The sequence below is a fragment of the Salvia splendens genome, chromosome 3, assembly GCF_004379255.2.
Source record: "Salvia splendens isolate huo1 chromosome 3, SspV2, whole genome shotgun sequence".
In the NCBI taxonomy this organism is placed as follows: domain Eukaryota; kingdom Viridiplantae; phylum Streptophyta; class Magnoliopsida; order Lamiales; family Lamiaceae; genus Salvia; species Salvia splendens.
In genome coordinates, this window is record NC_056034.1 from 14,856,888 (window position 1) to 14,924,326 (window position 67,439).

At 39.6% G+C, this 67,439-nt stretch overlaps 4 protein-coding genes and 1 long non-coding RNA gene across 5 annotated transcripts; 4 read left to right on the forward strand and 1 right to left on the reverse strand.

Moving 5' to 3' along the window:
• Positions 1–6,027: 6,027 nt before the first annotated feature.
• LOC121794064 (zeatin O-xylosyltransferase-like) lies at positions 6,028–7,540 on the forward strand. The gene has a single exon (XM_042192064.1). It carries the CDS (start codon positions 6,143–6,145, stop codon positions 7,514–7,516), a length of 1,374 nt encoding a protein of 457 aa, XP_042047998.1. The 5' UTR covers positions 6,028–6,142; the 3' UTR covers positions 7,517–7,540.
• A 15,250-nt stretch (positions 7,541–22,790) lies between these two features.
• On the forward strand, positions 22,791–24,498 carry LOC121796637 (zeatin O-glucosyltransferase-like). The gene is made up of 3 exons (XM_042195445.1): positions 22,791–23,194; positions 23,678–23,822; positions 23,956–24,498. Exons 1-3 carry the CDS (start codon positions 22,791–22,793, stop codon positions 24,496–24,498), a joined length of 1,092 nt encoding a protein of 363 aa, XP_042051379.1.
• Positions 24,499–30,674: 6,176 nt separating this feature from the next.
• Positions 30,675–32,153, reverse strand: LOC121796638 (protein transport protein sec31-like). The gene has a single exon (XM_042195446.1). It carries the CDS (start codon positions 32,151–32,153, stop codon positions 30,675–30,677), a length of 1,479 nt encoding a protein of 492 aa, XP_042051380.1.
• Positions 32,154–51,566: 19,413 nt separating this feature from the next.
• Positions 51,567–53,214, forward strand: LOC121793724 (zeatin O-glucosyltransferase-like). Its single transcript, XM_042191765.1, has 2 exons — positions 51,567–52,467; positions 52,548–53,214. Exons 1-2 carry the CDS (start codon positions 51,634–51,636, stop codon positions 53,076–53,078), a joined length of 1,365 nt encoding a protein of 454 aa, XP_042047699.1. The 5' UTR covers positions 51,567–51,633; the 3' UTR covers positions 53,079–53,214.
• A 3,823-nt stretch (positions 53,215–57,037) lies between these two features.
• On the forward strand, positions 57,038–60,660 carry LOC121794693. Its single transcript, XR_006049341.1, has 4 exons — positions 57,038–57,292; positions 57,804–59,884; positions 59,967–60,043; positions 60,369–60,660. It is a non-coding gene; the product is annotated as an uncharacterized LOC121794693 (long non-coding RNA).
• Positions 60,661–67,439: the final 6,779 nt, after the last annotated feature.

Genomic DNA, 67,439 nt, shown 5'->3' on the forward strand with positions numbered 1-67,439 from the left:
ATCTGGCGACTTTGAAGAATCGAATTCCTGACCCTTGCCCGTTTCCTCATCCCATCCCCTTCCGTGCTCACCATCAACTTCGACCCGACCGGAGTCCAGGTCTCCCCTGGCCACCAGCACGGCATTGGCTGGCTGGTCAGAGTGCATCCGCCATGGGCACGCCGCTAGTGATGCTCTCCAAGCATGAATTCCAGCCGCAGTAGCTCATGAAACCCCCCGTCGACGGGTGCCCCAATATCTACAATCCCTCTCCTTCCAACCCTCTCCTCAAACCCCTCAGGCAGCTGCTGCTGATTCTGCTGCGAATTTCCGGTGAAGATGTCGCCCCTGTCTGCACCCCTCACCACCCAAATGAACCTCTGCTTGCTCCTCTCCAACCCGGCCGCGATCTCTCCCATTTGTTCCTCCGAAAACGTCGTCGTCGTCCCGAACGAAATGAAGATTACTGAATTCTTCGGCTGTTTGTTCAGCCATTTCAAGCACTCGTGATCAGATTTTCTTGAGATTTTCGCAGGATTGAATGGCCCCATCGCCCATATAGTTAAACCCCCCTTTTTGTAGATTCCCTGCGCCCACAAATCTAGGTATAAACCCTCGATTTCACTGCATGAATATGCATGAATAGGCCTAGACTACCTATCGTGAAAGGTTGCAATGTCAGTCCGATTATATCTAAGCCTTATTGAAATAAGATGACGTTGGTGTGGTATAGCACTGAATGAATCTAACAGCAAGACATGTCTTTATGCTATCTACTGAAAGACGAGGTCTTGATAATTAATTTCTTAATCAATGTACGTTAGCATTGAGCATACGATATTGAGTATCTACTACTTTGACTTACCAAAGGTGCGGGTTTTTCGTCACCCAACGATCCAGGTATATTGGGTAGTGGTGATCGTTATCTAGCGGTGCTAGGATTGCTATTACGTTGAATCGTGCGCGAGGATAGTCTCGTTTGACAACATCCACGAGAGGAGCTCGAAACAAGGTTTTATTATTCGGAACCTAGCTAGTTGGAGTTTAATTACTCTATGAATAATAAATAAGAGTTTCTTGTTGAGTCCACTCTTGGAGATTAAAATATGTTAATTAATTAAGTCCATAGCAGACATTAATTAATTAATAGATGTTTTCATCTTAAGCGCGGGAAATAAATTACTTACTTAAAAAGGAAACCCAGAATACTCGTAATTTCGGATTTGGAGAGGCAGTGCAATATTACTTCTGTAGTGACTGCTTGTAATATTCCAATATAAGCTTATATTAAATTGTGGGTTCAATTTAATTAGTAAAAAGCTAATTGGGTGAGGCCTGATCCAAATTCTTCCTTAGATCCCTGACTGGGCCTAATATGTGACTTAATATAAATAGGAGAATAAAGGAGACAGAAAGGCAAATGAATAATAATTATTACTCAGAATTTTCGTCCCTCAAAGAGAGAGAGAGAGTTCGAAAACTGTTTCCTCCGTGAGCAGAGTTCTGTCTTCGTTATTCAAGTCCTAGTACGCTGGTGAGATTTGCCCACACAAATATCAGTGTACAGTCCGGGACACCAGTCAGAAGATCCGAGGTCGAGTACTGAAGATCTTCATATGGAGACGGAGCAAGCCATCATCGATTCTTGATTGAATCAACGAGGTAAATTGGCTAATTCCGTAGTAAGCATGTTTTAGGGATTTAATATGCTAAAGCATATTTTAATTCAAGTTATGAGCATGATACATGTGATAATTACGCGAATAGAATTTGTCTAAATAATCTGCTAAATAGATCAAATTATGTGATTGGATTTTTTACGCACGCTTCTGCTGCCAACCCCTTCACCATTCTCCTCCAGTGATATCCGAGATAACCACTGAAACTTATGTCAATAGTGCAACTATTCCTAACAGTACTGATGTAGAACCACAGAGAATGCTGCGATTGATGGGGACACTGGACAGTACATACTCCCAGACAGGAGCACAAGGGGTGTTCAACCTAAAAGATACAGCCCCGAGCATATATCAAAGAAAAGCATATATTCAGTGACGAACTTGGCAACGAAAAATTTGACCGAAATGGCAAAGGCTTTTATGGCCGCATTATACGAGGAAGAAGAGCTTCCCCGGACAACAGATGAGGCAATAAAAATCCCACATTGGAGGGAAGCAATGCTTGTGGAAATGAAGGCACTAATGAAGAATAAAACGTGAGAAGTATGTATGAGGCCAGAGGGATCTAGACCCGTGGGATGCCGCTGGGTTTTTACCATCAAGAGGAAACCGGATGGATCGATAGACCGTTACAAAGCAAGACTGGTGGCGAAAGGTTATACTCAAACCTATGGAGTCGATTATGCAGAGACTTTCTCACCCGTAGCAAAGATGAACACTATCCGTGTACTGTTCTCTATTGCCGCGATGAGAAACTGGCCACTACATCAGTTTGATGTAACTAATGCGTTCTTGCATGGAGAGCTGACTCGGCCAATCTATATGGAAGCTCCACCAGGGTTCGAGGGAGAGTTCAAGGCAAGGGAGGTGTGTAGACTCAAAAAGATACTTTACGGTTTGAAGCAGTCCCCAAGGGCATAGTTTGGAAGATTTACTGAGGTAATGAAGAAATATGGATACAAACAGAGTAATTCCGATCATACTCTGTTCATAAAAGGAAAAAGGGAAGGATCACTTGTCTAATTATTTATGTGGATGATATGATCCTTACTGGGGATGATGAGGAAGAAATCAGACAGTTGAGGGAGAACCTGTTTACCCGAGTTCGAGATGAAGGACCTGGGCCTATTGAAATATTTTCTAGGTATTGAAGTAATGCGATCAAATAAGGGAATATTTATAAACCAACGGAAGTATGTTCTGGACCTCTTGGTTGAAACAGGAATGCTAGACTGCAAGCCTGAAGAGACCCCGATGAAGCAGAACCATGGTCTGCGACTGACTGAAGGAGCCGAACTCACTCATCAAACGAGATATCAACGACTGGTGGGTAAACTCATCTATCTCTCCCACACTAGACTTGATATTGCATACGCCGTGGGAGTAGTCAGTCAATTCATGCACAAACCCCAAGTTGATCACTGGGAAGCAGCCCTAAGAATTGTGCGCTATCTGAAGGGAACACCAGGGCACGAGATCCTATTCGAGAACCACGGGAACTTGGAAGTGCATGGGTTCACAGATGCAGACAGATCCTATTCGAGAACCACGGGAACTTTGTTGTCTAATAAAATAATCTAAAGATCTTCTGTTCGTTCTATTTTAAGATTTCTTGTCGTTTGAAAGTTTGAATATTTTATAATTACGGCAACAGATCTTCTGTTCAATCCATTCACGATTTCATGTCGTTTGAAACTTTGAATGTTTGATCATTACGCGAAAATATAATTTCGCATTAATTAAAATGAATACTGGGACTTTCTAGTTATTATATAGTACTCCATTTAAAATAACATAACGTATTAGTTACCATTCACAATAATTTAGAATAGATTATATTTGCAAATTATAATTCTTTGAGGTCATCTTGTACGCGCGCTTGCATATGAGACCAGCTTAAATAAAAAGTACAAAAATCAATAGTAGTATTAAGTTATATTTATGTTTTTTAAACTTGTTTTTTATACAAATATCTATATTATCAATTCAATGACTCTCATTTCAGTTTTAGCTAGAAGACAAATTTATAGTTTTTAAAAGAGTTATTTGAATGTAAATTTCTTTTAACTTTGGCAAATTCTAGTATTGCATATAAATTTTAAAATTTATATAATAAGTATTATAGTAATGAACTTTTGATTTGTTCTGTTTTTGCAACTGACTAAGAGCATCCGCAATGGGCGGACGATGGCACGCCCGATGGCGCGCATCGTCCGCGCTATCCATCGTCCGCACCCATTGCGGGTGCGCGCCATAGGGCGCGGACGATAGTCGCGCCCTATACTTCGGTCGCGGAGGAAAGCGCGGACGATGGCCATCGTCCGCGCCATCGTCCGCCCCATTGTGGAGGTCGCGGACGATGGCACGCAGTTTCGTTTTTTTATAAATACCGTTCATTTGTAACATTTCATTTCACGCGATTTCATTTTCGAAACTTACATTTACATAATTACTACGAAATGGATTCAAGCCCCAATAGTCCTACGTTTAGCGCAGGGGCGCATTGGCCGGGTACAGAACCCGGCGATTATCGTTCGTTCGACACCAACACCCATCATGATCCCAATTTCAGTACGGAATCGTATGGGTTGTCTGACATGGAGCCGTCTCCGCACCGCCCAACCGCAGCGGCCGATCCCGACCCCGCCGCGACCGCTTCCGCCCCAGCCAGAAAGAAGCGGAACCGGCAGCGGGCGTAGAAGTTGCCGCCTCCCGGTGATTGCGATGAGTACGCCCCCGGCCGTACAAACTACAACGACGACGAAACTCTCGCTTTGGTCCGGTGTTGGGTAGATATATCGGAAGATCCGATATTCGCGAACAACCAGCGACAGATCGCGTACTGGGAACGCATCGCCGACCTCTACAATTCGGTCAAGCCGCCGACCGCGTACAAGCGCAAGCGTGAACAACTCCGCAAGCACTGGGATCAAGTCAAGAAGCAAGTGAACTTGTACGCGGCGGAGTTCGAGAAGTTCACGCGGTCACAGGTGAGCGGCGAGAGCGCGAGCGACATGCGCACTAAAGCGATGTTGTCGTACCGGTCGATGTTCGGCGATTTTAAGCACGAGGCTATCTGGGCGCTCTTGAGGGAGAATCAGAAGTTTCAAGGTGGAATTCTGCACACTGGTGCGCCGAAGAGGACGAAGGTCACCGAAGTTGGTGACTACACGAGCAGCGGCAGCGGCAGTCACCCGGTTGACCTCAACCGGACGTACATGGATGAAGGGAGTTCCGGCACACCGGTGTCCTTCCGGCATCCTCCCAGCTTCAAGGCTGCGAAGGCCAAGGGGAAGGCGACCGCGACTTCATCGTCGACCGCTGCAACCCAAGCTCCGGTCCCGGTAGAGCTCCCGACCCAGACGGCCACCGCGTTTGAGTCGTTAGCAACAGCGTCGATGGCAAGGACGATGTTGCAGACGCACAGGGCCCTCAAGAAGTGTACCGACCCCGACGAAGCCGAATATCTCCGGGCGTTACTCGATGAGCTGCGTCGGAAGTTGGGAATTGGTCCGACTTAGTTTTTTTTTATTAGTTCAATGATGTAACTTTTTTAATTAAAACTTCGCCGTTTGTTATTTAGACCGTTTTTTATTTATTCGTTACTTGTTATTTGAAAACAGTTAAATTAATTAAACAAAACAATAAAATGTTGATGTGGCGCGCCATAGGGCGCACCTTAGGGCGCGCCTTAGGGCGCCCCACTGCAGGTGGGGAGGTAGGAGGATAAAACTGCTGACGTGGCGCGCCATAGGGCGCGCCTTAGGGCGCCCCATTGCTAATGCTCTAAGAATTGATATGGTCTACAAAACTACGAAAATTCAGGAATTCACATACAAATAACCTTTGAAAAATATCATTTACTTGTGAATAATCGTAATCTCCAACAATTCATCTTCATAACTATTCATAATATCTCTTATCAACGATTGAAGAATACCCATTTTGCATTTTATAGAAGTGGACAGTAATAGTTGATGCACTAAAAGATTTATTGGATTGAGCACATGGAGATAAATATTCGATTTGATTGCAGAATATTAGGCCCATAACTAAATCCACGCAACTCATGAAATGTCCTAAACAATAAGTCAATAATATAACCAACATCTTTTACATCCAATATCTTGTTTCAAATAAAAACAAAACAAAATCGGCTAATGTATACTTTTTTTATTCGTATGAATTCGAGGAAAATGTCACTATATCAGAACCAATTAATTGAGATCCACGTCACACATTCTAATATAGAACCACTGAATTTTGTTTTGTAACGCAAAATTTCTTCTGCTTGTGACGGCATATCCTAATAGAAATTATACATATCCCTTCAACCGACGGCAAGAACAAAGCATATGCGCCACGACAACAAAATTGTCTCAATCAATTGTTTTGTCAATAAAAATGATCATGTTGTAATTGCTACTACGATTTAAACCCATTTATTAACGGTCGCCTAATTTAGTACACAAATTTGCATAAAGATGGAAGAAGCCAAAACTCAAGCCGCCGTGCTCATGGTGCCTCTACCATGCCAAAGCCATCTCAATCAGCTCCTCCAACTCTCCGGCGTGATCTCCTCCCGCGGCATCCCCGTGCACTTCGTCGGCACCGCCACCCACAACCGCCAGGTGCGGCTGCGGTCCCACGGCCTAAAACTTAACGCAATCCATTTCCACGACCTTCCAACTCTCCCGATCGACGCCCCGGCCCCCGACCCGCACGCGGCGGACAAGGTGCCAATGCACCTCGCGCCAGCCACTCTAGCCTACGCGGGCCTGCGCGAGCAGATCGGCCTGCTAGCGCAGAAACTGTCGCACACGACGACCAGGCTGGTTGTCGTCTACGATAGGATGGGGGCAGAGGCTGTGCGGGACGCGGTGGCGGTCCCCAACGCCGAGTCCTACTCCTTCAATTGCCTCTCGGCGTTCAATCTGTTCCTCATCTTGTGGGAGGTGATGGGGAAGCCCTTCCAACTGTGCGACGCCATGCTCGAGAAGCTTCCTTCCGTGAGGGAGTTCATTCCGGAAGGGGCGCTGTACTTCTCTGCATCTGAGAACATTCTTGAAAGAGAAGGAGACATTCACAACACCGTCAGATTGATCGACGAGGCTTACATCGGATTGATGGGAAGACAAGAGATCAGCGGCGGGAAGAAGCAGTGGGCGATCAGATCGAGGGGTTTCTTATTGGAGAGAGAAAGCAGCGATGAGTACTGCTTAAATTGGCTCGATCGACAACCTCCGAAATCGGTGATCTACGTTTCGTTTGGGACGACGACGTCGTTCCGGGATGAAGAATATGCGGAGATAGCTATGGGGTTGGAGGAGAGCGGGCAGAAGTTTGTATGGGTTGTGAGAGAAGCGGATCGGGCCGACATTTTCGCCGGCGGTGCTGAGGGGCGGAGGATTAAGCTGCCGGAAGGGTTTGAGGAGAGGGTTAAAGAGAGGGGAATTGTAGTGAGGGGATGGGCGCCGCAGATGGGGATTTTGGGGCACCCCTCGACGGGGGGGTTTATGAGCCACTGCGGCTGGAATTCGTGCTTGGAGAGCTTGACGGAGGGCGTGCCGATGGCGGCGTGGCCGATGCATTCTGATCAGCCGATCAACGCGATATTTGTGACGGAGGTGCTTGGGGTTGGGGTGGAGGTGAGGGAGTGGGGGAGGAGCTTGGAGGTTGTGAAGGCCGAGGCGGTGAAGGACGCCGTCGTGAGGTTGATGGCGTCGGAGGAGGGGGAGGGGATTCGGAGGAGGGCGGCGGAGGTAGGCGCCGCCGTGAGGAAGTCGTTGGATGAAGGTGGTGAGAGTTGCATGGAGATAGAGAGATTTGTTGCCCATATTACTAGACTAGATCACTAGCTATTGGAGTACTTTTCATGTATTAGAAATTGGTTCCGGCTAATTCGCAGTTTGGATCTATACATTATTAATAGTGTTTTATTCTGAATTGGTGTTTTATTCAACTAAGAATCTTGAAATGCTTGGATTTTGATTTAATTAGTGTACTTTATTTGGACAGCGTATATCATTATAGCAATCTCAATTTAGCCCTTTTAAAAGGTCATTAAGACACATTAGAGGGGGGACTAGATCAAAATTTAATTGAATGCTAGCCCAACTTTAAGATTTCAAGTAAAATTTGTTCACAACAAAGTAGCAATTGGGAAATCCTAGGTACCTGTGGGCTGTGGTATTTGGAACTCTAATTTACACAATTCATGTGTGAGATTCATTTTGGCTCGACATGAATTTTAAGAAATTGCTTAATTTTGTGAATAAAAAAGGGAGAAAGTAAGTGAAATGTGAGATCTCACAAAAATATACGCATTTAAAATGACACAAGAATTAATGTATAATTAAAAAATTAAGAGAAAGGAGAAAGGTAATTAAAGTAGGGTTAGTGGAATAGTGAGACCCATATTATTATTAGTGATTAATGGGTGACCATAGTGGTATATGTTGTAAATAAATACATGTATATGAGTAATGAGATGAAAACAAAACTTTTCATAAATGGAAAGTGCATGTATAGTTAGGGCATCCACAATGGGAAGCCCGATTGCACGCCTGATGCGTGCCATCGTCCGCCCCATTGTGGGTGCCCATCATCGTCCGCGCCCTACGCCCACGCCCGATGCATCGTCCGCGCCATTGTGGGCTCGGCGGACGATGGGCTATCGTCCGCCCCATCGGGCACCCCATTGCGGGATCGGCGGACGATGCCACGCGTTTTTTATTTTTGTATAAATACTTCTACCCCACCTTCATTTGTAACGTTTCATTTTCACGATTTCACTCTTGAAACTCACATTTTTATTATTTCGACGAAATGGATGCAAGTCCCAACAGTCCGATGTTTGGGGAGGCGCGTTGGCCGGGTACAGAACCCGACGAATATCGGCCGTTCGACGCCAACGCACAGTACGATCCCGAATTAAGCACGGAATCGTACGGTTTGTCTGACATGGCGCCGTCACCAAACTAACCCGTCGCCCCCTCCCGACGCGCCGCTGCCGCCGCCGACACCCCATCCGCCGCCGCCGACGCCACCCCATCCGCTTCCGCCCCCGTGAAAAAGAAGCGGAACCGGCAGCGCGCAGAAGTTGCCACCTCCGGGAGTATGTGAAGAGTACGTCCCCGGCCGTACAAACTACCAGTCGGATGAAACCCTCGTATTGGCGAGGTGTTGGGTGGATATATCGGAGGACCCGATATTGGCGAACAACCAGAGGCAGCAGGCGTACTGGGAACGCATCGCCGAGCGTGTACAAGAGCCAACGGGAGCAGCTCCGCAAGCACTGGGACTAGGTGAAGAGACATATCAACGGCGAGAGCTTGAGCGACGTGCGCGCTAAAGCGCTGTTGTCGTACCAGTCCCTGTACGGCGACTTCAAGCACGAGGCCATCTGGGCGCTCTTGAGGGACAAACAGAAGTTCCAAGGCGGGATTCTGCACACCGGGGCAACAAAGAGGACAAAGACCACCAAAACTGGTGGTTACATGAGCAGCGAAAGCAGAACTCGTCCGGTGGACCTCAACCGGACGTACATGGAGGACGATAGTACCGGCACACCGATCTCCTCCCTGCGTCCCATAGGCGTCAAGGCTGCGAAGGCCAAGGGGAAGACTGCGGCGACATCATCCTCGACGGCCGCCGCGTATGAGTCGTTGGCAGCAGCCTCGATGGCGAAGACGTTGTTGCAGACGCACAAGGCCCTCAAGAAGTGTACGGACCTCGCCGAAATTCTCCGGGGGTTGATCGATGAGTGAAGCAGCATATTTAACCGAAGATTCGTGTATACTTTTATGCTAGGTCGAGCCCTCAGGTCCAGAGAATCCGCTAGATCACAAGGTCTAGGAACTCAGAGGCTCCTAGAAGTCTCGGTCGTCGGACACACAAACCCCCCGCGCTTTCAAAAACCCTCAACTATCTATACTATGGATTAGTATAGGGAAGCAGGGGTCGATCCCACGAAGATGGACGCGTAAGAAAACATTTAGAAGACTCTGGAAAAGTGAATGGTTGCTGCCACGCAAATTTGGGTTGAGGTGTAACTATTACTAGACTTAGGAACAAAATCTAACACTAGACCTAGGAGACTAAAAACATCATACAGACATCGAACATCATTGTAACTACGAGATATCAAACTCACTTCCTAGACCGAGCAAACTACCACCTAATATAGCTAGACAGAAAGCGAGTAAACAGTGGGGACCATTTTCCAGAAACAGAAAGTACGGAAGAAAGCTGCAACTAACAAACTCAGAATTTAACTAACAATGATGTTCATCTCATTACCTGAATCAAACGCGAACATGAAGAAAACAGAGCACATATCCAGATTCAAACAAAATGTAAAAGTTCGGACGTCGGAAACTTGCAATTAGCCGAAAATATAACAGATCTACATGTACTAGACGGAATGAAACGAAAACAAGAAAACTAGGCATCAAACTTTAACTACTCTGTTTCAGATCCACATGTCGGATGCTCAATCCACTCCGGATCCAAGCAATCCGAACCCAACTACAACCAAAATTAACCTCATAAACTCCAATTCAACAGATCTACCCCGATCTGCACAAGCTTCCAACACTTCTACTCAAACTCAATAAACCAACGCGAGAAACAAACATCCAGTTCCGTAACTACGGCAAACTCAAAACAATTTGCATCCATAATCAAAATCAACAGCAGTAAAGTAAATACAGAAACAGAAAATGCATAGATAACGAGAATTCAACAGAAAATAGGGTCGAGCTTCGAACAGCGAAGCTCGGTGAAATTCACGACGACAAATAAAACTAAAGCAAATAATTATATCTTCGCCCTACACAAGGACGGTGTTACCCAACATCAAACAGCAAATGAAATGACCCGAACCCCTACAAAAAGTCCTCCTCTGAATTGCATGCTCTCTCCCTTATATAGGTGCGGGTTTGATCTTCTAGAAGCCTTCGCAGAAATCTCCATTCTGCCCTTCAGCTTCGTGATCTCCTCCGTCTAGTCATTTTCTCCACAATGCTCACTTATTCGCCAAATTCATTGGGTCATGCAATTGTCCTCTCCTCTTCCTGGACCTGACGAACTTTCTACACACCTAGCTTAAAAAGATGTGTTAGACCCCGTAAATGCACGAATTCAATCCTTTAATCCATGCATGAAATTAGCCTTATCAAGCTGCTCACACTTAAACCATACTTGTCCTCAAGTATAAATACAAGAAAAGGAAATAAGGCGAATTTCAATGCATGATTATCCTATGACCAACTCTACAGACACAACAAAACCAAATAAAAAAAAAAAAAAACTCCTAGACCTAGACACACTAACAGATTAACAAAGAGAAAATAACACTTAAAGAAAACAACACACAAAGGCATGAACTAGTTTCCATTTTTAGGCAGCCGTCCCCACAAGCTTAAGGTCTATCCGATTCGTCTACAGTCTCCAAATCCTCATTTTTCCTTCTTCTACCTAATCGGTCTGTCAGTTCGTCTAGATAGCCTATTGAATTCCCACTTGTTGGATTCACTCGATCACTCATTCCTCATCAGGGATGTTAGGATCACTCTTAAGTCAATGTTATACCACTGATGCGTCGGGTTATGAGAGTTTCCCCTTCCTAGATTCCCATTTTTTTCTTTCTGGGTCAGGGTACTATTGTTTCCTGCCCTTATGATTTTTCTTCTATTCCCTCTCTTTGTTTTAATTTTTATATTTCCCCTGGACTTCGTCCAGCTTATACCTCCATTTTTTTTAATATTTTACTCCTCCCCTGGACTTCGTCCAGCTTATACCTCCAGAACCAGACTCTACTCCCTAAGCATCAAGTGGCGGCCCCTTTCTTACAAGTTCGCTCTAAGTGTATAGGCTTATAACTCACATTCATAATGGGGCTTCACAACTAGGTTATCTAAGGCATCTTCTATCGTCCTTACTTCATTCAAAATGATGTCATTTTATTAAGGAAACGGGCCTCAAAGTTGACATGCATCCTATCTTCAATAGCTCTAACTAAGAGAATCTTGCCTTATTATATTCACTAGCTCATGCGACACACATAAAGAAACTAAACCTAAAGACACCTAATCACATTAAAACACAACTGTACGACTCCCTCCTCCTCCCACTTCACTCAAACTTGTCCCCAAGCTAGAATGGAGAAGAATAGAAGAGGTTGGGGAAAAGATAGAATGGTGCGTATTGGATGATAGGAGAAGCCATACGGATGTTTTAACCTAAATAAATTCTAAACTATACCTAATAAATTGTTTATTAGTAATACACTTTCTAATTACTTGCCCTAATTATTTATGATAAGAGTTTACGTGATTATATTTTTTTAATGAGACGTATATGATATAACAAATTTTTGTGGATTTATGGGATGATTTTATTTGTTTAATTTAGTAGATTAGATTTTTGAAATTTGATAAAATATGAAGGTAGATTATATCAAATTTTTATTTATTGGGCAGCTTATTATTTATTTTTCTATGATCTTTGCTTCAATATTTTGAACAATATAAATTGTATATCAATTATTTCATATCGATGTTATGCAGGCATTAAATTCTACTTATGCATTGTTAAAATATGAATGTCCTTTTTATCCAAAATGTTTAATCATGTGTTTTTCCTTTTTTTTAATATAATTTTGAATACGGTACTAATCGTTTGAACTTGAATTGCTTAATTGGTTTTAACATTTTACTTACATTACTCTATATTGAGATTATGATATATGTGCATCGCCCGTGTGTTTTACATACATACATATATAAAAGAAGAGTTTTGGGGAAAATTAACAAAAATGTCATATAATTGCTATAAAATCTATCATAAGTGAAGGAATACAAAAATGATTTGTTTGATTGTTACTCTTTTGTTTTATTCGTTATTATGATAGATTTTTATCTATAGTGATTTAACATTAAAACATTATATTTTATGACTAATAGTTTCATGTTTATAATATTTCAATATTTATTTTTATTTATTATATATATTTTTTATTTATAATTTTCATAAAATAATATTATTTTTAATTTAATTTAATTTATTTATAATATTAAATCAATGTTTCAAAATATTTTAGTCCGTGCACAGCACGGGTGTGATACTAGTTGTAGATAAAGGCCAATACTCAACGAATACAATTTCAATTTAAATGCAATCTTCTTATGCCTAATATGAGAACGACATTTCTGTAAAAGGAATTATAAGAAAAAATCGTATCATGCATAAAATAATACAGTACCACTCAGATAGGGTTTAGCCTATGTGAGAAATTATTTGAGTGAATTTATAGAGAGAAAAAAAGAACAACCCTAGTCAAAGTGCTAGGGGCGTTAATAAAAGACTCCACACATATTTATAATATGTGTGCTACAAAAAGATCTCATATAAATTAAGAAAGCAAATCAAATCCTAACCATTAAGAAAAATAAATAAAATCATAACAACTAAATAATAAAACATAAAATAAGCCAAATAATTATACCGAGAGAATATCAGCTCCCTTCCGGAATAAAGTAAAATATCAAGTTCCTATCACTCTTTTTATTGTAAACATAATGTCTCAGCAGCAGGCGTACGAGATTGGAATGTAAAGATTCTAAGCGATTTATATGACCCGTTACAGCTGAATGATTGTTATAGAAACGTAGTTCTGACAATAAGAAGAGCTTCTTTCAGACAAAAAGATAATAAAAATATTTGTATTATTATAGTAATAAGATTCGAATCCATTATATTTTAATGGTGAACTCAATTGTTACTCAATTATATTGATCTTCAACATTATAATTTTTTGTTAAATTGATTTTTTATATTAAATATAAATTTTATTTATGTTTTTTTTTTATTTTCGCAAATATTTGATTAATTTAATAAAAAAATTTAATTACTCCCCCATCTCACTGAAGATGACTCACTTTTCTTTTCGGTCTGTCCCAACCAAAATGACTCATTATTAAAATTGGAAATACTCCCTCCGTCCCATGCTACTCGCACTTTTCATTTTAGGCCGTAAATTTGGGATTGATTTTTTTGTGTAATTAAAAAAGAATTTTAGGTGTAATGAGACATCACTTAATAAAAGAGCTCTTAACTTAAACTAACATATTAATTAAATGCATTAATTCTAACTTAAATTATAAATAGTGTAAGGACTTTGTGACGAGCCGAAAAGCAAACGTGCGAGTAGCACGGGACGGAGGGAGTACATTTGTCTCTACCCTATTCGCTCTCTTATTTCACTCTCTCCACTTAACACATAAAATAAAACGACATAAAATTCTCTGCAGCCCAAGCAATGGATCATCTTCTTTGGGACGGAGAGAGTATTTTTTTAAATAAATAAATTATATTACATATTTAATTATGACTATACAAAAATATCGAATGAATAAGGTCCTCCTTAAATATCATCCAAAATTGCGATAATTCATCGAATCTTACATCCACGGAATAAGAGCCTATGGTTCCGGTAGACTCGATCTCGGGTTCGACTAAATCCACAACATGTGACCAACCTCGCCCCCCTCTAGGAGAACTATCATACTACGAGTAAAAATTCCATGATCACTCCATACCATGATGGCATAATGACTTGGTGTGCCTCACCATTAATTTCTTGACAAATGGAACTAAAAGGGCCCACATGCCACATCAGTTGGATATAAATTTAGCAAATTGATGACACAAAATAGACACATCCATTTAATAATTTTATGGAACGTGGCATAATATTAAATTTGGAAATTACCACATAATTAATTGGATTGCCATATACTATTACAGTATATATACGTATATTAATATCATAATTAATACGATAAAATTGTACACATAAAAAAGTAATCATATTGCATTATTTTTCATTTTTCAAGTCAAGGATAAAAAGTATACTATAACAATTCTTGAATAGTGTATATTTTAGATTCTATGGATAAGACTTCTTTTTTCTTGTTTTATATTTATATATATACAAAAAATTTACCCATAAATTTATGACCTATAACTTATTTTGTTAGCATAATAAATTATAAATTTTATTATTTTTTACCGTGTATAATATTATTATACACAGAGTAATGGAACACCAATTACATAATAATATTATTATACTATAATTCCCATATTATTATAAATGCAATATGATTAATTTTTTATGTGTTTATTGGTATTATTATTCTCAAAATAATGGCACGCCAATACATAATAAATGCATTATGATTACTTTTTTATATGTACGTATAATATTATCATATAATGAGGTCAAATACATTTACTCCTTGTACTCCGTTGTCCATATATGGCAATCCAATTAATTTTATGGTAACTTCTAAATTTAATTATGCCACTTTATATAAAATGATTAAATGGATGTGTCTATTTTGTGCTATTAATTTGCTAAATTTATATCTATTTGATGTGGCATATGGGTCCATTTGTCAAGAAATTAATGGTGAGGTACACCAAGTCATTATGCCACTATAGTATGGAATGACCATGGAATTTTTACTCATCATACTACCATTAATCGTGAATCACTAGTCTTGATTATTTAATATATGATGTACAATAAAAATATATACAGATTAAATCATACATATAATTTATTAAATAAAAAATAATGGGAGTTGGTACTTTTATGGAGTATTTTTTATATATATACATGATTTTAAAAATATCGGGTCTATTGTATTAAATTTTATTTTATAACAGAGTTCACGATAAGTTGATGTAGCGCCTCTTAAAATCATTACATGAAGTTCTAGTTTGTGTAAATATATTTGAATTCATTCGATTCTTTTTTACATTCATAATTAAATATGTAGGGAGTAGTATAGAATTTATTTTCATAAAATATATATGTTGTAAAAATGAAAACTTGAAATAGAAACAAAATAATATTATAATGTTTACTAATTAAACCAAAACTTATAATATTACAAATTAATTTAAATGAATAATTTAATTAAAAATTGAGTTTATTTTTAAAATTTAGTGATTTCGTTAATTTTTGGCAAAATTAAATGGACCGATCTGTAACGTTGAAAGCCAAAATCTACTTAATACAACGGTTTGAAACAAAACTATAAAACAAACATTCCATAGGTTCCGCGGTTGTTGAGTTATTTCATTTTCTACACTTATTTTGAAAAAATGATGTTATACTTATGTGACGGCACATGATTTTAGAAGGATTTGTTTTGTGTGTTAAGTAGAAAGAAAAAAATATAATATTTATATTAATGTGAGAGAGAACTCTTTCCAAAAATGGAAATGTCTCATTTTTAATGGGACAAATAAAAAAGGAAAGTGAGACATCTTTTATAGGACGGATCGAGTATTAAATAGTTATAGTTGAGAGATAGCATTATTCTCTCACCTACTTTACTATCACTCCACTTTAACTATTTATCATCAATTTTTTTAAAACGAGTGCATAAAACGAAATGACTCGACTACCACGAAATATAACAGTATATATTTAGAAAAAATTAGAATCTAGTGAAGTTTCTAATTTTCTATGTCCCAGTCTAATTAATCAATCACCGAAAGAAGTAGTCGTATCAAACTCTTCTTTGAAACTATTGGTCCCCCAAAACTAGTGGCTAGCACAGTAGCATTAAACTATTAAAATTATTGAAGAACAAATAAATTTTTTAATCAGATTATTAATTATTGAGGAAGTAAAGATCATTTTGTTCTTTGGTGCACAATAAATCTACTATAAATAGTTAATTAATTCAGTAAAAAAACATAGATCTAATATAATTAGGAGTATAATTAGTTAATTGTAAACATATACTATTAAAATCTAATATATGGAGAAGTTTGTTTTTGAAAAAAATAGATGAAAATACCATTTGATGTATTTCTTATGTTTAACTCACTTAATCCATACAAACTTATCAAACCTTCAATTCATATTACGTTTATCATACTTGCACACCAAGTAGTATTTTGATAGAAACCTAGTTAATACATACAACGGTAAACCTGCGCATCAAGCAATTTTGGTATGAACTCAGTAAATTCATATCGACTTACCAGATATGTGCACTACAAGTTTGATCCACACATATTTTACTTTTTTAGGGGTTAAACTTGGTGTTATTTCAGTTAATAGTGCATAATTTTGGTATGTTTTGATCTATATTCCAATTAACTAGTTGTTTGATCACTCCATTGAGTTTTATAAAAAAAGAGTTTATTTCAAAGTACAAAAGTTGGAATTTGGACAACGAATTTAGTAAGTAGTCCCCCGAATTCAATACCGAGTTGTATTAGAACTGTTCCAACGCAAATACCAAATCACCCAATACCAATAAAACAATTCTAAATAAATCCCTCAGTTTAACCATGTCACAATATGGTGTAATGCCCACAATATAACATTACGCTTTGAATATAACAAGTTGGGTTCAAGTCAAACCTTGTTAGGTTAATTCGTTATCAAGTTGATTCGGTAACGTGTCGTTAACGTGTTGTAATTATGTCGTGTCAACCTATATTATATCTTGTCGTTGATGAGTCCATTACGTGTGCTGGTCGCATTAGTATTTGAAGGGATCAGGTCGGATTTGTGTTCGGAATCAGAGTTTTCTTAATAGATTAGGTTCAGATTAGATCTTATAGAGTCATTATCAAGTTAACCTGATAACAACCTAATCAAACATGATTTGTCAATTAAATTGGTGGTGTAATTATACTTGATAAATTATTTGCAATGTGAAATATGGTTGCGATTTACTTGATAAATTCTATTGAAATAAATTCAAATTATACATGAAGTATGATTGAGATATTTCGAGAATCTTGCCGGTTCCGAACCAATAATCTTGGGCCAAAAATTGTCAGTTCCAGTCTGCCAAACGACCTCACATTGCAATTTAAGCGAAACAAATTTATAGAATAATGTGCGAATTTTTTTGTACTTTTGTGAAGAAAATATAAAACAGAATCTCTCGAAAAAGATTTGTGGCCCGGCAAGAAAAATTTGTATGCTGTATTTCAATATATGTTATTCATCCTATTCAACATATTCAACTTTTATTTTTAATTTATTTCATTCAAGTCTCAAGATGTATATTTTTTATATTTAAAAATAAATTCTTCTTTCTCCTTTTTTCATTAAAATATTTAATTACATTTTCCTCTTTATTTACTCCATTTAACAACTCTTCCTAAAATCTCGTGCCATTAAAAAATATGGACATTTTGAATGGGACAAATGATAAATCATACTTTTGCATTACGTTTCCAAATGAAACAATGCTCATCTCTCTGCGTTCCCATGATATTAGAAAGCTGATATTTTGGTGAACGCATAAAGTTTGTAAAATTAATACTCCCTCCATCTTGTTACTAAGTGATGAAATTCTTTTCAGCATGAGATTTAAGAATATGATGTACGTATATTAAGTTAAAGTAGGGAGAATAAAGTAATAGGGGTTAAAGTTTTGTTTTAAAAAATGTAAATTGATCACTTATGGTGGGGACAACCCAAAATTAAAAGCTGATCACTTCTGGTGGGCCAGAGGGAGTATGAAATAATATGATAATGTGGAAATAAAATCATGTTAACAGTAGTAGTATACTAGCATGAAAATGGATGTGATCAATTGCTAACTCACCCTTAATTGCTAACTACAACTAATTTTAGATCATAAAATTTAGAAATCTAATGATGCATAAATTGTCACGGGTAATTTCATTTTATTATTATTTAAAATTTTAAAAATAAAAGAACTATTAAATTTAGGGTTTTGGATCAAAATATCAATATAATGTATTAAACATATCAATATGATGCTTGGAATATGTCAATATAATTTCGAATTGACATTTTATATGTATTATGTTGACATATTTTATTAGCTATGTATACATTAATCTGGCACTACAAAAATACGAAAACTCAATAATTTTTTTAAAATTTTGACATCGGAACATTTTCAAGTGAGATCTCGTTAAAATCCTTATAAAATTATCTTTAATTTAATATATGTTACGTGAAAAAAATAATTTAAATTGAGATAGTTATATGCATTTAAACTTTTGAGATATTTTTAAAAAGTTAGTTATAAGGGCATCAGCAGTGGGGCGCCCTAAGGCGCGCCCTAAAGTCTGCCCTATGCACCGCCACGTCAACATTTTATCATCCTACCCTTTCACCTACAGTGGGGCGCCCTATAAGCCGCCCCAAGGGGCGCCCTAAGCATTTTCTTTTATTTGAATATTTAAATAAATACAAAACTTGGGAAAAACCTTCATTTTTATAAAATTAATACATTACAATACGAATTAAAAAATATACGCAAACTCAACGATGACGGTTACGGGCCCACACTTCTTCAATCATGTCGTTCATGAGATAAGCATGGTCTTGTTGGTTGTGCATTGAAGCCTGTCTAGATAGAACCTCATTGAAGCCCGTCGGTAATCCTTGAGCGGGGGGCGCGGTCGCCGTGCTGGAGGAGCTAGATGCACCTTCATCATCGGTCCAATCGGTGATGCTCCCACCTTCATATTCGACTATCATGTTGTGCAAGATAATGCACGCACACATGACATCGGCGAGGACTTTCTTGAACCAGAGACGCGCTGGCCCTTTCACTATTGCCCATCGTGATCGGAGCACACCAAATGCCCGCTCCACATCCTTCCACGCTGCCTCCTGCTTTTGCGCAAATAAAACTCTCCTCTCACCGATTAGGCAGCTGATCGTCTTCAGGAAAATAGGCCACCTTGGGTATATGCCATCGACCAAGTAGTACCCCATGTGGTATTGGCGCCTTTTGGCAGTTAACTCGATGGGCGGGCCGTTGCCATTACATTGCTCGGTGAAGAGGGTGGATGAGTTGAGAATGTTGATGTCATTGTTCGACCCGGCTACACCGAAGTACGCATGCCAGATCCAGAGCCGATGGTCAGCGACGGCTTCGAGGATCATCGTCGGGTGGCTGCCCTTGTATCCACTAGTAAATTGGCCTCTCCATGCCGTCGGATAATTCTTCCACTCACAGTGCATACAGTCGATGCTCCCTAGCATCCCAGGAAAGCCGTACGCCGTCTTGTGTATCTTCATCAGGCCCTGGCAATCTACAGCAGTCGGCTTTCGAAAATATGTGTCGCTGTAAGCCTCCACAACTCCCCTACAAAATCTCTTCAGGCACTCGCGGCCTGTTGTCTATCCGACGTGGAGGTACTCGTCCAACATGTCCGCCGTGGTGCCGTAGGCCAACTGACGGAGTGCAACCGTGCACTTCTGCAACGGCGTAAGTTCGGGTCTGCCGATGCCATATTTCAGATACTAGAAGTATTCATCACGTGACTCCAACGTTTGGACAATGCTGAGAAAAAGGTAACGAGGCATTCTAAACCGGCGGCAGAAAATAGTCGGGCCCCACCGTGGTTGCTCGGCAAAATAGTCTACAACTAGACGTTCATGAGCTGCGGCGTGCTCGAGGAGGACAAACGTCCGACGTCGAATAGGCCTGGGGATCTGCTCTGCCGCCGCCTCCTCGCGCTGCATTTCGGCTAAGCATTTCGCCATTGCGTCTTGAACGGCTGCATTTAAGGCTTGAGTCAAGGTCGGACTACCCCCCTCCGAGGAACTCCGGTCGTCGTCGTGGTTCATTTTGGTTTGTGAGAGATGAGAGAAATGAGAGATGCGAGAAATGTTAGTTTGAAAAATAGAATGAGAAATGAGGTTTAATAAATAGACAAAATTAGAAAAAAAAAAAAAACGCGTTGCATCGTCCGCGCCATCGTCCGCGTCGCCCACAGTGGGCGGACGATGCCATATCGTCCGCGCTTCCTCCGCGGACTATCTATCGGGCGAGGACGACGCATCGTCCATCGTCCGCGCATCCACAGTGGCGGACGATGGCGTGCCCGAGGCATCGGTCGGCCAATCGTCCGCCCCACTGTGGGTGCCCTAACTACTTTATTGTTAATTGACATAAATACCCTAATTGATATTTTTTATTTGATACATTGATACTCGAAAATGATAGATATTGGCCCTTGATTTGAAGATCTAATGTCTATCATTTAGTTGTAGTTAGCAATTTAAATATGAGTTAGCAATATAACACACCCAAACATTACAATCATCTATATAAGAGCATCAGCAATGGGGCGCCCTAAGGCGCGCCCTAAAGCCCGCCCTATGCACCGCCACGTCAGCAATTTATCCTCTTGCCCTTCCACCTGCAGTGGGGCACCCTAAGCCGCGCCCTAAGGGGCGCCCTAAGTATTTTAACTGTTTTGTTAAGTAATTTAACTGTTTTCAAATATATAAATGCAAACTTATTAAAAAACACAATGATTAACTAAGAACGGAAAAAATTCATTGATTATAAAAACAAAGTTACACGAGTTAAAAATAAAAAAAAGAGGCTATCCTACAAAAGCCCCAACTTCCGGCTTAGCTCATCGCTCAACCTCTGGAGGCGCTCAGCTTGGGCAGGATCCGTACACCTCATAAGGGCGTTGTGCGTATCCAACAACGTCCTCACCATCGAGGTGGTTGCCAAATCCGCGTAGGCAACTATCGCCGAGGTCGGGGTAGGGGTCGGGATCGGCGATGGGGGGCGACGACCGAGGAGGGTGTCGCCTTCGCCTTCCCCTTGTTCTTCGCAGCCTTGACGCCTATGGGATGCCGCCGGGAGGACATCGGTGTGCCAGAACTCTCTTCCTCCGTGCACGTCTGGTTGAGGTCCACCGGACGAGTTCCGCTTTCGCTAGTCATCTAACCACCAGTGTCGGTGGTCTTCGTCCTCTTCGCCGCACCGGTGTGCAGAATCCCGCCTTGGAACTTCTGTCTGTCCCTCAAGAGAGCCCAGATGTTGAAATGCTTGAAGTCGCCGTACATGGACTGGTACGACAACAGCGCTCTATCGCGCACGTCGCTCAAGCTCTTGCCGCTTCCCTAATCCCTCGAGCACTTCTGGTACTCCGCCGCGGACAGGTTGACTTGCTTCTTCACCTGATCCTAGTGCTTGCGGAGTTACTCCCGTTGGAGCTTGTACGCGCTCGGCGGCTTCGCCTCATTGTAGCGCTCGGCGATGCGCTCCCAGTACGCGAGCTGCTTCTGGTTGTTGGTGAATATCGGGTCCTCCGATATATCCACCCAACACCTCGCCAAGACGAGGGTTTCATCCTGCTGGTAGTTCGTACGGCCGGGGGCGTACTCTTCGTTCATTGCCGGAGGTGGCAACTTCCTCGCGACGTGCTTGGTCCGCTTCTTTCTGGCGGCCGAGGGCTCGTCGGCGGAGGGGGCGGCAGCGGCGGTCGCTGAAGTCCGGATCGTACGTCTGGTTGGCGTCAAACGGTCGATATTTGCCAGGTTGTGTACTCGGCCACCGTGCGACATCTCCAAACGTCGGGCTATTAGGACTTGAGTATCCACCGGAATCCATTGTATAGCGTAATATGAGAGTTCGAAAAGTTACAAATGAAAAGTGAAGCCATGGTATATATATATATAATAAAAAAAAATTTCGAATTTTAAAATTTTAAAAAAAAAACTAAAACGCATTGCATCGTCCGCGTCGCCCACAGTGGGCGGACGATGGCGCGGATGATGCCATATCGTCCGCGCGGTATCTTCCGCGCTTCATCCGCGGACTAAGCGCCGGGCGAGGACGACGCATCGTCCGTCGTCCCCGGTGCCACAATGGCGGACGATAGCGCGGCCGACGCATCGGGCGCGCTATCGTTATCGTCCGCCCCATTGCTGATGCTATAAGACATCATTTTCTAAAGCATAATTAAAGTAAGAAAACACACCCCAAAAACCAAGAACAAAATTGTTGTACGAAACCAAAATGGGAAATGAAGAAATATCAGTGATGATGGTTCCTTTCCCAGCTCAGGGACATCTGAATCAAATGTTGCAGCTATCCTGCCACATCTCCTCCTACGGGATTCAAGTCCACTACGTTGGATCCTCCGTCTTCAACCTCCAGGCCAGACTCCGCGTCAAAGCCCTCAATCCCACCGACGTCGACAAGATCATATTCCAAAACCTCCCCGCCTCCGCTCCCTAACCTCACCAAGAAATTTCCCACGCACCTCCAGCCAACCTGGGACGTTGCCACGAGCATGGTGGGGCCCCTGGGGGACTTGATGCGAAGTTTGGCACTCAAGCATCGGAGGGTCAGTGTTATCCACGACCCCTTAATAGCCTATGTGGTCAAGGATGTTGCTAACATTCCCAATGCGGAATCCTACGCCTTCATCTGCATCTCCGCCTACTGTCAGGTGAAGTTCATTACGGAGATGATGGGGATAACTTGCCCCATCCCGCGGCTGAGGGAGCTGCCGCCGGTATCAGCCACCATCTCCGAAGAGTTGTATTCCTTCATCGGATTGCAGAATGAAGGGATGGCTTTGAGATCCGGAGATATTATAAACACATGCAGATCGGTTGAAGGCCTGTTTTTGGATATATTGGAAAGCAAGGAGATCGCCGAAGGCCTGAAGAGCTGGGTGTTGGTTATTTTAGTGTAATTGGATTAACTTTATTGATCAATGTTTGGAAAGTGCGGAGTGCACGCTTGTTTGAATTCATTATGATTAGATGGGGGTTCGGGGCCAGCGCCCCTGAGTAGCGGGGTCCAAGGGGCAGAGCCCCTGGCTAGGGTCGAGCTATATAGAAAATTGATGTATAGAAAATTCATCCGGAAATATAATTTCTGATAGTCGAAGGACTAATTTGTAATTTTCAAAATCCTTTGGAAAAACAGTTAAAATAGGTTAAGAAACGAAGAGACGCAACGTTTCATGAAAAGACGCGACGTTTCGTTTCAGGCCTCTTCTTATTGATCATTTTCGGTTCAAAGTGGGATGGCAGAATCAACATACGAAACTTCTAAACCTGAATTGTATCCGATCAAATATTGTAGAACCACCAAATTGATTTGATCTGAAAGTGTTTCACGCCTTTCAGGATATCTTATTGTTCACATTTGAGTAAATATCCCTAACAGGGCTATCGGGCCGCTGATTCCGGTAAAGCCTTCGAAATCAGAATCCCATAATGAAATCTTCAAGTGGCTGGAGAAACAGGCGCTGAGGTCGGTTATCTTCATCTCATTCGGCACCACCACAACCCTCACTGACCATGAAGTACAGGTACAGGCCTTTGACTAGTGTTTCAGGATGATGAGTTCTCTTGTTAGGCCTTCGACTAGTCTTTCAGGTTGATGAGTTCTCATGTTTGGTTTGTATCAAAGTATAAGCCTAAGTTTTGATGTTAATGATATAGGTGATAGCTGAGGGACTTGAGCAGAGCGGGCAGAAGTTCATATGGGTACTGAGAGAGGCCGACACGGCAAACGTGTTCAACGGGGAGGCGCGGAAGGTTGAGCTCCCAGAGGGGTTCAAGGGGAGAGTTGGAGAGAGAGGAGTTGTAGTGAGAGAGTGGGCGCCGCAGCCGGAGATCTTGGTGCATCCCTCAACGGGCGGCTTCATGAGCCACTACGGTTGGAATTCGTGCAACGAGAGCATCAACATGGGAGTTCCGATCGCCGCCTGGCCAATGCATTCGGATCAGCCCACCAACGCGGTTTTCGTCACGGAGGTGCTGAAGGTGGGGCTGCCGGTGAGGAGATGGGGTGAGGTTGTGACGGTGGAGTATGCTGTGAGGAGGCTGATTGCGTCGGAGGAAGGTGGCGAGGCCAGGAAGAGGGTGGAGGAGCTGGCTGCCGTCGTTCGAGGGGCCACGGAGGAAGGCGGCGCGTCACGGCTTGAGTTGGATGCGTTTATTGTGATATCCCTAACCCGAAACATGCATTATTTTGCATATTAGCATATTTTATTGTCATTACATATTATATTGTCATTAAATATTATAGAGAAATCAAGCATGCAGCAAAAAGAAAATAATTACCATTGTGAGTAACTCAATTAGTAGAATATATGTACAATTATGATTCATGGGAGTTCTCAAAATTTAATATGCGTAGATTATGTACAATACAAAATATTCTAAATATTAAAATTGTATATGTTGGTGAAACAAAAGAACGATAATATTGTGTAAAAGTGTGTGCATTAATATGTGTAAGTATAATATACAATTATATTCGTAGTGAAACAATAAAGAAACACGTATGGAAGCTATAGTTAGATTTGTGAGTCAACCTTTTAGATTAAATAATTTTGAATAGTAAAAATATGGGGGCTTTACAAAAAAAATAATACGAAAAAAAGAAGTTTCTATATAGAGAAACAACAAGAAGAAGATGAAACTTAGCTCGTAAGGATTAAGAGGTGTGGATCAAGAATGAAATTTGGGTGTTCAATTTGATTACATGTTATCATCAGACAGGTGTGTATAAATCACACTTTTAGTTTTACATGTGTTATGTGGTTGATTGTTATATGTTGAATTGGAGTGAATTATTTGATTATATAGTGTGAAATTGATATGATTATGAATTGTTTGATATAGATGGTGGAATATGATATGGATATGTGATCGGTGCAATGGATATGATGTTGTAAATGAATTATATGATAAAAATATGTAATTGATGTTTTACATATGATATTGAAAGTACATGAATCATGTGATTAAAGAGGATCTGTGACAGCCTTGTACTGGATCTGAAATTACAGAGGGACCTATGAGTCCAAATACAGAGGGACCTATGTGTCCAAATATAGAGGGACCTATGAGTCCAAATACAGAGGGACCTATGAGTCCAAATCATAATGGGACCTACGGGTCAATCATAGAGGAATCCCGGGCAGATACCAGGCTTGACTGTTACAGAGTAATAAATTGAATGGAGTGGCATATGCATATGAATATGAACTGGTTTGTTTTTAAATTATGTTATATATTGTTTCTGATTATATGTATTGATAAAAGAATATGCTTGATGTTTGTATCATGTGAGATTAAATGTGGAAATTTATATATACTGAGTTGTGGCTCATATAAACCACTAAATTTTTCAGGAATAAGATAGCAGTAAAGTTTTGACTGACATGGGTCATAGGAACTCCACATGTTATCAGGTTCGGCGGCTGATGCATATTGGCAACCTTCTCCTCCTCATCATTTTGCATGTAGATAAATGTATAGTACAAAGAGTGGTGAGATGGTTCCACTACTTTATAGGATATTTTTTTAAAATATGTATCGCATAAGTGTTGGTTCGAACTTATATAATATGGGTGTTCCATGAATTAGACACGTGTATTGATTGTTTTTATAATAAGGGATTTATTTATAGTAAGTGCATACGTCAGAGGGGTTGAGGTGTGACAGTTTAGGTGGTATCAGAGCGGGGATAGAATCCCGCTGGGACATGGCATTCATGAATATCATATGATACATTTCAGTTAGAAGTTTCATTTGCATTTGTATTATCATCAACATGTCTCACTGAGGAGAGAAGGGTCAGCCGCCCTGCATCATCAATTAATTATAGAAACATCTCATATACATATTGCATCATATGGTGATTTCCAGTAAATACATGGACCAATGATGAGTCAAAGAGGTAGAAACATTAAATAGCACCGAAAAATGGAATTGTTAACTTTATGAGAATACTGATCCGGCCGAGGCTGAGACATGGTTGAAAAGGATAAAACATTTGTTCAATCGGATGAGTTGTATGTCAGATGAGTGTTTTGATTATACAGTGTCTCTTCTTTGAAGCAATACTTACTATTGGTGAGAAACAGTCCCACAAGCTATTATACAACCTTTGGTACTAAGTTCAGACGATTTTTCCTAGAGAATTTAATGATAAATATATGCAAGAAGTGTATTGTGATGATGAAGTAAAGAGAGATTATGTCTTTAAACAAGAACTATGTTTGTTGTTGATTATGAGCTGGCATTGTTTCAGTATACACGGTTTATCTAGACTGCGTGGTGCGAGTTAATTCAGTTGAGCGGCCAGCGAATATTGATTCTCTTGTTCATACACAAATTTGATATTATCACTGGTATAAATTGGTTGTCTCTTCATCGAACTAAGGCAGCTTGTCATGTTAAAGAAATGGTAATATAATCATCGAGACGAGATCGAGTGATATTTAATGGTATCAACCAATTGCAACTTGTCTTATATTAGCTACATCGACTTTTCAAGTTATTCGAAGTGGAAATCTCTCTGGGTTATCACCTGATCAAGAGAAAAACTTCACTATTGAGTTACTACCAGGTACTGTATCTATTTCTATTCATCCTTATTAAATGTCTTGATTAGAGTTTCAAGAGTTAAATAAATAGTTGCAAGAGTTGTCAGACAAGAGATATGTATGACTCAATGTTTTACTTTGGAGAGCATCAATATTATTTTTGAAGAAGAAACACTGCGACATTATATATACTGTTGGAAGTCGAATCAAGTGACTGTGAAGAATAAATATCTATTACCGAGAATAGAAGACTTATTTGATCAATTTCAAGGTACATGATATTATGTTATTTACAGTAATGCACTGGAACATGGATTTGGTTTTCTATTTTTGATCTGGATTTCTATTAAAAAAAATGGAAAGTTTATTGCTTATGCGTCAAGGACAATCACGAGTACATGAAGCTTCTTATTCTCTTTCTGATCTGAATTTAGCAGTGTTGTTTCCTTCGAAGATTTGGCATCATTATTTGTATGGAGGACTACGTCGAATTCTGGTTGATCACGAGAGTTTGAAATATTTAAAGAATGAGAAGGAGTTGAATATGAGACTAAGACATTGGATGGAGTTTCTTACAGAATATGATTGCACCATCATAATACCATCTTAAAAAGGCGAATGTTGTTACATATGCTTTGAGTTACAAGTTAAGCAGAGTGATTACATATATACAAATAACATCATTATTAGAGTATTATTGTTGGTCGAAGAGGAAGAAGAAACTCGTAGAGTTTGTTTCAAGGTGTTTGATATGTCAACAGGTTAAAGCAGAACAGTGTGTACCTACAAGTTTGTTGAAGCCTTGAACTATTCTAGTCTCAAAATGAGAACGCATTACTATAGATTTTGGTACAGGGTCATCGATAACACAAAAGAGGAATTATATTATTTGGATGATTGTAGAAAAAACTGAGTAAGTTAGCACATTTCTTATCTATACGTTGGATTTCTTCGTTATATCACTTAGCTGAAAAGTACGCGAGAGATGTGGTACATTTATATGGTATTCTAGTATCTTCCATGTTTGACAGAAATCCGTAATTTACTATCTTCGCCTTGATAGAGTTTTTCGACAACTATGGGGACATGACTAAATTTTAGTAATGTTTTTCACCCTTAGAAAGATGGGTCAGAGAGAACTATAAAGACGATGGAAGAAATGTTTTGTGCTCGTGTTATTGAATTTCAGGCTTCAGGGGATGAGTATATTCTGTTGATAAAGTTTGCGTACACTAACCAGTTTCATTTATGACATTGTATGAGACATTGTATAGTAGAAAATGTAGAAGTTCTATATGGAGATTCTAGAAATGTCAGAGATTATTCGAGAAACTGTCCAAGATTGACATTATTAAAAGCAGATTGAAAGCGACATGGGATAGACAGAAGAGTTATAAAGGTAAGTTGAGTCCTCGTTATATCGGTCCGTATGATATTGTAGAAAGAGTGGGACCATTGACATACAGTTTAGCATTACCTCCAGAGTTAGAGCAGATTCATAATGTTTTCCACGTCAGTATGCTTCGAGGTTATCGATCTGATCCTTCACATATTTTGAAAGATACTAATATACAGATTTCTGAGAAATTGAGTTATATAGAAGAACCTGTCAATATAGTAGACCGCCAGATAAAGCAATTGCGAAGAAAATATATTCCAATAGTAAAAGTTATTTGGCAAAATCACGGAGTCAAGAAACGACTTGGGAAACTGAAGAAAAAATGAAAAAGAAATATCCACATCTGTTTACGAGTTAGTGATTTTATTGAATGCATTAACTCATGGGAAAAGCGAATTTTGCGGACAAAATTCTTAAAGAGGGGAAGAATTGTGATATCCCTAACCCGAAACATGCATTATTTTGCATATTAGCATATTTTATTGTCTTTACATATTATATTGTCATTAAATATTATAGAGAAATCAAGCATGCAGCAAAAAGAAAATAATTACCATTGTGAGTAACTCAATTAGTAGAATATATGTACAATTATGATTCATGGGAGTTCTCAAAATTTAATATGCGTAGATTATGTACAATACAAAATATTCTAAATATTAAAATTGTATATGTTGGTGAAACAAAAGAACGATAATATTGTGTAAAAGTGTGTGCATTAATATGTGTAAGTATAATATACAATTATATTCGTAGTGAAACAATAAAGAAACACGTATGGAAGCTATAGTTAGATTTGTGAGTCAACCTTTTAGATTAAATAATTTTGAATAGTAAAAATATGGGGGCTTTACAAAAAAAATAATACGAAAAAAAAGAAGTTTCTATATAGAGAAACAACAAGAAGAAGATGAAACTTAGCTCGTAAGGATTAAGAGGTGTGGATCAAGAATGAAATTTGGGTGTTCAATTTGATTACATGTTATCATCAGACAGGTGTGTATAAATCACACTTTTAGTTTTACATGTGTTATGTGGTTGATTGTTATATGTTGAATTGGAGTGAATTATTTGATTATATAGTGTGAAATTGATATGATTATGAATTGTTTGATATAGATGGTGGAATATGATATGGATATGTGATCGGTGCAATGGATATGATATTGTAAATGAATTATATGATAAAAATATGTAATTGATGTTTTACATATGATATTGAAAGTACATGAATCATGTGATTAAAGAGGATCTGTGACAGCCTTGTACTGGATCTGAAATTACAGAGGGGCCTATGAGTCCAAATACAGAGGGACCTATGTGTCCAAATATAGAGGGACCTATGAGTCCAAATACAGAGGGACCTATGAGTCCAAATCATAATGGGACCTACGGGTCAATCATAGAGGAATCCCGGGCAGATACCAGGCTTGACTGTTACAGAGTAATAAATTGAATGGAGTGGCATATGCATATGAATATGAACTGGTTTGTTTTTAAATTATGTTATATATTGTTTCTGATTATATGTATTGATAAAAGAATATGCTTGATGTTTGTATCATGTGAGATTAAATGTGGAAATTTATATATACTGAGTTGTGGCTCATATAAACCACTAAATTTTTCAGGAATAAAATAGCAGTAAAGTTTTGACTGACATGGGTCATAGGAACTCCACATGTTATCAGGTTCGGCGGCTGATGCATATTGGCAACCTTCTCCTCCTCATCATTTTTCATGTAGATAAATGTATAGTACAAAGAGTGGTGAGATGGTTCCACTACTTTATAGGATATTTTTTTGAAATATGTATCGCATAAGTGTTGGTTCGAACTTATATAATATGGGTGTTCCATGAATTAGACACGTGTATTGATTGTTTTTATAATAAGGGATTTATTTATAGTAAGTGCACACGTCAGAGGGGTTGAGGTGTGACAGTTATTGCTCATATTACGCGACAATGATTGTTTTTGTCTTCTTTTCCTTTCTTATTTTTTCAATTGGAATTGTGTAAGTATTAGTCTTCAATTCAACCTTCCTGTCATGACTCAATTGGAATTGTGTATGTGTTAAGGGTGCACTCCCTTAACAAGATTCCGGCGACGACGAGAGGTCGACGACGGAGGGATAAAAGTGGACGTCTCGGGCTTTCCCCGGGATCAGCTCCAAACTAGGGTTGCGAGAAAATAAAGAAGACGATAAAAATAGGAAAATACGATAAAAGGAAAATAAGATAATTTGATGTTTCTTGATTGCCTAATGAGAATAACAATAGTCCTATTTATAATAGGGATTCTAACTTAATGAGCATATGAAAAGATATGCTAAATCACTACTAAACTAAATAAGAGAGATTTGGGGATATTCTTGGAGATATTCACGTATCAACTCCCCCACGGTTGAAATCCACCTTGCCCTCAAGGTGGAAACCAATGAGCAATGAGGCCTCTTGTACCAACTCGATACCTTGAATATACTCCACACGTCTCTGTGTCTAATTTTATTTGCTCCGAGTATCTTGTCCTTCCATGATTAGGATCATTGTTCAGGGCATTGGAAGAAAGGGATTCAAAGAAGTCATCCTTATTGTAAATAGGCTTGACCTCAACATTAGGCAATTCAACATCATCCTCATCCTCATATGCCAAAAAATCAAAATCTTCACTAAATTTCATAACCGGCCGCAGGTTCCCAGAGCCTCTTCCGCCACGCCCTCTGTAATTGTTACGCGCATAATACAGCCTTCCATTTGGCTTGTGGGCATGCGCATTTGGTGGCAATGGTAATATAGGTGGTTGAGATTCCGCTGCTCCATGAGCTAATGAGTCAGCCACAGGCTTTGATGACACGTGAACTACTTCCACATCCTTATGTGTTGTTTGTATAGATTGAGGTGCAAAAGCAGTAGATAGTCCAGACTGTAACAGATGCCCTGGGGTTATCAAAGAAGGTGGTGGAGTCTCGATTCGACCGAAACCAGATGGCCCAGCATTAGATGTTACAGGCTGAGATATGGTCTGCTCAGGCACAGCTGCTGGGACAGGTACTAAGCTCTTGCTAGTAACGGAAGTTGTTAACCCGTATGGCTTATCCGCGATCGGTAAGGACGCGGGTTGTCGCTGCTCCTGGGGTTCCCACGACGTGTGACCGTTTTGAATTTGGTGATCTGGGAACCGAATACCCCAGGGATCCCAATCCGCGGTCGTGAGAGAAGAGGAGGGAAATCCCCATGGCGGTGCCTGCGCATGGTGCGAATGCGACGCGGCTGGCCGATCCCACGATGAGTGCTGACCTCGCGACGTGGGTGGAAGGTCCCACGATGAGTGCCCGCTATGAATCTGGTGTTCGGTGAAGCGGTTGCCCCAAGGATCCCATGCGGCAGGGGCGCGTGAAGAGGGAGGCAGATCCCATGGCCCTGTCTGCTGTGATCCCGACGTGGGCGGCAGATCCCACGACGAGCGCTGTGGTCGCGATGTGGGCGGCGATTCCCCCGCTGATTGCTGCTGGGCGAACCCTGGTCGAAGCGAGCCTGCTGCGCAATTAGGGTTAGGAAGAAACCCCTCGGTGCGGCTCAGACAGGGGACGTTCGTCGGCAGTGGCGGCGTAACGACGGACACCGCATCAAACGGCGGAGTAAACGGCAAGGCGACCTCCAGCGAATGAGGGGTCGCGCGACTGTGTGGCGGCTCCGGTTCCGGTCGTAGCGTGTGGCGCGAAGACGGGCGGCGAACGTAGTCGTCCATGCGTGTCTCCACTCTCGCTAAACCTGCCATCATCTGCTCGAACAGAACCCTAATCGGGTCTGTGCGCGGAGCTATGGAGGGCGACTCCACAGCCGGTGACAGAACTGGGTCTGTAACCGCCGGTAGTTCTGCGATTGAAGGCAGCGAACACATAGTATTCGTGCGCCCTACTCCTGCTTGAAAATCGGACATGAATTCAGCAATGAAAGCACCAATTGTTAAGGCTAATCCCCTCAACAAGAACCGATCGACGACGAGGTGTTGACGACGCTCGAATGAAAGATGGAAAAGATGGACGTCCCGGGCTCTCCCCGAGATCAGCTCCGTTTGTGTTTGCGGAAAAAGAAAGAAACGTAAAAACTAGGGCAAATAATATGTATTTTCTTCATTGATTAAAGTGGATATAAAGACTCCTATTTATAAGACTAACCCTAACTTAATTAATAAGAAAATAAAGATACTACGAATATATGAAAGGATATGCTAAATCAATGCTAAACTAAATAAGAGAGATTTGGGGATATTTGTAGAGATATTCTCGTATCAACTCCCCCGCGGTTAAAATCCACCTTGTCCTCAAGGTGGGAACCACGGCACTGCGAGAATAACCCCCCACTGAACAGCTTTGGCGAGATAACTCCCCCCGGATCAAATGCCCACCGAATAATTGAACGACTTCCTTCAATATTCCCATAAACATTCACCGAGTGAGGCTCGATGCCTGCCATGGATGACATATCGATGAATGGCTCAAAAACCTTCTTCCCTTCGAGGAATGGACAAAAAGCGAAGCCGGAAACCGCGATAAAGTTGCAGTCAATACCTTGAGCTGCATTGCAATAGGAGCAGGCGATTTCTTTGGTGCGTCGCCAATTATGGTGGGGCTTCCAATCGCCGGCTCTGCCTCATCCCGAGCCTCAACGACATTCTTCGACACATGAACATCTTCATCTTGAATTACTGGCAAGCCACTGGTCGGGATAGTTACATCTTCTGTATCTGAAGTAGCCACATCACGAACTAAGACCTCCTTTGCTTTTGTCTCAAATATAGAGTCCGTGGAATGTACTCTTTCCCGTTCATCACAACGATCTTCTTCCGCCACTCGGCATTCCGAAAAAACAAAATCTCTCGCGTTATCATATGAATACTCCATCTGCGTCACCCAACCCATTGAATAAGAGTCTTCCCATTTTTGTTTATTCACTTCACGCGCGTTCCCGCACACATCACTATTCAGATTGCACTCCAATTTAGGAAAATGGATGTGAGCGGAGCCATGGCCATAGCATCCGTACTCATTAGCCTCGCCTACCACCACCGGCACGTGCGATATCCAATTGACTGCATCAGACCCGTCGAAGCACGGCGGCTTCATCTCCTCATATCGTGGTTTCTCTGAGCGATGATCATAACGTGAGGGTTCATAATAACCGGCCCTGTCGTGTCTGCCCCACGGGCCATCCCACGCGGGCAGATGTCCCCCATCGTGAATCTCATGCCGAAAGGCTGGGTTATCCCATGAAGTCGTCGTTCTAGGTCGATTCCCGTAGCAGCTGGACCCTTGACGCTCCCAAGGGTTGGTCTCCGATAGGGTTCTGCGGTGTGGGCCACGAGAGAGCTGCCCACCGAACCCTAATTGCGGCTGTGCCGCGACTGTTGCGGCTGGCCGATCCCACGAGGCGTGCTGACCTCGCGACGTGGGTGGAAGGTCCCACGATGACTGCTCGTTTGGACCCCATTGATCGGGGACACGGTTACCCCATGGATCCCATGGCGTAGGGTTATGCGAGGCGGAAGGAGCCCCCCATTGCGCCCCGTGTTGTGTGCGCGTCGCGACCGGCAGGTCCCAAGATGAGGGTAGGGTTCGCGACGAAGGCGGCAAATCCCAGGCCGAAGGCTGCTGTGTGAACCCCATCCGTGGCGCGCCTGTCGGGAGATTAGGGTTTATGCGAAACCCTTCAGAACGGCTGAACGCAGTTGCGGTCATCGGCATGTGTGTCGTAGCGACCGATACCGCCGTGAAAGGTGGAATGAACGGCAGAGGAGTCTCCAATGATCGCGGAGGCGCGCGACTGTCCGGCGGTTCCGGATCGGGCCATAGCGTGTGGCGCCCGCGATCGTAATCATCCATCCAATTCTCCAATCTAGCCAAACCCGCCAGCAATTGCTCGAACATCACCTTAATCGGGTCAAGGGAGGGCGACTCCACCGCCTGCGATATCCCCGGGTCTGTAACCACAGGCACGGAGCACATCGGTTCCATGAGACCGACGAATGAGTGAGTATCCGACATGAGTTCAACAATGAAAATTGAGCTCTCAATGAAAGCACCAATTGTTAAGGGTGCACTCCCTTAACAAGATTCCGGCGACGACGAGAGGTCGACGACGGAGGGATAAAAGTGGACGTCTCGGGCTTTCCCCGGGATCAGCTCCAAACTAGGGTTGCGAGAAAATAAAGAAGACGATAAAAATAGGAAAATACGATAAAAGGAAAATAAGATAATTTTATGTTTCTTGATTGCCTAATGAGAATAACAATAGTCCTATTTATAATAGGGATTCTAACTTAATGAGCATATGAAAAGATATGCTAAATCACTACTAAACTAAATAAGAGAGATTTGGGGATATTCTTGGAGATATTCACGTATCAGTATGCTTGATGGGAATATCGTTTTTAATTACTTTTGGATTGTTGTGTTGTAGTTTCTCCGTTCATATTTAAATTATTCATTTTATCTCATTTTATTATTTTTCATTTCCATTTTTGCCACAAAATTAAATAATTTCTTAAACACGTATTGTACTATTATTGGAGTCTAACGTCATTATTTTATAGTGCATGTATACGTAGGAAAGTGACTTTTTTTTCGAAGATCAAGTATTAAGGTGATTATTCTTTTAGAGCATCTCCAATGGCGGCGAGCGGACAGGTTAGCCGATTCCTGGCGCTGGCTGGTCCGCTCGCCCAACCATTAGAACCGGTGAGCGCCATTTCGGCGAAAAAATCGGCGACCCGACGCCGATTTTCGGGCGTTGGCCGATCCGCTCCCCGGTCGGCTGGCCGCCATTGCAGGCTCCCGATCGGCCGGCTCAATTTTTTTTCCGAAACACTATATATACGTCGAATGAGATTTACCGTAGGTGGCCCGTCTTTGTGAAGACGATCAGATGCGCATCAGATGAGAGGAAGACCTACTTTGCGGAACGGCAGGAGTCGGCGCGCAAGGACGTGGAGCACGCATTTGGTGTGCTCCAGTCTCGATGGGCGGCAATTAGGGGTCCAACGCGTTTGTGGCATGTCGACTGCATTGCTGATATAATGTACGCATGTATTATCCTGTACAACATGATTGTCGAAGATGAAGGTGTACAACTGACTAGTTGGGCCAATGACGGTGCTAATGAAGCCGGCCCAAGCCACGGCGTGGCCGCCCCCAACGTACGAAGGAAATATATTGGACGATTAATTTGATTTGGAGGAAATATTTGAGAGGATAATTTTGGTGGAAAATATGGGAAATATATTGACGTGGAGAATTCTCGATTTTATACACAATACACACTTTCTTGTTGTGCACAACCTCACTTACACACGCACACTTTCTTTCTTTTTTTTGCTACACTTAGTACACTACACCTTATACCTATTTATAGGTAACAAAGTCGGTGAACTAACCGACATATACATATAGATTTTTTACTAGTTTATTCTTATTGTATTTTAATAATCATTGTTGCATGGACTAGCCAACCATTCCTAAATATATTAATACAAGTTGCCATGCAACTTTCTCTCGAAAGACCCTTCCATCATTGCTATATTTGCATGTAAAATATCTTAGTGTAGGTAGGCTAGTAGTAGGTAGGTGAGGGAGTAAGACTTTAGTCTTCTCTTTAATTATTGTTCAACTTTTCTCGGTCCTTCTAGGAAAATTAAGTCGGTGGACTTCAAATTCAAGTTTATTAATTCAACACCCCCTTAAACTTGATTTGTCATTCCGAGCAACGTCTTGATCTTGATAAAGTCTTCGAATTTGAGGGGCTTTGTGAAAATATCAGCAACTTGGTCTTGTGATTTCACATATTCGACTTGAATCTCCTTATTCGCAACACATTCTCTGATGTAGTGGAAGCGAGTATCGATGTGCTTGCTCCGGTTGTGAAATACTGGATTTTTGGATAGCGCAATCGTCGACTTGTTGTCCACACAAATAGTTGTTGGCTCCTTTTGTGACCACCCGAGCTCCGCCAATAAACTTCTGAGCCAAGCCGCATGACAAACACTGAAGGTGGCGGCCACATATTCGGCTTCACATGTTGATAGTGTGACGATTGGTTGTTTCTTATACATCCAAGTGAAGGCAGTGTCTCCCATGTAGAACACATATCCACTCGTACTCTTTCGGTCATCATTGTCTCCAGCCCAATCACTATCGCTATAGCCAACAAGCTTGTAATCATTAGTGTGTGAATAAAATAGGCCATAGTCGATCGTACCTCTGAGATAGCGGAGTATCCTCTTTGTTGCCTTGAAGTGGGAAGTAGTTGGATTTTCCATGTAGTGACTTACGAGCCCAGTAGCGTACAATATATCTGGCCTTGTGCAATTTAAGTACCGTAGGCTTCCAACCAAGTTCTTGTATAGTGTCGGATCCACCTTTTCTCCTTTGTCGTTCTTAGATAGCTTGACCCCGCACTCCACCGGCGTGTTGATTGACTTGTAATCCTCCATTTTGAATTTCTTCATAATCTCATTTGCATAGTGTTATTGTGTGATGAATACTCCATCTTCAAGTTGCTTCACTTCCACACCTAGGTAGTATGCCATCAGCCCAATGTCCGTCATCTCGAATTCGTCAGTCATGGCCTTCTTGAATTCCTCGAACATGCTTGGATTGTTTCGTGTGAAAATGAGATCATCCACATACAAGCACACTATTAAGACATCATTTTCTTTACTTTTCACATAGAGTGCATGTTCATGTGGGCATTTGGTGAAGGCATTATCTTCAAGATACTTGTCGATCCTACTATTCCATGCCCTTGGTGTTTGCTTTAGCCCGTACAAGGCTTTCTTCAACTTCAAAACTTTGTCTTCTTGGCCATTCACCACGTAACCATCAGGTTGTTTGATGTAGACTTCTTTATCAAGAAATCCATTCAAGAAAGCCGACTTTACATCCATTTGATAAATCTTCCATCTATTTTGGACCGCAAGAGAGAGTATTAGTCTAATAGTTTCCAGGCGAGCGACAGGAGCAAATACCTCATCATAGTCGATTCCGGTTCTTTGACTATATCCTTTTGCGACGAGTCTTGTTTTATATCTTTCAACTTCAGCATTGGAATTCTTCTTAATTTTATACACCCACTTATCTCCAATGGCCTTGTGTCCCTTAGGTAGTGTCACCAACTCCCACGTATCATTCTTCTCTGTAGCCTTAATCTCTTCATCCATTGCGACTCGCCAATTTTTACTTTCTGCAGCTTCTTCATAGTTGACTGGTTCACAATCAGCAAATAAGCAGAATAAGGTAAGATCTTCTAACCTTTCAATGTCTTCATACACTTCAGCTAAATTTCGTGTGTGTTGTGTGGCTCTTTCGTTCAAGAAAGATGGCGGCGAGCCTCCAACGGATTTAGCAGGAGATACAGGTGGAGTTGTTTGTTCTTGTTGCTCCTCTCTTATTTGCTCGTCTATTCTTGGATCTCCAAATGGAGGTATGGAAGTGGTGTCATTGTCCGAGCCGAAATCCCATACTCCTTCTTCATCAAACTCCACGTCTCGGCTAATCATTGTTAGAGTCGTACCCGATGAAGATGAATGGCTTGCTTTTGTCATCGAGTTTACTCTTCGTTTGATCAGGTACATGTGCATAGGCTTTGCTCCCGAACACTCTCAAGTGTGCGATCCCTGGTTTTCTTCCGCTCCAAGCTTCTTGAGGAGTCATTCCCCACACACTTCTGGTTGGAGACCGATTAGACAAGTATACAGCGCACGCCACTGCTTCTGCCCATAGCTCCTTGGGCAAATTCTTCGTCTTTAGCATACTCCGAGTCATCTCAACGATAGTCCTGTCCTTTCGTTCGGCCACTCCATTCGGCTGGGGGGATCTTGGAACCGTTAATTGCCGCCGAATTCCACTTTCTTTGCAAAATTTTTGAAACTCCCTGGATGTGGATTCTCCACCTCGGTCGGTCCTCATTGCTTTGATCTCTAGACCGCTTTCTTTCTCTACGGCAGCCTTGAACTTCTTGAAAGCATCAAATGCTTCTGATTTATGCTTCAAGAAATATACCCACGTCTTTCTTGAAAAATCATCGATAAATAGTAGGAAATAATTATTTTTACCGAGTGAGCTTGGCTTGATTGGTCCACACACGTCTGCGTGGATTAACTCCAATGGTTTCTGAGCTCTTGAATGCGACTCCTTTGGGAACGGCTTTCTGAAGTGCTTCCCAACTAAGCATCCTTCACAGAGTTGATCGGGGTGCTTGATGGGCGGTAATCCTCGTACCATTTCTTTATTTGATAGCAATTTTAAGCTACCAAAATTCAAGTGCCCAAATCGAAGATGCCATAGCCAAGACTTATCTTTATAACATGCTTGAAGACACTTCACCACATCATTTTGAACATTTAATAAAAACATTCAATTCTTGGACATTGGCACCTTAGCGATTAAATCATTTTTGCTATCTCTTATTGAAAGGCTATAATCTTTCATATGAATATTATAACCTTTCTCTAAGAGTTGTCCAAGACTCAAAATATTATTTTTCATATTGGGCACGTAATATACATTAGAAATAAAATCATGAGCTCCATTCTTCAAACGAATTAGTATCTTGTCTTTCCCTTTAACTGGAATTTTAGATTCATCACCAAAGGAGACGTTACCACTTACTGATTCATCAAGCTCCACGAACATGCTTATGTTCCCACACATATGATTGCTCGCTCCTGTGTCGAGGTACCACGTATCATCTTTTCTCCCAGCTTCTCCTTTATAAGCTAGAAGGACACAACCATTTTCTTCATTCGTATTCTCCACATAATTAGCCTTCTCTTCAACTTTTGATTTTGCATCTCTGCACTCGGAAGCATAGTGCCCATATCTATGACAATTGTAACACTTTATTGAAGATTTATCGTACCTCGACTGTGGGGAACTCCTTCCTCGTCCCTTATTTGGGAACTCCTTTCTTTCTTCATTGTTCGGAAAATATCCTCGTCCACGTCCACGAGCATATCCTCGGCCACGACCACGATCTTGTCTTTGTCCGCGACCTCTTCCTTGTCGACCACCACCATTGCCCGAACTTTCTTCTTTCTCCTTTGGGCTCACTTGCAACTTTAAAAGTTGCTCCACAATTTCTTGCTTCTTCTTTTGTTTCTCATCATATGCTTGTAGCGATCCCAACAAGTGATCGATAGTCATTTCCTCCAAATCTTTTGTTTCTTCTATTGTCACTACTATGTGCTCAAAATTAGGGGTTAGAGAGCGCAATATTTTTTTCATGATTCTAACATCCTCCAATTTTTCACCATTTCTTTTCATTTGATTTGACACCGCCAAGACTCTTGAAAAATAATCCGAAATTGACTCGGACTCTTTCATATGCAAAGATTCAAATTCTCCTCTTAAAGTTTGGAGACGTACCTTCTTTACTCTCTCTGCTCCAGTACATGAGATTTGGAGCTTTCCCCACGGTTCTTTGGCAGTGCTTGCACTCGAAATCTTCTCAAAATCGTCGTCCCCTAGAGCTTGATAGATGAGATAGAGAGCCTTCTTGTCTCTCTTTCTCCCATCTCGCAATCTATCCCTTTGTTGTTGGGATAGAGCGGTCTCATCTTGTGGCTCCTCATAGCCACTCTCCACGATCTCCCAAACGTCATGGGCTCCCAATAACGATTTCATCTTAATACTTCAATTATCGAAACTGCTCTTATTGAGCATGGGGACTTAGAACGACGACAAGTTAGCCATACTATAGGTAGGAACTTATGGCTCTTGTACCATTTTGTTGGAAATATAAGAAATATATTAGAGGATTAATTTGGTTTGGAGGAAAAATATTTGAGAGAATAATTTTGGTAGAAAATATGGGAAATATATTGATGTGGAGAATTCTCTCTTTTATACACAATACACACTTTCTTGTTGTGTACAACCTCACTTACACATGCACACTTTCTTTTTTTTTTGCTACACTTAGTACACTACACCTTATACCTATTTATAGGTAACAAAGTCGGTGAACTAACCGACATATACATATAGATTTTTTACTAGTTTATTCTTATAGTATTTTAATAATCATTGTTGCATGGACTAGCCAATCATTCCTAAATATATTAATACAAGTTGCCATGCAACTTTCTCTCGAAAGACCCTTCCTTCATTGCTATATTTGCATGTAAAATATCTTAGTGTAGGTAGGCAAGTAGTAGGTAGGTGAGGGAGTAAGACTTTAGTCTTCTCTTTAATTATTGTTCAACTTTTCTCGGCCCTTCTAGGAAAATTAAGTTGGTGGACTTCAAATTCGAGTTTATTAATTCAACAGGTACCTCACGATGACGTCGGCCGCCTCAAGGCGCATGCCGACATGCGCCAAGTGAATGCTCATATTCGACTTCAAAAGGATTTAATTGAAGAGTTGTGGGCGCGGAGGACTGCACGTTGTTAGATTTTTTTTTAATTAATGTAATTTTTTTTAATTAATGTACTTTTTTAATTTAAATATTATTATTGAATTTTCCCGTATCTGTGTCGTAAATTTAATTCTGTATTTTGTGTGATTGTAATTATTTATTTTTTATAATTTTATTTATTGTGGCTAGCCTATTGCTTGTCCAGTTGCTTATCCTGATGATATGGCCGGAGAAGTTTTTAGTGCTGATGATGTGGCAGGAGGAGTTTGTGGCTAGCCTATGGCTGACCTATTACCATTGGAGATGCTCTTAGAGCATCCCCAACGGTGGTGGAATGTTGCTCGTCCGTCCTTGCCGCTGGCAAGGACGCGCTCCGCCGCCGCTGCGCTCTTGCCGCTGGCACGGACATGCTCTTAGCTAAGAGCACGGCCGTGCCAGCGGCAAGAGCACAAGGCGTCGACCTGGCATGCTCTGATTGGCCCGTTGATTTATCATTTTTTATTATTTTTTTAAAAAAATAAAAAAAAATCTGAAAATTTCAAAATTAATTAAAAAAATATTGTCTCACTTCCTAATAAAATATATCCATTTTTTCACACTTTTAATTTTTTTCCATCATTTTTACCCCAAAATTCATACTTTCATCTATAAATACTCTCATTTCAAACACAAAAAATGACACTATACTAAACAACTCTCTCAATCTCAATTTTTAGGATTTTAATTATGTAATTTTTAATTTTTAGGAGTTTAATTATGTAATTTTTAATTTTTAGTATTTTAATTATGTAATTTTTAATTTTTAGGATTTTAATTATGTCTTTTTTATTTTATTTGTAATTTGTATTATTTATTGTGGTTTTTTAATGAATTTTAATATTATGGAAATGTTTTTGTTTAATTGAATTTTAAATTGAATTGTGCTCGTCCTTGCGGAAGAGCACAGTTGTGGGTGTTGTGCTCTTGCTAGAGAGCAGGCAGAAAAAGTGGGGCCGGACCCACAACCGTGCCGCTGGCAAGAGCACGGTCGTGGATGCTCTTACCATAAACATACTTGAGCACTGTAACATAAATTTCATCCAACTCCCAATTCCATCTGAATACGTGCTTCCATCAAATTATATATCTATAGTAGAGAATAAAAAATAGTAAGATTCTTCTTACTAAATTTCAATGAATAAAATAAAATAAAATAAAATAAAATAAAGTGAGAATAATAAATAAAATTAGAGATTATGCTTGAATTTAGATCAGTTTGACAGCTCTTCTTAGTTGAATAAAATGCTTGACACTACATCTATTGCATTATATTAGAGTTCAATAACATAAGAGTGATATATTATTAATTAGTTGTTAATTTTACGAAAATGACAAATCATATACTCTTCAGTACAAGTATTAATGTAAAATTGTTAAAGTAAGAGAGAGGTGGAGAGAAAAAGTAATTAAAGTATTGTTAGTGGAGAATGGATCTTACCTCATTAGAGAGAAAAGATTTACAAAACTAAATAGTGTATATTGTTGTGGGATAAACTAAAAAGGAATGAGTGCATATTTTTATGAATGGATGAGCATATTGTAGTAATAGATACGGGACGACTTTTATAAAATTCAATTGCATTAGTCCAAGATCTTCGATTCAACATTTTTTCTCCTCCTGAAGATAGCCAATAATATTAGGAGTTCTATTCGGCCGACAGGCACTTTAAAACTCTTAAAATAGCAAATCAAATCCAAAGGCAAAGCATATTCTTCAATTTCTTTTTATTCTTTATTTAATAGGCACTTCTACAATATTCGCAATTTAAATATAGTTATAATCTATATAGATATTATAAAAAAAAATCCGTTTTTAGATAATACTAGTCACATATGCATCGAATTTTGGTCATTTGATTTTGTTGGAAATATTGTAGTCTTTACACAGGAAAACTCTTGCTATTACAAAAGAACAAAACTGGAAGGTAAATATAATAATAAAAATTACAACGAAAGTAAAGAGATGCAAACTATAGTATTCTTCAAGTCGAGTCGAGGTGACCCTCTCTCCGCAAGACGAAATACGCCCCGGCTAGTGCTCACGGATTGGCGTAATGTCCCCAAAGATGAAACGACTTTCCTCCTATCGAGTTGAAGCACCTCAAACTCGTAGGCACCGGCGAACTTGAATTGAAGGCGAGAACCGAGCTATGCAATGCGAACTAGAATGCTTAAACTAGAGAAAGTAGATAGTGTAAGTTGTGGTGTGTTCTCAACTCTCAAGACTCCACCTATTTATAGGATAGGAGTGCCTATTTGAAGAGTCGTTGCAATAAGGTACCTCATAAAGATTACACCATGTGAAAAGCCAAAGGCCTAGCCTTTTGAAATTATCACATGTGTTTTCCTACAATCCCCCACATTGGTTAGAGCGCTGAAAGCTCAAACCAACACCAGACACAAATGCATGTATGCAGACTCTTTTGCTCAGTTCTCAGGAAACGATACTGTATTTGGAGAGGTAACTTGTGGTTTTGAACCTTCCATAGTCAACACTATCGGACATACCGGCGGACTAGTGGACGCTATGCCTTGAACTATTCCCCTTGGTGTATGCCTAGTCAATAGCATCAACACAATATTGTCTCAACTCCATCAGTTCTCACGTTTGTGTCCGTTTCGGCCGTGGAACACCTATTTGGAATTCATAAGTGACTCACACACATGAAGTGGCCCCACTTCTCACTTACATAGGTGATTCTTTCATGAGTATCCTGCCATACTGCATCTCCTTGAGATTTCAAGAATCATTAAAAGTCAAAAGACTTAACCTCTTACCACGTGCAAGTTACAACACTCAATGCTTTCTAAAGAATGGGCGAAGATTAAAATCTTCTGAGTGTTACAGCTAGATTTGTATAGCTTCGTTTTCCCATTGAACCAATCCCATGGGATCTCCAATCGTACGGTTGGGTTACCACTATACTCATCTTTTAAGATGTGGTTTTCAGTCTCATTCCTTTTAGCAATTTATGCATTTAATCACGGTTTAAACCTTTTGTTAACGGATCCGCTAAGTTATCCACTGACTTTACATAGTCAACTGAGATAATGCCACTTGTGATCAACTGCCTTACGGTATTATGTCGCCGACGAATATGTCGAGACTTACCATTATAAAAGCCACTTTGTGCTCTACCTATAGCTGCTTTGCTATCACAGTGTATCAATACTGCGGGCACTGGCTTCTTCCAACATGGAATACATTCTAGGAAATTTCTGAGCCACTCGGCTTCTTCCCCTGCTTTATCCAAAGCGATAAACTCAGATTCCATGGTGGAACGAGCAATACACGTCTGTTTCATTGATTTCCACGAGACAACACCACCCACCACAGTGAACACATACCCACTTGTCGAAAATGAGTCTTTTGAATCAGAGATCCAATTTGCATCACAGTACCCTTCAAGTACTTGGGGATATCTTGTGTAATGCAACCCAAAGTTAAGAGTATACTTCAAGTATCTCAAAACTCTACACAGAGCTTTCCAATGTTCCTTACTTGGGTTGCTCGTAAATCGGCTCAACTTGTTTACAGGACAAGCAAGATCAGGTCGAGTACAGTTTGTGATAAACATCAAACTTCCTATGACCTTTGCATACTCTTCTTGAGCAACAGAATCACCCATATTCTTGCTCAGATGGACATTGAGCTCCAAAGGAGTCTTTGCTGGCTTACAATCAAACGAGTTGAATTTCTTAAGCATTTTCTCAACATAATGAGATTGCGTTAAGGCAATTCCCTCATTAGTCCTCAATATTTTGATTCCAAGAATCACATCAGCTAGACCCATATCTTTCATATCGAAATTTCTTTTCAACATGTTTTTTTTGTCTCGTTAATAATGGCACTATTGCTGCCCATTATCAACATATCATCAACATACAAACACACAATAACAAAACCGTTATCTGTGTTTTTAATGTAAACACACTTATCGCACTCATTGATAGTGAATCCATTTGCCAACATCACGTTGTCAAATTTCAAATGCCATTGTAATGGTGCTTGCTTCAACCCATATAATGACTTTACCAGTTTGCATACTTTACGCTCTTGCCCAGGCACAACAAACCCTTCGGGTTGTTCCATATATATTTCTTCTTCCAGATCACCATTCAGAAACGCAGTTTTCACATCCATTTGGTGAATCTCAAGATTGTGCAAAGCAGCAATCGCAAGAAGCACCCGAATGGAAGTGATTCTCGTAACAGGTGAATAGGTATCAAAAAAGTCATGCCCTTCTTTCTGCTTAAAGCCTTGGACAACTAGGCGAGCTTTGTACTTATCTATAGTACCATCAGGCTTATATTTCCTTTTCAGAATCCACTTGCACCCTAAAGGCTTACAGCCTTCAGGCAAGTCTACTAACACCCAAGTGTTATTTCTCATGATGGATTCAATTTCACTGTTGATAGCTTCTTGCCACCACGCCGCGTCTGAGGCGAGACAGAGCTTCCGCCAATGACTTTGGTTCGTCATCCAACATAAAAGTTATGAAGTCGGGACCAAATGTTTTAGCAACTTTAACTCTTTTACCACGTCTTGGTTCAACATCCTCAGGACTTGACCTCGTGTTTTTTGGAGGATTAGAACTAGTAGATTCATCCATCATTCTTTCACTAGAGCGATCCTCTTGCCTCTTGCAAGATAAACATTCTCAAAGAATATAGCATTCCTTGACTCAATCGTTGTTCCTTCAGCCACGCCAGGCACAGCTGACCTATGGACTAGGAAACGATAGGCACTACTATTAAGTGCATGGCCAATAAAGATGCAATCGACTGTTTTAGGGCCTATTGCAACTTGTTTCGGAGGTGGCACTTCTACCTTCGCTAAACACCCTCACACTTTGAGGTATGAATATGAAGGTTTCTTCCCTTTCCACAACTCATAAGGAGTCACATCCCTATTTTTTAGTGGAATTTTATTTAGGATATGATTCGCTGTTAACACAGCCTCCCCCCACATGTTCTGGGATAAACCAGAATTAATCAACAGAGCATTCATCATCTCTTTAAGTGTTCGATTTTTTCGTTCAGCAACTCCATTTGACTGGGGAGAATATGGAGCCGTTGTTTGGTGAATTATACCACTTGCATGACATAATTCTGCAAACGGGGCTACATACTCACCACCTCTATCACTTCGAACACACTTAATTCGACAATTAAGTTGATTTTCGGCTTCATTTTTGAAGTCTTTAAACGCTTCAATTGCCTCATCTTTACTTCTTAATAAGTAAAGGTAACAATACCTTGTGCAATCATCTATAAATGTGATGAAGTATTTTTTACCACCTCTAGTTTGCACAAATTTTAAATCACATACGTCTGTATGGATTAACTCTAGAGGTTTTGTGCTCCGTTCTACCGAGCGAAACGGTAGCTTGGTCATTTTTGCTTCAACACAGACTTCACATTTTTCTTGTGAGTTAAACTTATCTACTTTTAGTAAATTAAGATTTACTAATCTTTTTATAGCATTTAGATTTACATGTCCCAATCTTTTATGCCATAAATCAGAGCACTCAAGCAAATAGGAGGATGCATCATCTTCCTTATTTCTTAATCCCTTTCCACGGTGAATGACCGTAACATTCAGCTCAAAAAGCCCATTCACTAGGTGACCTTCACCTATGAACTTTTCATACTTGGTTAATATAACCTTTTCACACTCAAATTCTAGTGAAAATCCATGATTTACTAGAAGTGAGCCTGACACCAAATTATTTCGGATGTCTGTGACATGCAGCACATCCTTGAGGGTAAGAACCTTTCCGGATCCTAATTTTAGGAACACATTACCCACACCAACCACCTCGGAAGAGGCTTGGTTTCCCATACGTACTTTTCTACCTCCAACAGATTTGTAAGTAGAAAAAACGTTTCTCTCTGAGCACACATGACATGTGGCACCCGTATCAACAAACCATTCATTTGGATTATTACCATGGTCCACGTTGGAGACCATTGCGATCACCTCGTGATCTTTGTTGTTTATAACAACACGTTCAAATAATTTGTACAGTATTGTTTCCAACAATAAGTACACAATTATATTGAACCAAATGTGCATTGGTATATTCATCAACCCATGCATCCCAATTACTACTACCAAATCTAAATTGGTCTTGCTTGTCAAATGACAAACGATAAACATCATTCTCAAGAGAATAGATCTCAAGGAATTAACCACTCCATAGCGCATCGACATTGCGACCGTTCGTTGCTTTATTCCAGCTTTGAATTTCATGTTTCCTCCGGCATCGGTCGACATGATTTCAACAAGAGTACAATATTTCGTCTTGCGATTGTTGGAAATATTGTAGTCTTTACATGGGAAAACTCTTGCTATTACAAAAGAACAAAACTGGAAGGTAAATATAATAATAAAAATTACAACGAAAGTAAAGAGATGCAAACTATAGTATTCTTCAAGTCGAGTCGAGGTGACCCTCTCTCCGCAAGACGAAATACGCCCCGGCTAGTGCTCACGGATTGGCGTAATGTCCCCAAAGATGAAACGACTTTCCTCCTATCGAGTTGAAGCACCTCAAACTCGTAGGCACCGGCGAACTTGAATTAAATGCGAGAACCGAGCTATGCAATGCGAACTAGAATGCTTAAACTAGAGAAAGTAGATAGTGTAAGTTGTGGTGTGTTCTCAACTCTCTAGACTCCACCTATTTATAGGATAGGAGTGCCTATTTGAAGAGTCTTTGCAATAAGGTACCTCATCAAGATTACACCATGTGAAAAGTCAAATTTAAGAATTTATGGATGGATACGACTGTCCGGAAAATTGCCATGTGCAAATAAATCACATCCAATGAATATTTGAATTTTAACAAAAAGGGTATTCATATATATATAGAATAAAAATTCAGTTATCTAGACCCTAGACACAACACATGGCATAATAATATGATATGATGTGTCTCACTTTATTCTTATGATTACTAGTGATTAAATGTCTCTTATCTCTTATTTAATTGTATTTTTTCTCAGAAGCTCGACATGTTACGGTATACGGCCCGTCTTTATAATTCCAAAGATTGGGAGTGTATCTCATGATTAATCATCACCTTCACTTTTATAATTAATTCAATATTAATTATATTGTAGCTATTACATGTTGTATCTCATTATTGTACAATACTCCATAAATTCTGCGATAGTTAGAGATGTCAAATGGGCCGGGCTGACCCAACCCACCAATGAAATGAAGCGGGCCCGAACTGGGCTAAGTAGATTAATTGGGCTTCAATTGGGCCTTTTTACAAACCGAGGACCGGCTCGAGCCCAGGCCCAGCAGAATCTTACTTATTTACTTATTTTTATACTACTACTATATTTTTAGTTCTTTCAATGGACATATTTATGCATAACATAATAACATATACATAGTATTAATTTACTATTAGACATATGGTTATATTATATTTGTATATTTTAAAGATACCTACATATTTATTAATAACATTATGCGAAAATATTCAATTAACCAATTATTATTCAACTTAAATCAAAACTTATACTAATAAATTTGATTTTCATAATTATAGTATAATTATTTCAGAAATAGAGGATCCTAGAATTGATTGTGATATAATTATTTTGATATGCATAATTATAGAGATTAGTTGTTAATAATTTATTTCTATCAAATATAATTCCATAAATATAGTGATTGATTAGTCATCTATATGTATGCAAATTGTAATATGTATATATATTATGCCTTACGTTAGTTGTATATATGTATATGAGTATGAGCAATGAAGATTAGATATTATTTCATACATATCCATTTCGATTAATATATTGTTAGATGCATGATTATTTTATATTTGTAAGATAATCATAAATTTTATTAATGATATTATGCAAAAATAATCAATTAATTTAATTACTCAACCTAAATTAAAACTTATAACAAGTTTGATTTCCATAATTACATTTGATTTGCATAATTATAGATATTAATGGTTAATTGATTAACTATAATACACAAATTTTGTGGGAATATATTAAATTGCAGCAAAATCTTGATTCCTTATTTTGTGGAAATATATATTTATAAATCATTACATTGTATACTATTTCAATATAGATTAATGAATGTTTAGTTAGCACAATAAAAATTTTGAATTTGGCCCAGACCGAACCTATGCCCGACCCGGACCGCCACAGGCATGGGCCTGGACCGAGCTGGGCTTAAATGTCTTTGAGCGTCACCGGGCCTGGGTCTGCCCGGCCCACTTGACACCTCTAGCGGTAGTGGAGGAGTTTCTTTTCGACACGTGATTTAAGAATAATTGTGTTAAGTTAATTAGGTACAGGAAGAATAAAGAAAGAAATGAAAAATATAGAGAGAAGAAGAGATAATAAAATAAGAAAGAGTAAAGTAAGTGAGACGAAATATATTGACTTTTACTAAAAAAGAAATGACTCTACTACTATGGAACGTACTAAAATGGCAAAATGATTCTACTACTATGAAATGGAGGGAGTATTATTTAACAAATCGAAGACCACCATATAATGTATCATCGGTACTGGACTAGTACTATTTCATGGAATTTTTCTAAATTGGGTTGTCCGATTAGGCCCAAATATTACATTAATTTCCGAATCATTCCATTAACGAGGCCTATAAGTTTGTATGTACTAGTTCGTTTTAAAAGTAAATAAACAGAAATTTAAAAGTTACTATCTCCGTCCATAAAAAATAGACAAAGTTGTAAATGACACGAGTTTTAATGTACAATTGGTAAAGTAAGAGAGAGTGAGGGAAAAGAAGGTAAAAGTAGTGTTCGTGGATTATGTGGTACATATTTAAATCAGTGATATGTAAGATTTGTATTTGTTTAAACGTTTTCATATTTAAAATTATTCTAATTTTGGTGGACATTCAAAAATGGTAAAACTAGTCTTCTGTTTGCGTACGGAGGTAGTATATCAAAACACTGGTAATGAAGCATTTAAATCTTATTATGAGATAAATATATTGGATGCAAATGTCTCGGAAAGGAAAATTATACCCGAATAGTCTTCTTCTATGCACAGTCAATTGGAACAAAATTTGTGAAAAAATTGGAAATTAGTAATTACGTACTTTTACAGTTCCTCCAACGTAGAATTTGTCATTTTGTAGTACATGCCTACATGGTGTCCTGCGAACTTGATCGGGGATCTATCGGGACTATAGGGATGGCAGGAAACTATTTGTTCTTCTTAATATCATTAAATAAAGATTGATTAAAACTAATATACTCTAACTATCCCAAATAAGATTATTTTTATTTTTATTCATCCCATAAAAATAGTTTATACTCCTATTCATTTAAGAATATATTTTCCCATCTACTTACATATATAATTTCAATTATTTTTTCTTATTCTCTTACTTTATCAAGTATGTATTAAACATATGTTATCCTCAAATGATATATTTCTACGGAACGATGGGAGTAATAAAAGTAGCGATCGAACTAAAAAGCAAAACTACATGGCCTGATGAATCATGAATGTATTCCTAAACTAACTATGACGATCATTTACTATACTGAAAGTTATTGTTTCTTCTTCTTCTTATTCAAATAAGCTCTAAAATTTGACAGCCGCACCTTACCAAATCGACCAATTATTTCGTGAAAAAAAAGAAGTCTCTTTCAATACACCAAAAAAGGGCAAACCTGTCTTTCCAATTTTGTATCATACGACTGCATAGTTTCCAGAATATGAATAAAGTAGCGCAATTCTTATTCTACACATAGTATTCTATGACGCATATCCAACTATGAAGTAAGTACGAGATATCATCCTCGAAATTTAAGTATTACTCCACGACTCCATAATTTATTAAATGTCCCATATCACTTTTACAATTTTCGATAAAAGTTGTAAATAGATGTCACATTATACTCCTTCCGTCCCTTAATAGATGTCACATTTGGAGATTGACACATGATTTTAGAAGAAGTTGTTTTGTGTGTTGAGTGGAGAGAGAAAATAATATATTTATATTAATGTAAAAGAGAACTTTTTCTAAAAAAAGAAATGTGACATCTTTTGTGGGACAAACTAAAAAAGAAAGTGTGACATCTATTATGGGACAAAGGGAGTACTAATTTATTTCACTCAATACTTTATTATAAAAGGATAGTACTCTGTATACAAGTTAAACTCACAATCCACTAATTTTTACGATCCATCTTTCTTTATAATACTCCCTTCGTCCCACTTTAGGTGTCCCAGTCACTTTTCTGCACTCATTTTATAAAATGATAATGTAAAAGCGAAAGTGGAGAAATTGTAAAGTAATAGAGAGAATAATATAGAGAAGACTCTTCACAATATTATTTTATCTTATTTTACCATTTCTCCGCTTTATCTGGAGTACTATTTATTACTCCCTCCATCCCAACTAAGTTGATACAAAATTTTTGGGCACGGAGATTAAGAAATTGTGTTGAATAGATTAAATGAAAGTAAAAAAAAGGAAAGAGAAAAAAGTAGGAGAGATAAAGAAAGAGTAAAATAGATAATGAAATAAAGTAAGAGTAATTGGATGTTTTGTTTTTAGTCAAAAAGAGAAATGACTCAACATTGTTGGGACGTCCCAAAAAAGAATATTATTCAACTTAATTGGGACGGAGGGAGTACTATAACTTTTATAAAACGGGTGTAGAAAAGTGAATGAGACTCCAAAAGTGGGACGGAACGAATAATTTCTTAAAATCTAAACGTGTGGACGGTGGACGGATGCAGTACTGTAATGAAGAGTACTAGGTAATGAACAATAATAATGTTGTTGTCACGGTAACCTAAATTTATGGGATCTATAAAGATGAGTTTTAATCTAGGATTGAGTACACACCACACCACACCACACCACACCACACCACCAAGGCAACAACCCATAATGGGAAGCTTACAAGAAGAAGAAATATCAGTGATAATGGTGCCTTTCCCAGCTCAAGGCCATCTCAACCAAATGCTGCAGCTCTCGTGCCTCATCTCCTCATACGGAATCCCGGTCCATTACGCTGGCTCCCCCGTCTTCAACCGCCAGGCCAGACTCCGCGTCAACGCCCTAAACCCTACCGACGTCCAAAAAATCAATTTCCAAGATCTTTCCTTCTCCTCCTTCGCCTCCCCGGCCCCTGTCCCGGACCCATCTACGAAATTCCCGGGGCACCTTCAGCCGGCATGGGATGCCGCGATGAGCATAGTGGGGCCCCTGGGGGACTTGATGCGAAGCCTGGCACTCAAGCACCGGAGGGTTATTGTTATCCACGACCCCTTAATAGCCTCTGTGGTCAAGGATGTTGCTAACATTCCCAATGCGGAATCCTACGCCTTCATCTGCATCTCCGCCTTCTGTCAGATCAAATTCTTATTTGAACTTATGGGGAAATTTTGTCCCGTCCAGCGGCTGCGGGAGCTGCCGCCGATATCAGACACTATCTCTCAAGAGCTGTATTCTTTCATTGGATTGCAGGATGAAGGGATGGCTTTGAGATCCGGAGATATTATAAACACATCCAGATCCATTGAAGGCCAGTTTTTGGATATATTGGAAGGCGAGGAGATCGCCGGAGATATGAAAAGCTGGGCGATCGGGCCGATGATATCAACAAACCCATCGCTGAAACCTCGGCATCAAATCTTGGATTGGATGGATAAACAGTCCCCCAAATCTGTTATCTTCGTCTCTTTCGGCACTAGCACGTCCCTCACAAACGATGAAGTGCAGGTTAGTAGTGTGTGTGAGTTGGCCTGGACAAATTTATATTCATTTCTACATGTAATATTGGTAATCGGATACTAATGCAGGTGGTGGCGGAGGGGCTTGAGCGGAGCGGGCAGAAGTTCATATGGGTATTGAGAGAAGCTGATAAGACAAACGTGTTTGACGGAGAGGCGCGGAGGGTTGAGCTACCGGAGGGGTTCGAGGAGAGAGTTAAAGAGAGAGGAGTTGTGGTGAGAGAGTGGGCGCCACAGCCGGAGATCTTAGCACATCCCTCGACGGGTGGCTTCATGAGCCACTGTGGTTGGAACTCGTGCAACGAGAGCATCAAGATGGGAGTTCCGATCGCCGCCTGGCCGATGCATTCAGATCAGCCCATCAACGCCGTTCTCGTCACGGAGGTGCTCAGGGTTGGGCTGCCGGTGAAGAGATGGAGCGAGGTTGTGACGGCGGAGATGGTGGAGGATGCTGTGGGGAGGCTCATTGCGTCGGAGGAGGGTGACGAGATCAGGAAGAGGGCGGAGGAGATGGCTGCCGTCGTCCGTGGGGCCACCGAGGAAGGCGGCGCGTCGCGACTTGAGATGGATGCCTTTATTGCTCATATTAGGCGAACATGAGCTTTAATGAACTTACCAAGCTTTCTTGTTTGAATCGATTTTTTCAATTGCTATGTTGTTTGAGTCGATTTCTTTTAATGGTTATGTTGTTACGTTGTTTTCATTGTTTTAATAAAACTTAGCTTTCTTGTGCGAATCCATTTTCTTTTTTTTTTCTTACTTTTTATTTCTAATCATTTAACTGTAATGAGTATTTAAGCAATTTTTATTGTATGACATTCTCATACGTAAAGTGTAGATTTCATAGAATAAATTAAAGAAATAGAGTATTGGTTTTGTAACAATAGTGTAAACTATACAGGTTTATTACTCTCTATATATATATATATATGTGATATTAATAGTCTCAATTTATTATTTTCATTTGTCTATGAATAATTGTCCTATTTGTTTTTTTACTGCTTTTGGTAATAAAACTCACGATTCTTGTTAAACACAAAATAAAAGTATTCCTACTCATTTTAATTTGAATGAGTAAAGTTAGATTTTGATGATAAAAAATCATGTTTGGTTATAATTTAGGGGCAGATGCTATCTTTGAAATTTTTTTAATAGTGCTACTCCATGTGATAAATGCGTATATGGAAAGGTGAAAAGGGCTAGTTGAATTTGATAACTCGACAAAGTCTTCTTTTCCTTTAGTAGGCTTGAAAGTGAAAATTAGAAAGCTTAGGTGAAGTAGATTTTGGTGTGATGGTGATGAAAATCAATCCCCTTTTAATACTAAACTTTTTTTTTTCCGACATGCATATATTGGGATTTAATGTGATAATTGTGTAAGACTTTTTGAATTCAACAACAATCTTCTTTTGCTGGGGATAGTTCATAATGAAGATTTCGATCAATCTTCTTCCTGCTGTACTTTTTATCTCTGCATAGAGATTATTGGCATGGTGGCAAAATCTTTAAGCACTATGTATATGTTCGTGCAATGATAATTTGAAAAGATGCCAATTCACTCTCCATTACCCTTTCATACATGATTCCAGGCAAATACGCATTTACTACTTGATATGAAACGATTAGAATACCGATTAACATTATTTAAATGCGGGAAATTGCTTCAAGTTAATTAATATTGCAAGGTAATTAATTAAATTAGAGAGTTCGGTTAAATTTGCAGCTTTAAATATTTAGTATAGTACAATTACTTAATCAAGGGATTAATGGTATCGGGCCTTATAAAAGCAAGAGCCCAACTCAATGGAACTTTTAAATTCCGCAACATGAACAACATTGTACCAAGTTTAAATTATTTTCAACCCAATATTTAAAGAGAAAACAGCCCAGACATAACTTATAAATTAGGCCCATCTTCAAAACAATTAATGCATCCCACAACACCAATAAAGAAATCATCGTACATTTAAAATAAAATTTATTTGGCCCAAAAGTTAAACAAACGAGAAGAGAGACGTCAGTCCTCTCCCATAATGAATAATGGAGTATTGTATATTGTTCTCGATTAAACAGTAACTAGTACTCCTTCCATCCCATGCATTTGTTTTATGACACGAGATTTCATGTAATGTGATTTTGTGAGTTAATTGAGAGAATAAAATAATAGGGAATGACACGAGATTTCATGTAATGTGATTTTTGTGAGTTAATTGAGAGAATAAAATAATAGAGAAGAAAAGTAGAGATATTGTTTCTATTTTAAAAAAATGTGTCATTAGGGTGGAATATTTCAAAAGGGAAAATGTGTCACTAAAGGTGGAACGGGACGAAGGGAGTATCTATTTTAGAGAAAAATGAAACACTAATATAGTTAATGTTCTTGCTATTGCCGATAAAATTAAAACAATATATGGCTATATCTCTCCGATTTTGGAACCAACAAATGAGATATTGGTGATAGTTCGTAAATGTACTCTTGAATTTTATATTATTATAATATTTTTCATTTTTGAAAGTCTCGTATTAAAAGAGTTGGAATTAAATTTATATATCGACAACTTTACTTATGTTTTGATAGCAATTTGTATCTCAACAATCAAGACCACATGTGTTACACACATATCATCACATGTCAGGATTAAGAATTTAAGACACACATGAACATTGAGAAATGCACAAAGCAATCGACTAAATCTCATGTCATACATGCATGTCCAAAACTTGTGCTCTCATATCAAGACCACACAAGAATATCGAGAACGTGCAAAGTAATTGATCAAATGCGGACCACACAAGACTCATTTCTAACCTGTACTCTAATATCAAGACCACATAGGAATATCGGGAACATGCAAAGCAATCGACCGAATCACGGGTCGTACCAGGTCATCCCAAACCCGAGCTCTGATATTAATATGAACGTCGTCATATACACCTAAACTTCACAGTAATATAATATTATCCGTTTTGAAACAAGTGCTCTCACGGCTTTGTTTTTAAGACACTTTTCCAAATGGAACAAATAGCTTCTAATTTTACTTAATCCATGGCCTGCACCGCAACCGTGACAACTGCAAATCAAATCTCATACGTGTGGAAAGTAATCAACAAAACTAAAACAAATCTTAAGAAGATTCATCGATATTGAAAGCAACAATTAAGAATTAGAGATAGTGGGAATCCATTACAAATAAAGCAACCCACTCAGGACACGAAAAGAGAAAAAATGATGGGGGGCCACGATCGGAAATAAAAATATTACTACATCATTTTTTGGTAGATGCATATACTTGAAATTATAACTAGATGGTTGCAACTTGTATCAGTGATGTGGGGGAATGACAAAGTATTATCTGTATAAAATTAATCGAAAACTAATCTCGTAGTCTTCATGTGCTATAAATGCAACAGAATGATATGGCATGTGACATCTATTCAATCTGCCGGCATAGCCATGCCGGATTTCAGTGTACTCCAATTAATGAAATATGGAGTATATTAGTATAAAAATATGCTACTTTATTAATCTTTATATTCTTTGTCAAATTGATTATATATATATATATATATATTGGTTTGCAAATTAATAAATATTCTTTTGAATGAACTATTCTGATCATTAAGCATACAATTCAAGCCAGCTTCCAGATCCAAAACCATTCAAATTTCAAAATATTTAATATTTAACTTGTATATACCTGATTCTTTTTTTGTTGTATAGCGAATTGTACAATCACTTTTTTTATGAAGTACTACAAGTACACATATTCTGCATTCACCAGATACTAAATTTGTGGTTAATTTTTAATATTTAACTTTACTTTTTCTGTCTAATATTAACAATTTATTTATTTGAGTTGACATGCTTAGCAAATAATTTTTTGTTAAGAAAATGTGAAACTTGTACATAATTTATTTTTATTTTTGATGTTACTGTTCCCACAATTGTTACACGGGCAGCTATATGATCTCCAAAGTATTAACTTCGTCGAGAGTTCATACATTTATATTGGGACAATTGTTGATTAAATTGTGGCTATATTATTAATTTAAAGCTAATATTCTAAACGCAAAATGTAGCTAAAGTCGTGAGTTATTCAATACTTATATTTTAATACTAGTGCATACTCGAATAAGAGTGGTATATGTCACACTCAAATTAGTACTAATGGTAAAAAAAAAAACATCGATACAGTAAGAGCATCCTTAACCCCGACCCGGATTCAGGTCTCAAGTCCCCTCCACTAGGGCTGGGAAAATATACCGAAGTACCGCACTTACCGTACCGAAAAAATACCGAATTTTCTGTATACCGTACTTTTCGTTATGGTATCATACCGTACCGACAGTTTTAGGTACGGTAAAGGTATGCATTTTGTATATACCGCGGTATACCGCATCATACTACCGCAAATACAGTATATACCGCAGATATATATATCGTATTTATTATTTATAAAATATATTATTACATAATTTTATTAAACATAATTGGGGAGGAATTCTTGCAACCCTATAACTATCTCCATTCTCTGCCACCACCACTATTCTTCCTGAGAATCCAAAATTGAGACACCACCACCACCATTTCTTCCTTTATCCAGCACGGCAGCGCATCGAGCTCGACCATTGCTTAGCGCCGCTGAGCTCCCCGCCGACAATCCTGTGAGAGGCTTGTGTCGAAGAACGCCGAAAAGAAGTTCAAAAGGAGAACTCTCGACCTCTGCCTCGATTACTCTCTCCCTCTCTCGATTACTCTCTCTCTCTATTATCTTCTCACTCACAGTTTTCTCTCATTGGTGAATCCAACTCAGGTGCTTAGCATATTCCTTTTCAATTTGCAATATTATGCTTACTAGTTTGTTTTTGTGCGCTGGATTTTATTACGTTGAATTAGGGCTTTTATTGTTTGTGTGTCTGTGAAATTCTGGTGGATTTGATTGAGCCTAATTTTGTAAATAAAATCATATGTTTATATGCAAAGTAAAGTTCATGTACTTCTGCTGAGATGCCTTAGATTTCCTCGTGGAGTAGAGCTCGTGGCGTTGTTTTAATCTAGTTTCTTTAATGGATAGGAAGAAGTATATGTACAATTAGGAAGAAAGTAGTGGTCCAGTTTTATGCATCTTTGTCGAGCTTGCTAGCATTTAGTAGGAAAATTCACACTCTTTATCTTTGTAGTCTGTGATATTCTTCTTATCTGAAATAAAAAAGTTGCTTGCAGCAACTTGGAAGTAGATTATGCCTCTGAGGAAGTTGCTCGTATGGTTTATGATCACAAAGTTTATGATTTACTTCTGCTGACCCCAGTCTGCCAATTTTCAGGATGGAATCCGAAGATTCTCATACTCTCAGTGACCTCAGTCTGCCTATTTCAGAATCACCAAATACTTCAACAAATGATGATGGTTCTAGTCGAAAACGATTAATAGAAGTAGAAGGTGCAGCAGACAAACCTCCTCTACCTCCTCCAAAAAGAAGCAAAAGTCCATATTGGGAGCATTGCAAAAAAGAGACAAAGGATATGAGTAGCGGCAAGATACAAATAGGGGTATGTAATTACTGCAAAACTGAAATACCAGCTATTCGTGGGAGTACTAGTGGCTTGAAAAATCATTTAGTCAACAGGTGCAAGTTAAGTCCATTGTTGATGTGAGTAGTGAGAAAGGTCAAATGGTGTTGATGAAAGAGACAATGCAACAAGGAAGTCGCATCGTTCCTCACTCTTTTAGTCAGAAAAGGTGTGAACTGAAGATGACTCAATATGTGATCAAAGATGAAGTGTGTTTTCGAGCTGTTGAGAAGCCTGGATTTGTTGCTCTTGTGAATGAGTTTGAACCGAGATTTCAAATGCCCAATTGAAAGAAAGTGGCGGGTATGGTTTATACGCTGTTTTTAGATTAGAAGAAAAAAATTCAAAATGTTCTTAATGGACAAAGAGTCAGTATTACTACTGACACATGGACATCTGTGCAGAATATAAATTATATGGTTGTCACAGCATATTTTTTGGATAATGATTGGAAGTTGCATAAGAGAATAATCAACTTCACTAAAATCACAAGCCATGTAGGGGAAGAAATTGGAAAGTTGATTGAGATTTGTTTGAGGGAATGGGGAATAGAAAAATTGTTTTCAATCGTAGTTGATAATGCATCTTCTAATGATACTGCGATTGAATACTTGAAAAGGAGAATGAGAATTGATAAAACTTTGATGTTCGATGGGAAGTATTTGCATTTAAGATGTGCTTGCCATATACTTAACTTGATTGTTAAATATGGTTTGAAAGAGCTCAAATCTTCAATTAAGCCTATAAGGAATGTAGTTTTGTTTCTTCATTCTTCACCTGGAAGATTGAACAAATTTAGGGAGCTTGCTATACTAATTAAGTTTTCTAGTACATCAACAGTGCCCATGGATGTGAAAACTAGGTGGAATTCTACCTATAAAATGCTTGATATTGCATTAAAGTATAGAATTGTGTTTGAGAGAATGGCTGAAGAATGTGTTCCTTTCATAAAATACTTTCGTGAGAATGATGAAAAGGGTAGGGCAAAGATGCTTCCAAGTGCAGAAGATTGGGATAATGCAAAAGCTTTTGTACACTTTCTCAAAAATTTCTATGATCTGACTTTACAGTTAAGTGCTTCAAAAACTCCTACGTCCCATTTGATTTCACTTTCGATGTTTGCTTTACAAATTGAGATTGAGAAAAAGTGTACTGATTCGGATTTGACTCTCTCAGATGTTGCAAAAGCAATGAAACTGAAATTGACAAATATTAGGGGGATTGGAGTACAATGAATCCACTTATTTTTATTGCTAATGTGTTGGATCCGAGGAACAAACTACAAATGCTTAAAGTTAGTGTAAAAAAACTGAAAGTCGGGAGCTTAACAAATGTTGATCAAGTTCAACAGATTCAACACTTGTGTTGAATCAGACGCCACTTCTAGAATGCGAGGATGTTGGAGACAGCAGTAACAAAGGTGATTTGCATCTTTTTGATGAATTGTACGATGGGGTGCAGGAGGAAATTGAACAAGACCAACTGAATCAAATATCAAATGAAGTGGATAAGTACATAGCTGGTGAGATGGAGAAGAGGTCTAATCCTAATTTTGATCTTTTGGAATGGTGGAAATTAAATGCATCTAGGTATCCAATCCTTTCACTAATTGCGAAGGATATCTTTGCAATTCCAAGCTCAATGGTCGCAAGTGAGTTGGCTTTTAGCTTAGGTAAAAGGGTTGTGAATCCTTTTAGAACGTGTTTGAGTCCAAAAATGGTGGAGGCATTGGTGTGCACTAATGATTGGCTTAGAGCTGAAAATTTTAGCTTATATAAGGATCCTACTGATGATGACCTTCAATTTTATAGAGAAATTGAAGAAATTGAAAAGAGTATGTTGCTTTACTCTTTAGTATAAATTATTATATTTATATCCTTATAGATGTTAATTATTCTTTTGTGATTGTTTTGTAGATCCAAACATGAGCCAATATGCTTTTAAAGCAATACCTCCTACTTGAGCTAATCCTTTACACTTATGGTTTGCCAAGGTATGTCATGGCAAAACTTTTATTTCTTCATTGGTGTATATGGGAGAAGGTTACTGTCGATATTGTCATAAAAATAGTATCACAATTTATTCCAGTATGCATGCAGCATCAGGCAACTGGGATGGTGTTAAATTTGTGAGGGAAAAAATGTTGGAAAAAGGACTTGGGAAGTTACCCGGAAGTAGTAAAATCTCACTGGATGTAGTTTCTTAGTTTCAATAGAGTGCTAAAGAATGAATACATGCTGTGATTTGTAGGTCGGTGACAATATAGTGATTTATTATTGATAAAAATACATGTTTTGATTTTCGGTATTTGAAGACAGATTTATTAGAGTAAAATGGTAGAGGAAGAAAAGCATTGATTCAGAAGTGGCAGCCACACTGCAAAGTATGAGTGGATATCTTCCTCAACAGGAGACATAGCAGCTAAGTGTGGATGAATGCGGATGAATACTGCCTTCGAATGCGGATGGCATGTTGTAGTGTGGAAACTACTAAGGCATGAGGATGAATGATCATGATCTTTGCTGTTAAGTTGTGTTATGATGCTTTCTTTTATACTTTGTACTTACTTTTTTGCTTTGTAGACTTGTGGATTAGTTGGAAGGACTTAGTTTTTTCTTTTGGTTTTTTTCTCTTACGTTGTTGGTGAATCAAAGTTGAATATTTGGGGTCTTATTCCTACATGAATGTTAGGTTTTGTCATGCGGTATTCGGTATACCGTACCGTGATTTCGGTATACCGCATATTTGTCATGCGGTATTCGGTATACCGTACCGTGATTTCTGTATACCGCAATATGCGGTATACCGAAATCACGGTACGGTATACCAAAATGTCGGTATGGTAACGATATCTAAATTTCGCTATACTGACTTTTCGGTATACCGGTATGCGGTATACCGAAAAAAGCGGTACGGTAAAGGTATGGTTTTTTGTCATACCGCACGGTACGGTATGCGGTATGGCCATTTCGGCGCGGTATACCGTACCGTTCCAACCCTACCATCCACGTCATCATTTTCCTAAATTTTAGGCCCAGGCCACAACTCCTATAACCCTGCAGGCCCCATCCAGACCTCATCCTGGCCACAACTATTAAATTGCACTATTCACAATTTACAACCTATTTTACGCGCGAAATAAAATACGTTGAACAATTAAAACACGGAAAAGTCATTCTTCATTCAGAAATTGAAAATTAAAACATAGTATTTTAAAAAAAATTACTTTAAAAAACACGTTAATACTGGAAAACGTTGGTGCGTGTCCAAATTTCTTCAATTAGATCCGCTTGGAGGCGAGTGTGTGCTTCTTCTTGGCTCATCGCAGCTGAACGGGCTATGACATGGCGCATGTCGGGAGGAACACCCTACACGGGAGGGTCGGTGACAACGTGGTTGCTGGCAGTGCTGGAGCTTGCATAGTCGCTCCATGCCGTGACATTTTCTCCTTCGTCCTCAAAGATCATGTTATGCATTAAGATACATACATACATACATACATGATGTCGGCGATTAGTGGACGTTGCCATCCACGGGCTGCTTCCTTCACTATACACTTACGTGCTTGGAGGACTCCGAATGCATGCTCCACATCTTTTCGAGCCGCCTCTTGCTTTTGGGCGAACAATGACCTCTTCGGCATTGTCGGACATGTGATAGTCTTCACGAACACGGGCCATCGAGGGTAGATCTCATATGCCAAATAGTACCCCATACTGTACCTGCGATGATTGGTGGTGAACTCTACGTTCGGCGCTTGCCTGGCACATAAGTCGTTGAACACTGGAGACTCGTTCAACACATTGAGGTCGTTGTTCGACCCAGCGACACCAAAGTAGGCATGCCAGGTCCACAATTGTTGGTCGGCAACGACCTCCAACATGATCGTCAGATGTGTGCCCTTGTGCGCTAGTGAATTGTCCTCTCCAAGCTGTTGGACAATTCTTCCACTGCCAGTGCATACGGTCAATACTATCCAACATCTCGGGGAAGCCGTGGACCCACTCGTGCATGTTCACCAACCTCTGGGTGTCGTACTCGTCGGTCGTTGGCTTTCTCAAGTATGTATCCTTGAATGCTTCGATGACTGCCCGACAAAATTTAGCTAGGCACTCTCGTCCAGTTGGATCACTTACATGGAGATACTTATCGAACATATCTGCAGTAGTTCGGTAAGCGAGTTGGCGTATGGCAGATGTGTATTTCTGCAACGTCGATATACTTTGCCGGCCAACAACATCAGTGGTTTGCATGAAATACGAGTCACGAGCTACAACTACGTTGACGATGCATCCGGAACCGACGACGGAACATCTGATCACTCCATCAAGGATCTGTAACACCCCACTTTTCGAACCCTAAAGTACATGTATTTAATGCTTTTGATATTGCGAGGTCCGCGAATTAATTAACGAGTAAAATTGTTGAATACCTTTCGTGACCTAATTTTGAGTTGAAATTTTGACCGGGTCAACATTGTTAAATATGTGACGTGGCTGCTAGAATAACTGGATACGGGGATAAATTAAAAGTTTTAAAAAAATTGATTATTTGTTATGAGAGCTAGAAATTATGAAATAAATTACAAGGCGAATTTAAATAATTTCCTTTCCGTGAGGAATATTTATGGGACTCAATTCCGTGTTGGATCTGATAAATTTAATATTATAAAAATCCAGTCCGTGATAAATAAATTGTGGACTGTATAATTTAAAGAAAACACAAAAATACTGTGAATTAAATCAAAACAAATCCTCTTCCTATTGACTTGGTCACCAAGTCAAATTTAATTAGAGATTTTATAAAGATTAACCTCCTCCGTGAAAAGATATTCATCCTCCGTAATCTACAAATAAAACACCAAATAAATTCAATTAAAAAAAAAATGAATCCCTCCTCCCTCAACCCACGTTGAAAACACTATCTCCCTCCCCTAAAATCTCTCCCACATCTTTAACCACCTCTCCCCCTAATTTAATCACCAAATTAGTTCATTCTTCCTCATATTCACTCTCTACAATCAAGAAACCAGACGTCCTCTTTCAACTTCTATTCAAGGTAAACTCTACTGAATTTCTTCCTCTACTTTACATGATTTGAAATTCAGATCAACTTATTCAATTATTCCGGTCAGAAATCGAGAACTAAGAAGAGGGAGTTCCTGTTCCGTCCAGTTGCAAATCTGCAAATTTAAGGTATACACCTCTCCCGCCCAAATTTCCAATGGCATACTACTGCATCCATATATATTTCCCCTACTGTTGCCACAATCTGCGACATATCTCCTAATCGAATGAATCGAAGCAAACTAAACTAAAGAAACAAGCTTTAACTCACGAAATCAAATAAAGAACTTACCCTCGGGGAGAAATCGGGGCGGAAGCGGGGGCTGAGCGGAGGCAGCGTCTCCCGGCAGCGTCTCCCGGCAGCGGTGGCGGCAGCACCAACGGCGGGCAGCGGCAGCAGCGCTCCTCTCGGCGACGGCTGCACGACCACCAGCAGCGGCTCCTCCCGGCTGAGCAGCAGCGGCGACGACGGAGCAGCGGCGACGACGGAGCAGCAGCGACGCGAATCCGGTGAGCAGCGGCTGGCGACGGTGAATCGGTGGAAGGCGACGGGAGTGGGAGCTCTGAATACTTTCGTCGAGAGAGAAGAAGAAAGAGGAGGAGAGAGAGAGTGTGAGATGGGGAAGATGGAGAGTAATTCGGGCCTTGGGTAATTGGGCCTCATTAAATTAGAAGTGGGTAGAATTATTAAATTGATGGGCTCCTTTTATTTGTTGGGTTTATTTTGTGATTGGAGATATAAGGTGATGAAATAATTAAGTTTTGGGCCGATAATTAATTGGGGTGAACTATTTAAATAAATCTTTGAATTGATAATTAAATTAATTGTGGGGAATTATTTAATTAATTCCTGAATATTTCAACGAGTGAATAATTATATCCTAAGTCCGAATAAATATAGATCGAGGGGAAAATGCTTGCGATAATTCAATTACTTTTTATTAATTTTGGGAATTTTAATTCGATATCAAGAGGGAAATTACGAGGAGCCATCAGAGCGATTATTGGCGTAAGCGGCCGAATAAGCGAAAATTGAGAGAACAAGATAAAAGACTTCAAGTAGAGTGCATGCATTTTATTGATTTAATTGGAAAGTATGTTGATATATGTATTATTTAAATTCTAAAGGTGAGACTTCGCAAGGGAATCGAAATACCAAAGGGAAGGAAGTGTAGAGAATTAATCAATTGAGGTGGGCTTTCTTTAAAATAAGGACAATGTCCTAAATATTTTATCGATAGAAATGAAACTTTATTTATCATGCTATGATTTAATTTTTACGTGCCTATCTGATGTGGCTTTATGCCATTATTATATAAATCGAATTCGGGTCCTTGTAGGGTCGCAAACCCTACTTGGGCTAGTGTACACCTATGGTAGATCGTGTGCTAGCGTACGGGCTGGCCGGTCTAGTGGCTTGGTTTGTGGCCACATTCCAAGTCATGTATTGGCAGATACGGTAACGTCTATGGGAAAATGACTGATCAGTCGATGTTTGAAATGGAAATGATTTTGAGTGCCTCGGGCATTTCTAAAGCTAAACCCCGATGGTTACTTGTGAATGGCATGATAAATTACTCTTTATTGAAAATGTTTTCGGCATGAGCCACTGGATATTCTTAAAATACTCAGCCCTGCATGTGTTTTCCCTATATGCAGGTTGAGCGGCGACGAGGATGTGGTGGTGTTGAGCAAGTGAATTTAAGATTTTAATGTGTCGTTGAACCTTGAGTGTCGTTGTGTCTTCACACATGACGTCACTCTCTCTCTTAGTCGTTTCCGCTGTGACTTTTCGTTTATTCATGTTTTATTTGGGCCGACAACTTTAATTGTTAGGATAATGGATATTTTGAGTTACTTGTTGGATAATATCAAACTCATGATTATTTATTGGAATATTAATTGTTGGTCCAACTTATGTTGAAACCCTAATCCTTTTCGTCCGTTTATTAAATTCTTCTTATCACGACCGCCCGTGTTTATTAACCCTAAAGGGGCGGTCGTGACAGTTTGGTATCAGAGCCTCAGTTTCTTTCCGCTCTGGACCCAAGAGTCTTTTGAGTCAACAATCTATTCTTGTATTAATTGACTTAGGTATGAACATTGAAGGCTCAACACCACGACTCGTCACGCCCAACCACGGAAAAAGAGGTAAAAGTATTTTGGTGACTATGGGATTGGATTATTGAATATTGAGAGTTGCAATGGAAAATTTTGATTTTGATAGATGAGATACGAAATACAATGCCTATGACGATTAATTTCTTGCGTGTAACCATACGTATCTATAGAACACGTAATTTCATGACGAAAATAAATGTGGAAGTACGAAATACGACGCAAGTAGCCTATGGGAAATAAAAGTCGACATACTGTGACATGATGAAATGTGAAATCAAACGGAATGAGTGAACCATCCACCTTGAGCACCCAAGTTTATTCTTGGCATGATGCAATCATCATACCCTTATCTTGTATACACATCTATATGTACCCATTCCATACTCTCAACATCATTCAAAGCCATATATCTTCCTTGTTCTTTCCTATCTTGAGCTGACGTTGAGATTTTCCTTCTATGTAGATGGCCGGATCGTACTTTGCCCAAATGCGAAATCGTTATGCCAGAAATAGGAACCTTCCCGTTGAGAGGTACCGAGAACACGAATGGGATGGAAAGAGCGATCTCATGGGTTACGTCGCTGAATTCTGGGATTTATGGATGGACGCCTATGCGTTCGGGGGAGCCACCCACCATGCTGGTATTACAAAGCTTATTCATACCCTACCGCCATCTTGGAGCCAGTGGGTCGCTCAGGCGGCAGAATCATTTACGTGGTATAGCCTGCTCGAATACGCACTGCGTGGGGACTTGCCTGGTCTTCTTGAAGTACTGTTTCCGGCCTTAATAAGGGCAGCTGACGGACCACCACGTTCTCCACCACCACAGATTTATTTGCCGGAGCAAGCACACGAAAGGAAGTTTCGATCTGATAGTGAGCCGCATGTCTCGCGTGCCCAAAAGGACGAGGCTCGGGATGCGCACCTCGGCCCCTTCAGGAATAGAAAGGGAGGTCGAGAAGATGATCGCGACAATCCCTTCACCAGTACGCGTTGAAGAAGAGGACGAGGAAGAAGAGGAGGAACGGCTCGAGGGGGAAGAGAACCCGGATATGGAGATTAGTGGAGAGACTGAAGAGGAGAAGGAGGAGGGAGAGATTTAGGAACAATAGTCATGTGATAGATTGTTTCGTTTCTCTCCTGTTTTGATATCATATTGTTTTCCTAGACTATTATTCATTTTATTTCCACGTTTTGGCTCTTCATTCTTTGGTTATGATCGATACTAAGACCTCCTGGAGGCAACATTTTATTATGGAAACTTCTACTTTGCTATCTTGTTTGGCCATGATCATTTGATATTCAGTTGTGCAAATGTTCTTGATATCTTATTGCGTAATCGTCCTTGTTATTCCGTTGTGCAAACACCTTTTGTTATCTCGTTCAGGGAACATCATTTGCTAATCCAAGATACAATTGTTCCTCTTATTTTTATCGTGCAAACGTCTTTTGTTATCCCATTGTGCGAATATCTTTTGCTGATTCATGATGCAAATTGTTTCTCGTTATTCCATTGTGCGAATGTCTTTTTGCTATCCTGTTGTGCGAATATCTTGCCACGTCATGATCCAATGGTCCTATTCTATCCATGACACAACTATCTTTTGTCTTGTGGTACAATTGTCCCTTGATCCCTACCTGCGAAATATTACATGATCTTCCCAACTATACAACATGACTATTGATAGATTTGAGTAAGTGTGATAATAACCCGTTTGTTTGGTGATGAATCAGAATGCCGCCAAGACGCAATGTAAGGAATGCGAACCGGGCGCCTACACCTCAGGCGACGGAAGTCGAGAGTGTGGCACAACCAACCCCACAACCTCCACCACCACCACCTCCACCTCAAGTGGACCGAGAAATTGTGAAGTTGTTTTTGAAACAGAAACCACCTGTCTTCGATGGAATGGGAGAGCTGGAAAAGGCTGAGAGTTGGATACGCGCATTGGAGCGCATTTTTACAATTCTAATGTGCAACGATGCTGAGCGAATGGCCTGTGTGACCTATCAGTTGACTGGGTCAGCTGACTTCTGGTGGGATACCAAGATGAAGACCACGCCACGAGATCAAGTGAATGGAATGACCTGGGAGAATTTCAAGGAGGAGATATATAACAAGTATGTGCCAAAGAGCTATCGAAAGGCGAAGGCGGCCGAGTTTTACAACTTAACTCAAGGGCGTATGTCAGTGACTGAATA

What these genes read in the sequence shown, in the direction of transcription:
- LOC121794064 (XM_042192064.1), top strand. Translation starts at nt 6,143, where the DNA reads ATGGAAGAAGCCAAAACTCAAGCCGCCGTGCTCATGGTGCCTCTACCA.
- LOC121796637 (XM_042195445.1), top strand. Translation starts at nt 22,791, where the DNA reads ATGGTGGGGCCCCTGGGGGACTTGATGCGAAGTTTGGCACTCAAGCAT. An exon ending in TGGGTGTTGGTTATTTTAGT is followed by an intron (nt 23,195 to 23,677) that starts GTAATTGGATTA and finishes TATCCCTAACAG; the next exon opens with GGCTATCGGGCCGCTGATTC. An exon ending in TCACTGACCATGAAGTACAG is followed by an intron (nt 23,823 to 23,955) that starts GTACAGGCCTTT and finishes TTAATGATATAG; the next exon opens with GTGATAGCTGAGGGACTTGA.
- LOC121796638 (XM_042195446.1), bottom strand. Translation starts at nt 32,153, where the DNA reads ATGTGTTCGCTGCCTTCAATCGCAGAACTACCGGCGGTTACAGACCCA.
- LOC121793724 (XM_042191765.1), top strand. Translation starts at nt 51,634, where the DNA reads ATGGGAAGCTTACAAGAAGAAGAAATATCAGTGATAATGGTGCCTTTC. An exon ending in TCACAAACGATGAAGTGCAG is followed by an intron (nt 52,468 to 52,547) that starts GTTAGTAGTGTG and finishes ATACTAATGCAG; the next exon opens with GTGGTGGCGGAGGGGCTTGA.